At 50.0% G+C, this 69902-nt stretch overlaps 1 protein-coding gene across 1 annotated transcript; it reads left to right on the forward strand.

Moving 5' to 3' along the window:
- The first annotated feature begins 9527 nt into the window (after positions 1 to 9527).
- TMX1 (thioredoxin related transmembrane protein 1) lies at positions 9528 to 16639 on the forward strand. Its single transcript, XM_084207493.1, has 8 exons — positions 9528 to 9691; positions 9764 to 9879; positions 10878 to 10923; positions 11479 to 11607; positions 13040 to 13085; positions 13165 to 13266; positions 13527 to 13599; positions 13954 to 16639. Exons 1-8 carry the CDS (start codon positions 9531 to 9533, stop codon positions 14130 to 14132), a joined length of 852 nt encoding a protein of 283 aa, XP_084063619.1. The 5' UTR covers positions 9528 to 9530; the 3' UTR covers positions 14133 to 16639.
- Positions 16640 to 69902: the final 53263 nt, after the last annotated feature.

The raw sequence follows: 69902 nt of genomic DNA on the forward strand, positions 1-69902 counted from the left end.
ATCAAATAATCCAACAGAATCTTCCAGAAGGTCACGACCTTCCTCTCTGATACAGTGAAGTCAAGGGCCTGCTGCAGATTAAGTCATCTAAAGAATTATTTTTGGCTTCAAAAGCAGCATCATTTCCTTCCCAGCTTCCCAGAAAGATCCCTCCAGCCTCAGGGAACACACAGGTTTGATCTTTGCTGCCCCACAAGGCTGGGGCTGGCTTGCAGGTGCCTGGGGATGCTCCCACTGGCCACAATAAACAATTCCTGGTTCTTTTTCCATCTTCTCAGGCTGCTCAGGCTTCCTTTGCCACGGTGGCAGGGAAATGCAAGGTGTGCTGGCATCTCCTCTGCCTCGTGGATTTTTAAGGGTGGAAACTGGACCTGAGTGGAATGTTTTTGTGGATGCATATATAGCCTAGTTTTGGTGTTGTCTGGACGAGGCCTGTGCTTGTATGGTCCTAAATCAGCACAAAAATCAGCTCCCCTAAATCAGCACAAAAATCAGCTCCCCTAAATCAGCACAAAAATCAACTCCTCTAAATCAGCACAAAAATCAGCTCCCCTAAATCACCACAAAAATCAACTCCCCTAAATCAGCACAAAAATCAGCTCCCCTAAATCAGCACAAAAATCAGCTCCCCTAAATCAACACAAAAATCAACTCCTAAATCAGCACAAAAATCAGCTCCCCCAAATCAGCACAAAAATCAACTCCCCTATATCAGCACAAAAATCAGCTCCCCTAAATCAGCACAAAAATCAACTCCCCCAAATCAGCACAAAAATCAACTCCCTTAAATCAGCACAAAAATCAGCTCCCCTAAATCAACACAAAAATCAGCTCCCCCAAATCAGCACAAAAATCAGCTCCCCCAAATCAGCACAAAAATCAGCTCCCCTAAATTAGCACAAAAATCAGCTCCCCCAAATCAGCACAAAAATCAACTCCCCCAAACCAGCACAAAAATCAGCTCCTCTAAATCAGCACAAAAATCAGCTCCCCTAAATCAGTACAAAAATCAGCTCCCCTAAATCAGCACAAAAATCAGCTCCCCCAAATCAGCACAAAAATCAACTCCCCTAAATCAGTACAAAAATCAACTCCCCTAAATCAGCACAAAAACACCTGCCCAGACCTTGCTCCTGCAACAGGGACATTTTACAAGGAAACTGCTTTAATATCATTCCCCCCTCCATGTCTTTGGCCACCCTGAGGCAGATTCCTGTGCTGGCCTCAGGGCAACAGGTTTTTTGTCACTAAAACAGAGCAAAATGGGCTTTGATTGGTTCTGTATCCCAGAACCAAGAGCAAGGTGCAAAGGGGTGGAAAACCAGCAGGTGAGAAGGGATTGACATCTGGACAAGGAAGGATTTGGAGGGCAGGAAGGGCCATTTTGCTCTGGCTCTCCTTGGCTCATGTTCTTTGCTCTGCACTCTCTGGTTTGTTCATATTTTGCAGCAAAATCTGCAGAGGAAATGCCAACACCTCAGTTTCTGGCTGCCCAGCATCTGCTTCCAGCCTCTTCTCATCTCCCTGAGCTGAAATCTTGCCCACTGATAAATTCCAGAACAAATATTCTAGAAGGTTTCTGCCAAAATCAGTTCAGCACTTGCAGACTGAAATTGGGGAAAGGAGGAGGTTTGCCTCATGCAGTGCTAATTCTCCCTGGGGACTCTCTGAGGTTGTCTCACTCTTCCTTGATTTTTATTAGAAACTGGAAATTTGGTGATTTGGCTCTTGCCTTTTCCAAGGTGATGAACTGTGGCTGCAGGTTGGATGGGGGAAAAAGTGGGATTGAGACCCTTGATCAGAGCAGCAGCTGGAAAATGAAGAAGTTGTATGCTGAACTCAGCTTCTGCCTCTGGTGGGACACAAATGTTGTTTGTGAAGAGCTGAAACAACAAAGTGATGGATCAGCCCCTGGGAAAATGAGTAATTCCACATCCAGCACAGGGAAGGAGGTCAGCAGCACACTGGGGAGGAGGAGTTTGCTTTTTAAACACATGAATATTGAATTCCCTAGAGAGGGGAATTCCTCCTGTTCACAGGGTCAGGCAGAGGTCTGAAGGAAAATAAGAACATTCCTTTGCTAATTATTTTTAAGGTGTGATACCTTAAAAATGTGCTGTGAGAGGAGAGCCAGAGGATGGCAGGATGCTGGGAGAGGGCAGGGGGGAGAGAAGTCAGGAGATGGGATGGGGGCTGAGAGCTGGGAAAAGAGGGTTTGGAAAGAGAGCAGAGCAAGGGACAGCTGCTGGCACTGGGGCAGATCTCAGCTGCTCCTCCCTAAAGTACCAAACATGGAATTAGAAAAAAAGATGATTAGAGGAGCCCAAGGTGCTGGAAAAGAGAGCAGAGGGGCTCGTGCAGGAGGAGCAATGGGAGCTGCTCAGCTCATGGTTACAGTGACAGGACAGGAGCCTGGAGACTTCTCCCCACATTCATATCCCAATCCCAAACCAAATCCCACCTGGATGCCCCCAGCCCCAAAAGGCAAAGCAGAAGGGGAAGCTGAAGCTAGCCAGGGATGCAAGGTGGCCTTCAGGAGGACAAGGGATGAATACTCAGAGGAGCAGAACCTCTTTGACACAGCATTTGATACAGAAAAAGAGATAAAAACTATTTTGGAACAGAGCACAGAAGAGTTAAAGGTAATGAACAAGACAATATTAATTGTCTGAAGCACAATCTGCTTGACTTCTGGTTTACAAAGATCTCTCCCTGCTTCAGTTCCCATGGTAACTCCTGTGCAGAGCCACACTTTTCCTCATCATCTCCACAGAGTTTAAAGCAATTTTGTAATCCAATCAAATGGGAAGGAGAGAATTTGTTTGGGCATTGAGGAAACTGCTGCACACAGTAATGGGGAGAGGCCACACTCACAATTACAACCCCAGAGAGACACTTAATTACTGAATAATTAGCAGTTACTGGGGTTTCTTAGCTCAGAGAGGATGGTGAGAATAATTGCCAGGTCTTCCATGTGGTTTTCCAAAGTGGGAAGCAGGAAGCTGATTGTGGGAGCAAACTCTGCTCCCAAAATCCTGAACCCTTGACCACTGAGCCCTGTGAAGCTTGGCTGGGGCAGCCCAGGGGCTGTGGAGCAGGAGGAATGGCCTGCTGGATGGGAATGTGTTTTCCAGAGGGGTTTCCAAGCAGGAGGAGGGGATTCTGTTAGTCCTTCCTACATGGACAGTGGGGAATGTTCACATGCACCGAGCCCAATGTGTTGGTTTCAGTTCAGGATGAATGATTTCCTGTGAAATACAGGATTTTTCTGCAGGGAAAAAAAAAAAAAAAAAAAAAGCATTGATGTATGGATAGAGCTCCTGGAATGAAATCCTGAGCCACAGAGAAATTATTACACCTTGACCTTTATTTTTTTAATGCAGATGCCCAGAAAACTGCTCTCAGTGGGATTCTAGATGAAGGGATGAAGACAGGAAACAGTTCACTCTAGCTGGACCACTCATGGCATCCACAGACATTTGGTATTTTTGTAACCCCAACCTTGTTCAAACTGTGGTTGTGTGTTGGTGTGACTACAAAATCCCCTTTACCTTAGCAAAACCACCTAGAAAAAAATCAGCCAGGATCAGTTTTGCTTCCTGCAGCGCTACAAAATGCAGCTCCAGTCCTGGCTGGGACTTTTTGGGACAGCCTGGTTTCACCTTGGGCTTTAGGACAATGACTTCATGTCTCCTGCCTCACATGATCACACTCAGGAAAGCTCTCTGCATAATCTCTTGGCATTTCAGAAATGCAGGAGCTGTAAATGAGGTCAGGGCTCTGATGCTGTACCTGATCCAGGCACTGCAGAGCTTGGAATCATCACTTGGCCACAGCCTCTGCTCTCCTCAAGTGGTCCTGCAAAAGGTCAGCCCCAGGTGGGCTGTGCTGGGCTCCTGCAGCTCGTTCATCTGGTTCAGTGTTCACCTCAGGACATGTAGAGGTGCTTTAAAAACAGAGAAAAAAAAAAGATAAAATAAGGAAAAATAGAACTGCTTCAATTTGTGCTGATTTAAAATATGAACGAATTAACGTTCTGCAAAAAAGGAACCCAGTGAGTCAATTTGTGTGAGATTTTTAAAAGTGGTTTTGAGCACTCAGGGAATGGAGTGAGTTTGTGGAATTTGTTCATCTCTGTGGCTTTAGCTTTGGGGACAACATTGAGGCATTCAAGTGTTCAAATATTTTTATTTTTATTTTCAGCTCAAAAGAAAGCAAAGCCCAAAGGGAGCTGAGTCCTTCCATTTCCACTCCTACCTGCAGCATCTGAATTTATGAGGCACAGACATCCTCGAGAAAAGATGATTTCTTGATGACACAGGCCTCTCTTATTTCATCATCCTTCATCCTGTATCAAAACCCAACAGCTCTGTGGACAGGAGAATATATCCCAGCATGGTTTGGGTTGGAAACACCTCAAAATCCACCTTGTTCCAAGGGACACCTTCCACTAGACCAGGTTAAGATTTTCATGATTTTCTCTCTGTCAAACAATTATATCTGGGCTTGTGCTTCTTCCTGTGCATCACTAGTGCTCACTCTAAATGGACAATTATTTTCATGAAATTCAAAGACTCTTTGGTGGTGGTACTTTTGTAACCCCAACCTTGATCAATTTGTGGTTGTGTGTCGGTGGGAAGATTTAAACTGACCAGAAAATCCCCTTTACCTTTGGGAAACAACCTAAATAAAGAAAAAGCCTTGAAAGTTGTCCCCAGCAGGAAATCCAGGTAATTCCTAACCAAAAAGGATTTTCTTCCTTCACTCTTTCCCTTTAGAAGTAGCCTCAACTCTGCCTCTGTGTGGCAGCACTGAAAAAGAACATGGAAAAAAATGAAAGATGTGTTTCTTTCTTAAGGTTGCCTGGCTTTTAACTCTCTTTATCCTGCCATGAACCCTGAAAGATGAGGCAGATATTTCTCCTGTCAGCTTGGGAGGGCTCAGGGGGACAGGCTGGAGGAAGATGCCTCAAAGATAAGGTTAAGGCTTTCTTGTTCTCCAAACTTTACAAAGAAACAAGGCAATGCCAAGGTCATATTAACAACTGAGATAAAAGTAATTCAGAGCAGTCATTACACTTAAAATAATTCCTGGAACCAAGCAATTGTGAAGTCATAATTTTCAGGGTCTTTAAAGCTGTTCCCGTAGGGAGCTTGGGAGATTTCTTTGAAGAAATCTTTTTATTCACAGTGGTAAATTTATTTACACAAGGTTATATAACACATTTTTATTCACTTATTCCTCAGCATATCTCAAATTATCAGTGATAATCACAGAATCCACAGAAGTGTTTAGGTTGGAAAAGAGCTTCAGGATCATTGAGTCCAGTTGTTACCCAGAGACAGCTCTTTGCATTTCACCTGATTGTTGGGGCAGAATGGAATATTCATGGATTATCAATAACAAATTTCAAAAATTCAATTATGCCTAAAACAGCAGTCAGCAGAGTGCTGCAAGCAGTGATTTATTCCTGAGTGCTGAATCAATGAATAGCAAGTCCTTAATAATGCCTGTTCTCCTACAGACAGGAACATACACGTTGTACTATAGAAAAGTTGCTCAAATAAGATAAAATTTAAAAAAAAAATCCCAAATGCTGATTTATTCTTTTTTTTTTTTTTCTCCTGCACAACTCAATGGCTGCCAAGGCTCTGAACTGTGGGATATGAAATTATGGCAAAGGGGCAGGCAAAGAAATTATCCAGGCAGCAAAGGGAAGGAGGAGCTGGGGAAAAATTTGTGTTAGATAAAGTATGTGCATGTGGGAAAAGAGGTTCCTCCCCTGGAAAGGCCTCAGGTGGTGAGGGACAGGAGTGAGTTGATGTGGGATTTGTCTGCTTGTTAACACTGACCTTCTCCCTGACTTCTGCTTGAGAGTGAAGCACTCAGGGGTGGTCTTTGTGAGCATCCCCAGAACGAGGTGAGAAATCAGAATCTGACTCCTTGTTCTCAGAAGGCTGATTTATGATATTATACTAAAGAATGCTCTACTGAACTATGCTATAGAAAGAGAAAGGATCAGAAGGCTTAACAATAATAATTAATTAATAAAACTCATAACTCCTCAGAGCCTTGACACAGCTGGCTGTGATTGGCCATTAATAAAAAACAATTCACAGGTTTGGATAAAAAATCTCCAGACCCCATTCCAGAGCAGCAAAACAGGGAGAAGCTGGGGCTTCTCATCTTCCTAGGAGAAGAAATCCTGGCAAAGGGATTTTTCAGAAAACATCACAGGTGACACTCAGGTGCTGTTACTTTCTGCCACAAGTAAAGATCACAGAATCAGGGAATGGTTTGGGTTGGGAGGAGCCTTAAAACCCACCCAGTTCCATCCATGGCAGAGACAACTTCCACCATCCCAGGTTACTCCAAACCCCAACCTGGCCTTGGACACCTCCAGGGGTGATGGGGAAGCCACAGAGCTCTGGGGGGAAGCTGTGGCTGTTCTCTGTCCCAGACACACAGGCTGGATGGAGAAGGGACTGTGGAGAAAGACTGGGGGTGATGGTTAATGAAAAACTCAACATAAGCCAGCAGTGTGTGCTCCCAGCCCTGAATCCAATGGCCCCTAAATTTGGGAAGGACACTGAGGGGCTGGAGAGTGTCCAGGGAATGGAGCTGGGAAGGGGCTGGAGAATCCCTGAGGAGCTGGGAAGGGGCTGGAGAATCCCTGAGGAGCTGGGCAGGGGCTCAGCCTGGAGCAAAGGAGGCTCAGGGGGCCCTTGTGGCTCTGCACAGCTCCTGGCAGGAGGGGACAGCCGGGGGGTCGGGCTGTGCTCCAGGGAACAGGGACAGGAGCAGAGGGAACGGCCTCAGGCTGGGCCAGAAGGTTTAGGTTGGATATGAGGAGGAATTTCCTCACAGGAAGGGCTGTTATCAGAAGGGGCTGATCTGGGAATGGTGGAGCCCCCACCCCTGGAGGTGCCCAAGGAATTCCTGGAGGTGGCACTCAGAGCTCTGGGCTGGGTGACGAGGTGGGACCGGGCACAGCTGGCACTCAGTGACCTCGGAGGTATTTTCCAACCTTCATGTGAAAAACGCCAATCGCTTGTTTTTAAAATTTTAAAAGTTTAATAGGAATAAAGTGGTTATAAAAAGAGTAATAATTAGAGTAATAAAAATTTGGACAATTAGGATTCAGGACAATATGAGACAATAGAAACAAAGAGTTAGGGATGTCCAGGAAACTTTTCTGGGCAGCACAAGTCCAAAAAAGGCCCCACGTTAACAGAGCATTAACCCTTAAAAACAATAACCTGTTGTATATTCACACACCTCATCCATGGTGCATCAATTCCATTCACACACAGGATTCTGGCTGGGCAGAGTCAACTTCTTCCTTGTAATCCTGATGGCATCATCCTGGCCAAGCCGGGCAGGAAGAAGTTCATTTCTTCTGATAATGGAGCAATAAATTCTCTTTCTCTGAAAGGTTTAGGTGTCCTGTGGCTGCTATCTGGTGTGAGTACCTCCTTCCTTTCTTTAAAAAAATATCCCAGGTACATAGTTTCTATTTTAACTCCAAAAGTTACATTTTAACGACAAAACTACATTTACCACACTATTAAAATGTTAACACAGCACCACCAATCAATACAACATATAGTAATCAATAATACATATAGTAAATATCTGCATAGAGCCATATAATATGCACTTTCCACACTTAATGATTCTGTGATGAGGAGTAATGGGTGCAAACTGAAAGAAGGGAACTTTAGGACATATGGAAGAAATCATTCTGCCACTATAGGACATGAAATAACACGACACATACACATTGCTGTTTTCAAGGCAAAAAAAGAAAGTTTATTTTCTGACTCCAACATTTATAGATTTCTAAAAGTGACAGTGGACTGGAGGGTGAAGGTGCCACCTCTCCAATGACACTGGACAAACTAATAGTTTATCAAATTTCTCCTTTTCCATAAAGGAATGTAAAACAATAAGTTATTCACAGAAAGCGTGAGAGAAAGTTCGTTACAAAAATGTAAACATCAGAAGGATTAAAAAATCTTAAACCATCGGGGTGACATCCTTCCCTGTGGATGGACGTGGAAGCATCTGGAAGCATCTGAGGGCAGCCTGGCTCCAGGTGTGCCTGCCACAGCAAGGGGTGGGACGAGCCGGGAATTCAATCCCTCCCAATCCCCACCATTCCAGGGTTGCAATCCATACCCCACCATTCCAATCCCCACCACTCCAGGATTCCAATCCCAACCATTCCAGGGTTGGAATCCATTCCACTCCCTTCCAATCCCAACCATTCCAGGATTTCAATCCTGATTATTCCAGGATTCCAATCCCAAACATTCCAGGATTCCAATCCCTTCCAATCCCAATCCTTCCAGGATCCCAAACATTCCAGGACTGCAATCCCTTCCAATCCCAAACATTCCAGGATTCCAATCCCTTCTGATTCCAATCCCAACCATTCCAGGATTCCAATCCTGATTATTCCAGGATTCCAATCCCTTCCAATCCCAACCATTCCAGGATTCCAATCCCTTCCAATCCTGATTATTCCAGGATTCCAATCCCTTCCGATTCCAATGCCAACCATTCCAGGATACCAATCCCAACCATTCTAGGATTCCAATCCCTTCCAATCCCAGCCATTCCAGGATTCCAACCCCTCCCAATCCCTTCTGATTCCAATTCCTCCCAATCCCAACCATTCCAGGATTCCAATCCCTTCCAACCCCTCCCAATCCCCGCCATTCCAGGATTCCATCCCCTCCCAGTCCCCACCGTTCCAGGATTACCAATCCCTTCCGATTCCTGGATTCCAATCCCTTCAGATTCCAATCCCAACCATTCCAGGATTCCAACCCCTCCCAATCCCCACCATTCCAGGATTCCATTCTCTCTCAATCCCTCCCAATCGCCGCCGTTCCAGGATTCCAACCCCTCCCAATCCCCGCCGTTCCAGGATTACCAATCCCTCCCAATCCCCACCATTCCAGGATTCCATTCCCTCCCAATCCCTCCCAATCCCCGCCATTCCAGGATTCCATTCCCTCCCAATCCCTCCCAATCCCCATCATTCCAGGATTCCAGTCCCTCCCAATCCCTCCCAATCCCCGCCATTCCAGGATTCCATTCCCTCCCAATCCCTCCCAATCCCCGCCATTCCAGGATTCCAGTCCCTCCCAATCCCCGCCGTTCTAGGATTCCATTCCCTCCCAATCCCTCCCAATCCCCATCATTCCAGGATTCCAACCCCTCCCAATCCCCACCATTCCAGGATTCCATTCCCTCTCAATCCCTCCCAGTCCCCGCCGTTCCAGGGCACCCGCCGTTCCCGGTCCCCGGTTCCCGCCGTTCCCGGTTCCCGGTTCCCGGTCCCCGCCGTTCCAGGGCTCCCGCCGTTCCCGGTCCCCGCCGTTCCAGGATTACCAATCCCTCCCGGTCCCCGCCGTTCCCGGTCCCCGCCGTTCCCGGTCCCCGGTCCCTCCTCCGCGCTCCCCTCAGGGCGGGCCCGCCCCTGACGCGCCGCCGAGGCGGAAGGGGGGGGGCGGCCCAAGATGGCGGCGCCGGGCCGGGCTCGGGCCGCGCTGAGGGCTCCGCTCTGCGCCCTGCTGTGCCTGGCGCTGGCGGCCGCCGCCCGGGGCAGGCCGAGCCCCGTGAGGGTGCTGTCGGACGGGATGTGGCGGGAGCTGCTGCAGGACGAGTGGATGGTGGAGTTGTGAGTGGGGAGCCGGGGGAGCCGGGGCGGTGTGTGGGGATGCGTGGTGACAGCGCTGTGCCGCTCCCGCAGCTACGCGCCCTGGTGCCCGGCCTGCGAGAGCCTGCAGCCCGAGTGGGAGAAGTTCGCCGAGTGGGGAGAGGACCTGGGGGTGAACGTGGCCAAAGTGGATGTGACCGAGCAGCCGGGTGAGAGGGGCTGGAAAACCCCCCGGGATTTGGGGGCTGAGGGGTTTGGGGGGGCTCATCCCCGATGTGTGCTTGTGGGAGGCGGGCAGGATTAACAGCGGCAATAAAAGCGTTTTACTCATGTCCACAAAGGCGCCTTGCTGTGTGACTAAACGGCCTGGTCTTGCTTAATAGAATCCCAGAGTGTTTTGGTTGGGAGGGACCTTGAAGATCGTCCCGTTCCACCCCTTTCGGCGCCTTGCACCATCCCAGGGTGCTCCAAGCCCTGTCCAGCCTGGCCCTGGACACTTCCAGGGATCCAGGGAAAACTTCTCTGGGCTCCCTGGGCCAGGTTTCACACAGGAACCTCACAGGGAGGAGACTGTCAGATAGCAGATAAAAATAAATAGAATTGAATGAATAGAATAAATAAAAATGCATAGACTGTAATAGAGGAAAAGAATGAGAGGTTTTCTCCAGAGCATGATTTCAAGGAGATGTTTGGCCATACTTTTAAAGCAAAAAACAAGGTTTCAGCCTTGCCATTCCTGTCCCTCCTTTGGTTGGTAGAAGGGAGTGCAAACAATCTGCTCTCCCTCTCCTGAGACTCTCCTGAGACTCTCCTGTCCCTGTGGGATGTGTAAGCCTGGTCTTCCCCATGCTGATCTCTTTCTCCAGAGTTGCTTTACTTTCAAAGCTTGCCTCACTTGGGTTATTTTCCTCAGGCTTTCTGGAGGCTGCAGATCATGTGTGCAAAGGAGAGCCTCTCCCTCTGAAGAGCTACAGCCCAAACAGTCCAATGGAGCAGTTATCCCTGGATATCTCATTTTCCCCATTTACTCTTTGTCCAGGGATCATTTTTTTAGTGTGTGCTGCTTTGGCATGCACAAGGTTGTGTTGGATTGCATGGAAAGATCGATACCTAGGCCTGCTGTTGTATTTTGGGGTGTTACAGCATTCCTTGTCTCTTTTTTCCCATAAAAATACTCAAAATACTCTCAAAATAACTTTTCTTACAGGGTTAAGTGGACGATTTATCATCACAGCCCTCCCTACCATCTATCAGTAAGTGTGCAGGGCAGCAGGGGTTTTTAGGGGGGAGAGTGGGCATTTTTCCCTCTTTTTTGGGGGGGCAAATAAATGAGATTTATTATGCTCTTTAAGAACAGGAGCTGCTTTTCACTGACACGTTCACTGTCTCACCCACTGTGACCTTGTGCTGCCAGATGATTTCCTTTCCTTTCCCTTCAGGCCTTATTTATTCTGCCTTTTCTGTTTTGCAATCCTTTCTCTGTAGGTTGATCTTCAGTGCAGGTGTGTGGCAAGGGCTTTAGGAAGATCATTATCTTTCTTTTTTTTTTTTTTTATGGAATCACAGCCTAAAGCTAGCCAAGGTGTTTGTGTCAGTCAGTGTTCTGGAAATAACTTGGACTTAGTCCAGGTGTTTGGAAAATATTTTTTAGAGGCAATGTCAGCTAAAAAAAATGAACTCTAAAAAAGTGAATGTGTAAAAAATAGACAAGGTGATGGCAGGGGGATTGTTGGATGAAACAAATGCTGCACTTGGTGCTTGGATCATATCAAAAAAAGGATTTTGGTGGTGGTGGTGTTGTTTTACAGCTGCAAAGATGGAGAGTTCAGGAGATACCAGGGAGCAAGAACTAAAGCTGCCTTCATTAACTTCATCAGTGATGAGGAGTGGAAATCCATTGAACCAGTGTCCTCCTGGTTTGGGCCTTCCTCTTTCCTGTAAGTTCTGAGTTGCTTTTTGTAAGAATTTATTATCAGATGTCCTGAGGTGTGTCCTGCTCCCTGTCCCCAGCTCTGTGTGGGCAGGAGCTGTGTTAATGTGCTGGGTGGGTGGGTGTCCTAATTCTTCCTGAGCTGTGGGAGGGTTGTCACCATAGCAGAGGTGACCTGAGTACTGTCACCACAACAGAGGTGACCTGAGCACTGTCACCATAGCAGAGGTGGCCTGAACATTGTCACCACAGCAGAGGTGATCTGAGCACTGTCACCACAGCAGAGGTGACCTGAGCACTGTCACCATAGCAAAGGTGACCTGAGCACTGTCACCACAACAGAGGTGACCTGAGCACTGTCACCATAGCAGAGGTGACCTGAGCACTGTCACCACAGCAGAGGTGATCTGAGCACTGTCACCATAGCAGAGGTGACCTGAACATTGTCACCATAGCTGAGGTGACCTGAGCACTGTCACCATAGCTGAGGTGATCTGAGCACTGTCACCATAGCAGAGCTGACCTGAGCACTGTCACCACAACAGAGGTGACCTGAACATTGTCACCACAGCAGAGGTGACCTGAGCACTGTCACCATAGCAGAGGTGACCTGAGCACTGTCACCACAGCAGAGATGTCCCCAGCAAGGTTTACTTTAAGGCTTGAAGAGGTTTCTTGTTTCCTAAACTTTTATAGAGACCTTGCTGACCCATGAAGTTGTTTGGTTTCTGTGGCACTGAGATGGTTTTGCCCAGTTAAATCCTGGGAAATTTCTTCCACTGTCTGGAGGAAATCACAGAGGGATTCTCCATCAGGAACTGACAGGAAAAAGGGGAATGGGTTCAAACTTTCAAGGGAAGTTTAGGTTTGATGTATGAAAGGAATTCCTGGCTGTGAGGTTCTCTTACAAACTCTTAGCCCACACCAAGGACTGTGTGAAACTGGACATTAACTCAGCATTAACAAGTTCTCTGTTATTTTCTGTATTCAGACACCAAACTTCAGTGTCTGAGGATCTCTCAGCTCTTATAACCTGATTTTCTTTTAATAGCTAAATTTTTTGTTTTAATGAAACCTCCTGGTGCTTTTTCTTAATATCTTCACTGGAGTTCCAGCTGGCTTCTCACAGAGCATTGGTGCAGATAGAAGAGAAAAGGGAACTTGAAATTCACCTGGATTAACTTTAACTGGGATTCAGCAGATCCAAATTAAAGACATTTGGGGATTTACAGCTGTCCATGTATGAGCTGAGGTTGTTTCACACAGGTTTGAGGCTGAAATTATGGCAGAGGGGCAGGCAAAGGAATTATCAAGGCAGGAAAGTGACATCATCACAGGAGCTGGGGAAAAATTTGTGTTTTAAAGATTTAAAGTGTTCTCAGTGTTCTCTTTTTAAGATTTGAAGGTGTTCTCAGTTCCTCTTCTCTGCTTTGTTTCAGGATGAGCAGCATGTCAGCCTTGTTCAAGCTGTCCATGTGGATCAGGGTATTTGCTTACATCCCCACTTAATTTTCTCCTCAATATAAAATCCAGCTCTTCCTGAAATGATTTTCTTTTGTTCCAGCATGGCCATGGCTATTTAACAGAAAATCTTGGAATACCAGTCTGGGGCTCCTATGCTGTTTTTGGATTGGCAACTCTGTTCTTAGGAATGGTCCTGGGACTTGTAAGTGCAGTGCTTGGTTACACTCGTGCTGCCTCCACCTCAGTTTTGGGGTGGGGTTTTGGGGTACCCTGGGCTGGAACACAGGGATGGGGACAGGATGGAGCCCCCAAAACCCAAGGGGAAATGGTCACAGCAAGTGTGAGGCTGGAGGGGATCCACCTGAGGGTAAATGCTTAGACTTGATCTTGAAATTTTCCATCCTAAACGATTGCAATGTGCAGAAGGTTTGGGAGTTTCACCTTGGGTGTCTTGGGTTTCAGATGATGGTGTTCCTGGCAGACTGCATCTGTCCCTCCAAAAGGCACAGACCACCACAGCTCCAGCCTCAGCCAAGTAAGCCCACAGCAAACTTGTGATTCAGTGAAGCTGTTTGGTAAATCTCATTTATAGAAAATATTGAAGAAATCCTGGTGTCTGCAGGATGTTACACCAGGAGTGGAGTGTAGAACTTTGCACTTGGGGTTTATAGTGGGTTGGGATTTTCTGTTTAGTAAACCTGGGATATTTTTAAAACTGGTTTTAGGGACAGAAAAAATTTTGAGAGCATTTTCATACCTGCAAGACAGCAAATTCCACATGGGCAGGGAGAGAAAATTGAGTGGAGCTCTCAATGTTGCCCGTGATGTTGAAAAAGTGGATTTTACTTGGGAATGGTATTCACTTGTATGTTTTTCCTTTCTCCTTGAGGGAAACAAGGTCCAGAGTCAGCTCATCTGCTGAAAAACAGATATGAAGAGCAAGAAGCAGATGAGGGAGATATCTCAGATGATGAAACAGAGGGAAGGGAGGGGAGCAAGAAAGACTCAGCCCCGAGTGGTGTCCGGCAGCGCCCCGTGCCCAGTGCTGCTCCTCTGGAGAAATCTTAGCTGCAACTACACCAGGATTAGTGTTTGTGTCAGCCACTTAAAGGGAGATCAAATGTCAAATCCTCCAGCTTGAAGAGAAGAATGACTCCTGGCTTGGTAATGTTGCTGCATTTCATGAATTCAGAGGAAATAATAATAATAATTTTTAAAAAAAGCATCGGGTATTCCAAAGGAAAACTTGCTGTTGCAAATGGCTGGAACTTCTCCTGTCTGTGTGCAGAGAAGTGCCAAGGAGTAATTGCTGTGGCTTCTGGAATGATTTGTTCCCTAGGGATTTTTTGGAAGAGAATGTAAACCAGAGTCATTCCTGCATTAGGGAGCATTAGCAAGGAAAATGCACTCACCTGGTTGTTGCTTAAACCTCCCAAAAGGGTTCCCTGTTCTTATACTGCTTGTCAGTATAAATCTCTCTAGCTGTGCCCTGAAGAAATGCTGAGGGAAAAAAAGTTCCTTTTAGTTATGGAACTAAAATTCCTTTAGTTTAGGCTTTTTATGTGACAAAAACTGCTTTTTGCTATGACAATGAGTGCTACAAATCCCCCCAACCTTTTTCTTACAAAGAGCTAATAGAACTTAGCACAAGCACTCTGCAGTGGGCTCCTCTGGCTGTCCAGAAACCTGCTGCTGGCATCCATTTCTTCCAGAAAAAGCTGTAGAAAACTCTCTGAGCTTCTTGGCAAAGTAGTTTTTCTCTAGGAGCAAGTGACAAGCAGCACCTTGAACTCTTGTCTGTCTCTGTGACTCCACGTGGTTTACACACAGGGTTCTCTGGGCAAATCCTCTCCATTCCTCCTCCTGGATGCCAGCAGGGCTCTGCTTGTTTTTAATCCATCATTTCTTACTCAAATCTTGCTGCAAATCCATGCAGGCTGTACCTGGCCTGAAGTTGAAATAACTCCTTTCCATTTCTTTTACAGAACCTTCACAAAATCATTTTGGAACATTAAACCTGAGTTTTTTCTTTTTAAAAAAAAAAAAAAAAAGTAGTTTTACTCTTGTCTGTCTGGTGTTTGTTTTCACTCTGTATAGAAATAAAAAGAATGCACATGCCCATTGGACCAGTGTTGTAAAGAGTTTTCCATATTCTTTTGATTAAATTCCAAGGTTTTTGCAAGGGAAGGATGAGCCTAATACTGAGCACATTTAGATTTTTTTGACAAGCCTGTTTCTGATTTTTTTTTTTGTTTGCTTGTTTAGCTTTATGGGTTCTTAGCTTTTATTTGTAGTTATTTAGGTTTTTAGTGTTTAGTTTTTATTTGTAGTTATTTAGTTTTGGTTTTTTTTTAATTATTCATCTGACTTCTTCCCCTTTTTTAAAATTTTCTCTACATTGGTGCTCTGGAATGACTTGACTTCAGTGCTGTGTGTTAGAAAGATAAACTGATGTTTGAAAGGGTCTTTTTGGCTAAAATCTCTCCTTTTTTAAAGCTAAAACCTCTCCTGGTGTTGGAATGAAGACCACTGTGTGCCAGAATTGCCCCTAAGGTGTTGGTTTTGTGGAATTGCCTTAAATTCTCTAAAAGTTCCCATCTCTGAGCCTTTGTCACTCATAAATAAAGCAATAAATAAATAAATACTGAGGAGAAGTGGTGGCAGTGTCTTGGATCCGAGGTGGTTTTGCAGTTTGGGGAGGGCTTGAGGAGACAGAGACGTTGTAGCTGGTAGGAAAAAGGGTTGAATTGTTTCAAGAGCTGAACTCTGCTCACTCCACTTGGGGTAGATTTAAATGTAGCTTTTCTAAGTGCAGAGGTTTCTCATTTTTCAGTTCCAACCAAACACCCTGCTGACTTGTGGCTAACTTCTCATTTTCAAACAGCACCAACCTTTCCTTTATTGTGCTGGACTTGTGGGGCTCCTGCTTGAACAAGAATTTCCAGCATTAATTTACTTTTCTCTGCCTGCTGCTCACTTCTCCCTGCCTTAGGCACAGAACCAAATCCCAAACCTGCCTGGTGGGGGTGACTGTTCCCAGCTGTGGAACTCCTGCTTGGATTATCCATAGGCAGCCTCTGCTGATCTCTGCTAATCTCACCCTTCATATTTTGCATCATATTATGCTTTTGTCCTGGGAATATTTAAGTTCCTTGATTGTTTTTTTAAATTTTATTTTAAAAATCTCTATTCCAAAGATGTTTACTGAGGCTGAGTGGTGTAACCTGAGTGTAAGAGCCTGTCCTTTGTGTGTTTTGATGTTTCAAATATCAATTTTGTAAAAACCAGACTGCCCTTTCCATATCACCTGGACCAGGCCTGTTTCATTCCAGAAAGAATTAATGACAGTAATGTAACAATAATTTTGTTTTTCAGAGAATCTTCAAGTAAAAAATAACCACCAGCTTTGGATTCCTGTGTTTGTGTCTTTTTCTTTTTTTTTTTTTTTTTTTTTTTGGTCAGGTTTTTGCTGCTTAGTCATGAAATAGCTGCTTCCATGGATAGAAATTGTAACCCTGAAGCTAAAAAATGTTTTTTTGAAAAGTCAGGTGTGAATAATAATTCAAAGTAAAGCTTCACTGAGTGACTTTTAGTCAAGACTGGCTTGGGTACCTCATTTTAGTAGATGGTTCCAATGGTTTGGGAAGGAACTTTCACTCATGCCAGGCTTAGCCAGAAATGGTAATAAAATGTGGTTTTGTGCAGCAAAAAATGTAGGCTGGAGTTGACAAATGATGTTTAAAATTCACTTTTTGGTGGCTGATTGTGTGAAACGCTCTGAGGGGTGTGGGAGCTGCAGCAGGGCCCTCCCCTGCCCCCAAGCCCAGCAGCTGAAGGGATCAACACTGGGAATAATTTTGGAGTAGGAAGTTTAATCCCAACACTGGGAATAATCTTGGAGTAGGAAGCTTAATCCCAACTGCTGGCAGCTCTGAAGTGAAGGAGGCTCCTTTGGGAGGAGACAAAGGCAGACAAGGAATGCTCAGAGTGTTCTGAGTTAGAGCCAGCCCAGTGCCTGTTCCTGCCCTCCATCCCTGCCCTGGGGAATGGCTGCTGGGGGTCTGGCAGCTCTGGATGTGTGGAATTTTCTGGAAAAGTGCAATAATGCTCTTAGCTCCTCCCTGGAATTGAGAATTCCTCAGGCACTCAGGGGGTGCTCATGGAAACCTCCCTCCCCTCCTCTTCCACTCAGATACATCCAACAGGCAATAATAGCAGAAGGGAAAAAACCAAGAGATAAAAAACACCAAGGGAAAGCTCAAACTGAAATATTTGGGGTATTAAAATGGTTGGGAGCAGCCTGATAGGAAAGAAATGTCTGGGAATTGCTGGCAGTTGGTGTTGGCCAGGTTGCCCAAGGTTGGGTTGGACACCAGTGGTTCCAGTTGGGATCGTGATTGATGGGGAAGGAGCAATCTCAGTGTTCAGCACTGGTTTAGGAACACCAAATACAATCTGTGAGTGAAATCTGTGAGTCTCTAAAAGGTTTTTTCCTAAATTAAATGAAGACTCTATCAAGGAGTTTTAAACTACAAAATGAGACACCATCAATGCAAGGTCACTATTAAAGATAATATTTTTCTCAGCTGTGCTTTTCCTTCCAGACTCTTTGTTTTGCTGAGCCTGGACCTCAATGCCCTTTTTCTCCCCCTTTTGTGTGAGTGCTGATTCCTCAGGAAGATTCTCTCTGAATTTTCCTTTAAATTCCTTGGCACGTGGATGTTTCAAGAATCAAGGAAAAGATGTGTTCAGAGTAAAGATTTCTGGGATAAATGGTTCTCCAAGGATAAGTAGCCACTTGTCCCTCCTTTTCTCATCCCCTTGTCAAATATTTGGGAAGCATTTGAAGTGTGGTCTTATACAGATTCCTTTCCTTTCCTTCTTCCTTTCCTTTTCCTTTTTCTTTTCCTTTGTCCTTTCTTTTTTTCTTTTCCTTTCCTTTTTCCTTTCCTTTTTCTTTTCCTTTCCTTTCCCCTTTCCCCTCTGTGTGTTCCCAGGAGCAGGAATGTCACCCCATGTGCCAGTGTCCAGAATTCCCCAAGTTTTTGGGATGCTGCAGGATCTGCTGAGCGGCGCTGCCCCAACTCGAGAGCCGATCAATGAAATCCCGGCGTGAGGAGCGATAAAAGCCAAAAACCATTCCTGAGATCTCTGTTGTCCAGGGAGGACACTCTGGGTGTAATCCCGCTGGTTTTAGCTCAGTCAGCCTGGTGGGTGTGTGACAACTTGCTGAGGGAGCTGCCAGGTTGATGCATCACTTGTCAAGTGATCCATCCCTTTCCCAATCCATCTCCTTTCCTGATCCATCCCCTGCCTGATCCATCCCCTGCCTGATCCATCCCCTTTCCTGATCCATCCCTTCCTGATCCCTTTCCCAATCCATCTCCTTTCCTGATCCATCCCCTGCCCGATCCATCCCCTTCCTGATCCCCTTCCTGATCCATCCCCTTCTTGATCCATCCCTTTCCCAATCCATCCCCTTCTTGATCCATCCCTTTCCCAATCCATCTCCTTTCCCGATCCATCCCCTTCCTGATCCCCTTCCTGATCCATCCCTTTCCCAATCCATCTCCTTTCCTGATCCATCCCTTTGTGATCCCTTTCCTGATCCCCTTCCTGATCCATCCCTTTCCCGATCCATCTCCTTTCCCGATCCATCCTTTTCCCAATCCATCTCCTTTCCTGATCCATCCCCTTCCTGATCCATCCCTTCCTGATCCATCCCTTTCCCAATCCATCTCCTTTCCTGATCTATCCCTTCTTGATCCCTTTCCCGATCCATCCCCTTCCCAATCCATCCCTTTTCTCATCCATCCCCTGCCCGTCCCATCCCCTTCTTGATCCCCTTCCTGATCCATCCCTTTCCCAATCCATCTCCTTTCCTGGTCCATCCCTTCCTGATCTCCTTCCTGATCCATCTCCTTTCCTGATCCATCCCTTTCCCAATCCATCTCCTTTCCTGATCCATCCCTTCCTGACCCCTTTCCCGATCCATCCCTTTCCCGATCCCTCCCCTGCCCGATCCATCCCCGTGAGCAGCAATGCTGCAGCCAAGGCCCCTCTGCCTGCGATCTGAGCTTTCCCTGGAGTTTTCCTCCTGCTTTCTTGATCGGGAGAGGCAACACCGAACCCTGGCCCCGGGGGAAGGGTTGTTAGCTCGGATGCTCCGCTGGAATTCCGCAGCCAGGACCGAAACTCCATCCATCCATCCATCCACCATGGGGTGGTGCAGTGAGACCTCGCAGGGAAGAGAGGCGGCCAGCACAGCCCCTCGGCACAAACACGGTGAAGAAACCTCTCCAATCGGTATTTTTGCGAGATTCCCTGATTGAAATCCCTCCTGCGGCCGCTGAAAATGCCTCGTTTGTCTCCTGCACGCCCGGAAAAGGAGAAGCCGGGTGGAGCCTGGTGAAATTGGGGTGGATCTGGCTGCAGGGCAAGGTGGGGAATGTGCAGGTGGGGCTCCCTCCTCCTGCCTCGGGAGCAGCTCCGGGACATCACTCTCTGCTTTTGTTTAGGATAATTAGGAGTTTAGGATAATTAGGACTAATAGTTAATGCTCCTCACGCTATTAATGCTGCAGCCTGGGTGTGCTTAAATAGATTTTTATTTTTTAAAGGTATTTTTAAAAGAGTTTTGGGGCACATTTCCTAAAGGGCTGCTCCAACTTGACTCCAGAGTTGTGGAAGAGGCGAGGCCAGAAGAGGAAGGGAAAGGAACCATCCCACCACGTGGTGGCAACGTGGAGATGCTACAGAAGGATTGCTTGGATTGCTGAGCTTCCCTAAAGGAATTTTCACTTCCACAGAGACACCTGAAGTTAATTCATGGCTCAAAAGCGGGTGGTAAAAGCAGGAAATGTAAATATTTTCAGCTGTGTCACCTCACCCTGTGGATGCCCACAGTGGCGTGGACCAAACAAATGGAAAAAGCAGTTTTTATGGAGAAACCTTTCTTTTTTATGGAGAGAGAGTTTTGGTGAGATCTTTCTGAATAAAAGGATGTCAGGAAATGAATAATTAAGGCTGAGCCAGAGGAAGTGCAGAGGGAAGGCACCTGGCAGCAGGATGGGGTTTGGCTGAGGTTGCAACAGCACAAATCTCCAACTCCTGCACTGGGCTTTCCACAGAAGGATTTATTTTGTGGAGATTGAGATCATCACTTGGATTTCCAGGCCTGGCAGCAAACAATGAGACACTGGGAAGCTGAGGAGAGATTTTATGGCTCTCCACAATGCCCTGACAGGAGGGGGCAGCCAGGTGGGATTCAGGGAACAGGGACAGGATGAGAGGAAACGGCCTCACGTCGTGCCAGGGGAGGTCCAGGTCGGGCATGAGGAAGAATTTCTTCATGGAAAGGATGGTGAAGCATTGGAACTGCCCAAGGCAGTGGTGAAGTCCCCATCCCTGGAGGAATGTAAAAGCACTTGGATGTGGCACTTGGGGACATGGGACAGTGGTGGCCTTGGCGGTGCTGGGGGAACAGTTGGACTTGATGGTTGTAGAGGGCTTTTCCAACCTCAACAATTCCATGATTCCATGGAAGCTGCCCAGAGCATGCTGTCTTCTCTGGCAGGTCATCCACAGGTGCATCCTCAGAACCTGCTGGCATTTCCAGCTCTGTCCTGCTCCCCCTGACTTCCCCCACTGAGCACCCTGCTGGAGCAGGGAGAGGGAGCCTGGCAAGGCAGCAGGCTGCTGCTGCTGGCTCTGTGGGGCAGGAGATGGAGAATTCCAGGGCAGGAGCAGCAATTTGGCTGCTCCAGGGAGGGCTGGGCCGCTCTGTGTGCGCTCCTCGCTGGAATTCTGTGCAGTGCTCAGAGGGGAAGAAAGGCTCTGGAACGGGCAGGTGGTGAGCAGAGCCCAGCGCTGCCCTGGGGCTCTGCCTGTGCTGCAGCTGCAGCAACCTGGATTTTCTGCCCTGTGAATGAACATAAAAAACCAGTTTTCTCTTCAGGGCAGCATGTCAGGGATTTTTCCTCTCCGCTTGCTGCGGCGCCCGCAGCCAAATCCGCGGGGTGCCCACGCCTGGCGTGCGTGTCCCGGCGGGATCCTGGAGCTGCCAGCCAGGCTGGGCCCTGCTGCTGCCTGTCCTGGGGGGCCACAGCCACCTGGTGCCACCTGGCCCGTGCCATGTGACAGGTGTGACCCGTGGGGATGTGCCCAGCGTGGACCTGGGACTGCTGGAAAGGCTGCGTGGGTCGGGTGGAATGAAGGGAATGTGGGAGCGAATAATCCTGCCCTGGTGCTTCAGTTTGGTGTTCAGAAGAACAGCAAGAGAACACCTGGAGAAGGGAAGGATCCAGGGAGGCTTTAAAACCCTCTCAGTGCCTGAAGGGGCCCCAAGAGAGCTGGAGAGGGACTTGGGACAAGGCACGGAGGGACAGGACAAGGGAGAATGACTTTAAGCTGGAAAAGGGTGGATGTGGAATATTGGGAAGAATTCCTGGCTGGGAGGGTGGGCAGGCCATGGCACAGGGTGCCCAGAGCAGCTGTGGCTGCCCCTGGATCCCTGGAAGTGTCCATGGCCAGGCTGGATGGGCTTGGAACAGCCTGGGACAGTGGAAGGTGTCCCTGCCATGGGAAAGGATACCACACTGGGTATTCTTTAAGTCCCCTCCAATCCCAAAAGTTTTGTGGCTCTGTGAAATCCCTCACTGCTGAGTTTTGAGATAAGGCTTTCTCCACAGTGTCTTTGGCATGAATGACCTGTACTGGTTATCTGCTGGCTCCAGTAACTGGGAACAGGCAGAACAAAGCCACAAACCAGTTCAGTGCTGCTTCCCACCCCAAACAGGAGCACGTGGAGTTGGGCTTGGTGATCCCTGTGTGTCCCTTCCAACCCAGGGCACTCTGTGCTTCCCTTCTGTGATTCTGTGACATTTTTAGGAGATCTTTCAGGCCCCCCTGAGCTGCAGGAGGAGCAGCTGAGGCAGAGATGCAGGATCCTCTCTTAGAGATTTCCCATTTCTGGCATCATTAACCCTCCACTGGCCTCTGGGTCATTTTCCCAGCTGGGCTGATTCATCATTCCCTGTCCCTTTAGTCTCTTGGCCATCTCAATCCCTTCAATCCCAACATGTATTTCTATTTATCAGGCCTTTCCACTGGATGTTTTTTTTTGCCTGGCTGGCTTTGCAGAAGTGGTTTATTTACAAATCTGCCCAGAATTGGCTCCAAGTGATGCGGGTGTTGGTTGAAGGAAAGCTGATTTTTGACGAAGTCAGCACGAGAACGGGAACAGATGGGGACGTTGATGAATTTGATTTTGCTAAATGTTGTCCTCCTGCAAATCAGCTTGCTTTTCCCTATTAGCATAAGAAGCAGCAAAAAAAGGATTTAATTTCTCTAAACATTTCCCCTTAATGATCTACCTCTCCAGCTCAGAGATGTATGTGGCTGCTTATCAGCAGAGCAGCTGAATTCCTTCCACTGAGAATTGACTGCAATTTCGAGGTGATTTCTGGCACTTCTTCCTCCCTGGGGTGGGAGCTGTGCTTAGGAGAGGTGGTTGCTGTTTTGAAGTGGTATCAGTTCAGGGATTTATATGTGTTTAGCTGATTGAACTGAGTGATTTTAATTCTTTTTTTTAAATTTCATTTTGATTTTTGAAGGCACGTTTTGGAGGTGCTGCCATCCATCCAAGTGTCCCTGGTGAGCTCTGTACCTGTGCCAAGCATCCACAGAGCTGCATCCCTGTGGCCCTGGGATGCAGAAGGAGGTGGGAGAAGCCCAGAGGCAAATAATTCCCAAAGCTTTGGGCTGGAGTCAGCCCCAGCAGCGCTGGGCACCGAGTGCTGCAGCGCTCACGAGGTGCAGGCTCCATCCTCTGCCAGGAGCCACAGGAAAACCTGGCACCATCCCACACAGGGAGCAGCCCTGGCACAGCCCCAGGGGCTGCCCCTGCTCTGTCTTTCCCTCACTCCCTGTCCCCAGAGCAGATAAATCCCAGAGGATCTTCCTGCAGCCTTCCTCCATCCTGGAGCGTGCCAGAGCTGCTGTCCCCCCTCACACCCCCAGTGTGACCATCCAGGAGAGCTCAACTACCCCAAAATGCTGAAAGCACCGTGAGCTTGGTGCCCTCCCCACCCTCCCAGCCAGGAATTCCCAATCTCCCACCCATCCCTGCCCTCTGGCACTGGGAGCCATTCCCTGGCTCCTGTCCCTCTGTCCTTGTCCCCAGTCCCTCTCCAGCTCTCCTGGAGCCCCTCCAGGCCCTGCCAGGGGCTCTGAGCTCTGCCTGGAGCCTTCTCCTCTCCAGGTGAGCACCCCCAGCTCTCCCAGCCTGCCTCCAGAGGGGCTCCAGCCCTTGGAGCATCTCCATGGCCTCTCCTGGACTCATTTTTATGTTGGGACACCCAAATCTTCCTTTCCTCTCAGCTCAGGAGCTAAAAGCCTTAAGCCTTGATTTTTATTTTCCTTTTCTCTCATCTGCTGAAGCTGCACAGCTCTGATTGATTCATCCCATTGGTCACAGTGTCTTTAGCCTGATCCATTAGCTCGGAGCCCCTGTCATCTCCTGGCTGCTGCAGCATCTCCTGCTGGATCTGCCTGTCCGAGCCCAGCCACAAACTGAGGCTCAGGAAAAGCTGCCAGAGCCAACTCCCTGCTGGGCACTTGGATTTCTTATTAATTTCTTCCCAACATCCAGTTAAATCCATCTTCCTCTGGCTTAAGGACATTCCCCCTTGTCCTGTCACTCCTGCCCAAAGTTCCTCTCAAGGTCTCTGGTAGCCCCTCTAGGAGAGATGAAATCCAAATTTTGGGGTTTGTTTCTTCAGCTTTACCCCTTGTGCTGGTGGCACTGGCCTTCTCCAGAGTTCTGTATTCCTGCCATTTGTCCTCTGCCTTGCTCAAACCATCCTGCTGTCCCACAGGGAATGACTTCCCACAGCCAGAGGGCAGGGATGGATGGGAGATTGGGAAATGGGAATTCCTGGCTGGGAGGGTGGGCAGGCCCTGGATCCCTGGCAGTGTCCCAGGCCAGGTTGGATGGGACTGAAACACCCTGGGACAGTGGGAAGTGTCCCTGCCATGGCAGGGGTGGGAATGGGGTGGGATTTAAGGTCCCTCCCATCCCAAGCCACTCTGTGCTCCTGCGATTTGCGCTGCAATCCATGGAAACGTGCAGGTAAAGAGAGCATGGGAGGCATTTCCTCCATGTGCCAATAAATCCCTGGGAGACAGATCCACCTGGCTGGATCAAAGAGCACTCAAGTGCTGCTTGGCTTGGCTCCCTGACAGGATGCTCCAGAGCAGAGCCAGCCTGGAAGATGAAAGGTTCAGTTAATGACTGCACAGATGTCTCGGACATCCGAGCCGTGGAACTTCCCAGCGCCAACTGCAAAGGGGGAGATCATCTTTCCTCTCCCAGCCCGTGCCTGATTTAGTCACAGATGACACTTGTGCATCCTCAGGGCTGTAAATCTCCCTGATGGTGGAGGCTGGATGGCCATGGAAGGGTGGAGGTGCTGAGGTTGTACCCTGGTGATCCCCGCGCTCATCTCTCCAGTGGGAAGTGAGGCATGTGTGCTGTGCATGGAGTGGGAGGGATGGACCCAATGCAGTGATGCTGTTCTGACCCTGAGCTCTGTGCTCACTGCTGTTATCCAGTGGGAGATAAATGGGAATGGCAACCAGCTTGTCCTTCTAAGGGGGAGTCTTGATCGAGGCTCCAGCGTGTGCTCTGTATTCACAGACAGCTCTGTGCCTGCTTTTCTCCTTTAATCACCTCATTGTATTGGATTTGCCAGATGAAGAGTCCCTTTTTATGAGCTCCTCCTCCAAGACTGAAATATAGAGTTTAATTATCTCCCCTTTATTTATTTATTTCAACTCCACGGGCTCGCAGCCCTTCCGTGGAGCTGCTCTGTCACAGTCACATTTTCTGGAAAAATCCCTTCACCCAGGATTTTTCTCCTGGGAAGCTGAGAAGCCTCAGAGAAAAGGGAAACAAATTATTATCTCATCTGCTTCTCCTGTGTTGTGCTCATGTGGAATGAGTTTGGAGATTGTTCACCCACAGGTGATTGTTCCATTGCATTCTGCTGGGAGTTGTTTTCATTCTTTGGGCAATCAGGGCCAGGCTGTGTCAGGGCTCTGGAGAGAGTCAGGAGTTTTCATTATTATCTTTTTAGCCTTCTGTCTGTATCCTTTCTGTATTCTTTAGTATAGTATAGTTTAGTATTCTTTAATATAATATAGTATCATAAAAAATGATCCTTCTGAGAACATGGAGTCAGATTCATCATTCCTTCCTGCAAGTACAGTACTGCTCCCCTCCACGGGAGGCTGGAAAGAGAAGATTCCAGAGGATGTGACTCATTTGTGGTGCTGTGCTTTGCTGAGAGCATCAGCAATATCCGAGGAGCTGGGATTGCTCCTGGCTGCTGGTGCAGTCGGGAATGAGCCGGAGTGTGGCTGCACGGTGAATTATTGATAAGGGAATAACAGCAGCTGGAGATAATCTCTCCCACGGAATATAGGGAATAAATCTTCTCTGCTGTGCAGGGAGTTAAGTCTTTCAGGGAGAAGAATGGGAATAATGGTGGCAGGAGGTTTTCCTTGAGGGAAGAGCGTGGAAGGAGCCCCTGGGATCGGCGTGCAGCACTGCAGGGAAGGGATTTGGCTCTGAGAGAGGGGGGGTTTCACCCACAGACCTCACTCTTGATTTGGGAACTTCTACTTAGCTGAGAGCTGTGGGTCTTCCAGGAGAAACAGGTAAGGGAAACTGGGAATCAATCAGGCATCCCAGTACCTGCCAGGGCAAGGGGAGAGGAGTGGATCACATCAACTGCAGAGGATCAATTTGATGGGTCTTGGTTTGAACAGCCAGGTGTCTGCTCAGGAAGGCAGGAGCCTCCCCTGGAATGGAAAATGTAAAGCCCCTCCCTCCCAATTATTGTAATTTTGAAATTAAGGGGCTCTCAGGCAAAGATATGGGAATAGGAATAACAGTTCTTCACTAGGAAAATTAAAAATACAAATGCAATAGTACAAAAAAGAAAACAAATCAATGCCAGAGTCAGAGCATGCCCTGGCCCCCTGTGTGTCAGGGTGCTGGCACAGTCCCATCCCAGGGTGGTGGCACAGTCCCATCCCAGGGGGTGGCACAGTCCCATCCCAGGGGTGGCACAGTCCCATCCCAGGGTGCTGGCACAGCCCCATCCCATCCCAGGGGGTGGCACAGTCCCATCCCAGGGGGTGGCACAGTCCCATCCCAAAGTAGAATGCAATGTGGAGATTGTTTATCCAAAGTGAGGATGTTTTACTTCCTTGGCCTGTCAGGGCCAGGTGTGTGTGTGTGTGTGTGAGGACTGAGAGTGACAGCCACGAGATTCTGTGCTGGGCAGATTCTGTTCAGATGCAATGTACACAGTATAGTATAATAAAGTAATTAATTAGCCTTGTGATGTCCATGGAGCCCTCCTCATCATTCTCTCTCCCCATGGTGGGAGTCACCTTTGGTTTTCAGCGAGGGAGGATGGGTGCACTGGGGCGTGGATGGGGAGAGGCACAGCAGGGTCAATACCTGCTCCAGTGAGGCTGTTTCCCGTTTTTCCCTGCCAGAAAGTTTTATCCTGACAGCAGCTCTTGGTTAGGAGTGTTGGGGAAGATGAAACAGGAAAGCTTTATAAATATGATGGCTTGGAAAAATATTTTGAGGATATAGAAACTGTAAGTGAGATGGAAATGAAAGCAAGCTCTGAGATACCTCAGTTACTGAATGACTGGAAAACAATGGTGTGGCTAGCTGAAGGCAATTTCTTTTTGATCAAACAACACTTTTTGCTTGCAGACAGGTCCAAGGGGCAGAGCAGACCCTACTTGGCAGAAGGGGCCCAAAGGGGAGTTTTTAGGGTTTAAAATGTAACACAGTATGGCAATGTAATGATTCTCATAGGCTGTGTGTAAATGCTGTAGGATTTGTATATTGTACTGGATTGGTTAGTGAGAATTAGAATATTCAACACAGAAGAAGATTTATTGTATTGTAATGGGAAATTTGCTCTCTTACCTTCTTACCCTTTTACTCTCTTATCCTCTCACCTTCTCTCTCTCTCGTCTTCTCTACCCCTCTCTCCTCTCGGGCGTGCTCCAAGCTGCAGCTGGCAGCTCCAAGCAGGGCCTTTGCACTCACACTTTCTGCAATAAACCCCAAGTTCTACGACTCAGAGATCTCTCATCTCAGTCCATCCCAGCCATCCTCCCCCTGTGATGTTCCCACAAGGAGCTCCTGGGGAAGATTCTCCTTTCCCACCAGGCTCCCGTCCATCGCCCGTGCCGAGGGTGGGACACCCGGACAGCGTTGGGTCATTCACAGTCAAACACCCCAAATTAAATCTTCAGGGGCACCCAGAGTGCCTGACCCCCTTCAGGAGGGCTGCAGGGCCGTGGAGGGGCTGCAGTGATGCCCCGGGGCTGAGCCCCCAGCAGCCAGGCTGTGCTCTGCCCTGGGCTCCGTGCGCGGCTGGGACAGGGGTGCAGCCTGCTCAGATCACAGCTCTGTTCTCCTCTCTGGTGTTGAACATGCAGAACATGACCCTGGGGTTAAGGGGGATAAATTCCCCTTGCTGCAGAGCAGATGGCCCAGCAGTGCAGCTGGGCTGGCGCTGCCAGCACCATCAGGTTGGTACAAATCACAGTTTGGGGACAGATGGTCCTTTCAGCAACTACTGCATTTGCAGGGAAGTGCCTGACGAAGGCAGGGATGATGAATCTGACCCCATGTTCTCAGAAGGCTCATTTATTACTTTATAATAATATATTGTATTAAAGAATATTATATTAATGAATACAGAAAATATTCAATGCTAAAAAGATAATAAAAAAAGATAAAAGATGAAAGATAATAATGAAAACTCCTGACTAATAATAATAATAAAAAGATAAAAGATAATAATGAAAACTCCTGACTCTTTACAGAGGCCTGACACAGCTTGGCCCTGATTGGGCAATGAGTGAAAACAACTCCCAGCAGAATGCAATGGAACAATCACCTGTGGGTGAACAATCTCCAAACACATTCCACATGAGCACAACACAGGAGAAGCAAATGAGAGAAGAATTGTTTTCCTTTTCTCTGAGGCCTCTCAGCTTCCCAGAAGAAGAATCCTGGGTAAAGGGATTATTTCAGAGAGTGTGAATGGCACAACCAGCAGGGTCTGCCCAGCCTTGCCAGGCCTGTGTGTTTTCTGCAAACAGCTCCCTCTGCCCATCCCTGATCCCCATGGTGGATCTGGAGCACCCCAGCTCCGGGGATGGAGGCTCGAGGCGTTTCTCCCATCCTTTGTGGGGTGTAGTGGGATTTTCCCTTCTCCTTGCCATGCTCAGTGAACCATTTTGGGAGAGAAAAACTTCTCAAAACCAGTGGATGCTCTTCCATTATTAAGTTTGGAATGTCCCCAGGGATGTCCCCAGCAGCACAGCTCTGCTCTGGCTGGCCCCACAACACACTCCTGTGTTTCTAGCAGCTAAAAAAGCCACTCCAATGGGTCAGTGCACACCTCTCCATCCTCCTGGGGAGAGCAGAGTTCCCGTTTCAGGTGAATCCTGCTGAGATGAGCCCCAGCAGCAGCACAGGGCTGTGATGTCCCATGGGAGGGTGCAGAGGGCAGGGGACAGTTCCCCTCTCCCCATTTTTTGTGGGGCTGGGAGGCAAAGCACCCATGCTGGGACACCAAATATATCCCTCTGCCATGAATTCTGCAAGGAATTCTGCCCTGGCAGGGTGGGCAGGCCCTGGCACAGCTGTGGCTGCCCCTGGATCCCTGGCAGTGCCCAAGGCCAGGCTGGACAGGGCTTGGATCAACCTGGGACAGTGGAAGGTGTCCCTGCCATGGCAGGGGTGGGATGAGATGATTTTTAAGATCCCTTTCAACCCAAACCATTCCATGATTCCTGCTGCAGACCCTCAGCACTGGGGACTGACAGGGCCCCTCCAGGCTCTGCTGCCAGCTCTGTGTTTTCCCAAATCTCTGGCTGGGTGTGTTTTGGGCACCAGTGGAAGGGGCACTGAGGAAGTTTCCCAGTCCCAGGGATGTCATTTCAGGGGTTGTGGTTTGGCTGAGCCACTGTGGAGAGCCACATCTGGACTGTATTTCTGGGAATCTGTAGAGCTGAGCTCTGTGTTCTCACTCAATTACAGTGAGACACTTGTCAGCAATTTCTTGTTTTTATTTCCTGCGACTTTCCAAACTTGGTTGTTTAAAAAAAAAAAAGGGAGGAGGAAAAAAAAAAACCCCAAAACCAACAAAAACCCCAAAGCACATGACATGAGTTGGAAGTGCACCAGGAATGGATTTTTTCTGGGCAGGAATGACTCCACTTCTGCTGGAGCTGTGTGTGCAGGGAGAAGGAGCTGCCCAGAGAGCTCCTTAATGAGCCTGTCAGTATTCCATGGAATCACAGAGTGGTTTGCATTGGGAGAGACCTCAAAAACCACCCCATTCCACCTTCCACGGGACCAGGTGTCTCCAAGCTCCATCTAATGTGGCCTGGAAGATTTCCAGGGATGTTTAAGAGGCACAAATTCCCTCAATAATTAACTTTTGGTCAGCCCTGAGGTGATCAAGCTGTTGGACTTGATAACTGTGACAGGTCCCTTCCAACTGAAACATTCCAGTCTGTTCCTGCTGTGGATGAGAGATGCTCAGATCCCTGTTTTGGGCAGAGTCCAGGAGCACCTTCAGACCCTCCAGAGCTAAAATCACCCCAAAGTGATGCCAAATCCACCCCCAATACCCTGGTCCCCACATCCCCCTCCTGCTCTGGGCCCTGGAGATGGAACAATCCCAAAATGAAGGACTTCTTCCAGTAATTGCTGCCTGGAAACACATAATTAATTCTGATAGATTGAGATGGGAGCTTTAAATTGATTTAATGGCAGGTGGAGAAGAAGAATGCCCAAGGGTTGCCAATTTCTGCAGTTTCACTTCCCTGATATATGTAGGAGCTTTGGAATAATCACATTTGTCATTAGCACTGTCAGTGCTAATACATTAAACCAGACTAGTGCTGAATTGCTTTATTTTAAAATTTATTTATTTTATTCATTGGACCAAAGCGATCACGCTTGGAAATTTCCTCATTTTTGAAAGAAAGTGGAGAATCATGGAATCATTAAGGCTGGGAAAGACCTTTAAGACCATTGAGTCCATGATGAACCAGCAGAAATTGTCACCCTCTCTCATCAGCACCTTTTCCCACAGGGGTCCTGCTCGTAGGTGTGGTACTAAGTGACCTTGTGGGTATCAGAGCAGGGATTGTCCCTGCTGGGCCTTGATTCCCCCCAAACCCCACAGCTGCCATTGCATTCCCACTGGAAAGGGACTTGTTCTGTTGGAACAAGCACTGTGGAGCCACAGAGCCTGGCTTCTGACAGCTCATTTTCTTTGTCTCTTGGATCCAGCCCCGTTTGTCAATGGGAGATCAGGATCACTTGGCTCCAGCAGGGAGGAAATCCCTCCTGGCCCGGAATCCTTGGCAGCAGCTTGGCAGAGCGGGCAGCTCCCAGCCTCCCTCCCATGGCTCGGCTTCACTGCACTCCCTCCTTCCCTGGGAAGCTCTTGTCCAGATGGTGCTGGAGCCAAAACATCCCTGTTCCCTGATGTCTGGGTTTGGAAAGCCAGGTGTCTGCTAAGGAAGGCAGGAGCCTCCCCTGAAATGGAGAATGCAAACCCTCCCCACCCCTCCCAATTGTTATAAATTTGAAATTAAGGGGTTCTCAGGCAAAAAATATGGGAGCAGGAAATCACAGTTCTTTAATAGGGAAGAAAATAAAAGGATAAAATAAACAATGCAGTGAACCAAACCAACCCTGCCAGAGCCAGAGCACAGCCTGACACCCTGTGGGTCAGGGTGCTGCAGCAGGGCCATTGGAATTGTGGCTCAGCCCTCCTGCAGGGCCAGGGGTGGTTCTGCTGGAGCAGGGATCCTGGAGAAGGGGGCAGAATCCTCTGGAGATCCAGGGGCAGAGGCAGCTGCTGCTCCTCTGGGAATGCAGTGGAGAAGCCGTGCTGGTGTTCCAGAATCTCCAGATTCTATCCAGGCAGGAATGCTTGGCTCCTCCCTCTGGGCTCACATCTCCCATGGGATGCTGTAGCTCTTATCAGCCCTGCAGGGACATTCAATCCCTGTTATCAGCAGGGGTCTGCCCAAGGGAGGAGTGGGTGTGATCACTCAGGAAGAGAGAGAAGGAGAATTGCCCTCTTGACACAAGACAGCTGCCATACAGATGGCAGTAGAACACTCTTGCCCTGCAATCTGGAACACCTGATTCCCAGGGCTTTTCCCAGGCGTTGGCACAAATGTTCCTCCTGCTGAAACCTCTCGGGTGCCTCCTCTGTGTTTGTTCTGGGATGAGTGTCCCAGTGCAGACCTGGAGCTGTGATCCTGCTCCTCAGGAAAACCCTCAGGAGAACCCAAAATGATTTCCAGCCCCTCTGAGCAGGTGCTGGGAGCATTTGGGAAGGCAGATGAGAGCAGACTTTGCTGCTGGAACAACATCCATGAATTCTCCTCCAGGTGATGCTACTCAGGGTCCCCTTGGGCTGCTCAAAGCCCTTGGAGCTGTTTAGTCTGGAGAAAAGGAGGCTCAGAGGGGACCTTTTCCTTCCCCACAGCTCTTCAACAGGAGGGAGGAGCAAGGTCAGGCTCTGCTCACAGGGAACAGGGACAGGACAAGAGGAAAACGTCTTAAACTGCATCAGGGAAGGATGAGATTGGATATTGGGAAAAATTTCTTCATGGAAAATGTTTGTTCAGCCCAGGCTCAGCTGGAGGGCAGTGCTGGAGTCCCCATCCTGGAGGGATTTAAATGCCATGAGGATGTGGCACTTGGGGACATGGGGCAGTGGTGGCCTTGGCAGTGCTGGGGGATGATTGGACTCAACAATCTCCAGGTGCTTTCCCAACCTCAACAATTCCATGATTCCATAAGAGTCTGTGTCCTGCCAGCTGCTGGAACCAGTGGCTGCAGCTCTCCCTTTCCCCTTGGGACAGCTTCAGACCAGCACATCCCAACCTCATTCCCAAATTTTTTGGTGTTCCTTGGAGCGCCATCACCAGCAGAACCAGCTGTCCTAGGCTGGGCTCTGCCAGGAGCTCCTCCTGGTGTCCCAGCATCCCCACTTCTGTGCCATGGCCATTCCCAACCTCAGCCTCCCTCATCCCTGCTCCCAGCCTGTGGGGAGACATCTGCACAGGCAGACCCTGCTCTGCTGCAATATTTATCACTCAGCAAGGTTCACCATCTGGTGCCTCCTCTGGTGCTCCCCAGGACCAGCTCCCAGCTGCTTTTCCAGGTTTTCCTGCGGAACTCCAGCCTGGGGCTGTGCAGAGCCTGGTGGTGCCCACCTGGAGGGTGACACCAGCACCTCCCAGAGCTGCTCTGCACCCCAGGGCTCTCCCCTGCACATGTGAGGCTGCAGCAGTGCAAAATAAAATGTGTTCAGAGGGGTAGATATTTCTCCTGTGATTTGTTCTTTTTTCCTACATCTGCCTTACAAACACCCCCACCCAAACTCACGAGAAATTCTGAGTTTCTCCCATTTTGTTTCTCCTTTCCTCTTTGTGACCAGCTTGTCAGTGCTCCTTTCTGGATGAAACCCCACCTCAGCTCCCTCAGTTTGTCACATCCCTCACCCTTGGGGGAGCCAAAACTTTCACCCTCCTCCCCTCACTACAGCTCACCCCTTGTGCTTTATCTCCCACATTAATTTGTTCTGTGTCAGCTGCTCACTCCTTCTTGCAATTATTTTCTTCAAGGCTGAGGGAGCAGCACCTGATGGGGATCTTTTCCCACTGGACACCTGCAGACCTTCAGCAGCAAATCCAAAAAGTGCTGCCAGGTGGAGCTCCTGGAGCTTGGCTTCATCCAGGTTTTCCTGCAATTCCTGCTGACTCTGACCACCCACCCAAATGCTCCAGCATCCCATGGGATTCTCAGTGGGGTTGGAGGTTGGTCTAAGGAAAGGTTTCCCACACTAGCACATCCTCTCCAGCTCAGCAGCATCCCATGGGCACCTGGATCCCCCATGGAGGGGAATTCCTGGTGGGAATGGTGGGGGCTGAAGCTCTGAAGGTGTCACTGCTTTGAATCCAGCTCAAAGTTGTGTCTGTCCCTGTCACTGATGCCATGTCTCACGTTTTGCTCTCTCCCACTTCCCAACTGAGACTCTCAGAGTCTTGGAGCTGCTGTGAATTGCAGATTTCCCTCTGAGTCCTGATCCTGGGATCTGAGTCACTGCAAAATCCACGGCCCCAGGGCTGAGGGGTTCAGATGCAGCCCAGGAGAGGAGTCAGGGAGTCATGGAATGGGGAGAGGAAACCACGTCTGGGAATGCAACATCCTGCTTGGAGCTGGCAGAGCAGGGCCATGAGCTGTGGGTGATGCATCACAGGCTCCCCGCTCTGCTGCAGAGGGAATTATTGGGATGAGTCCAGGAAGGGCCATGGAGCTGCTCCAAGGGCTGGAGCCAGGCTGGGAGAGCTGGGGGTGCTCACCTGGAGAGGAGAAGGCTCCAGGCAGAGCTCAGAGCCCCTGGCAGGGCCTGAAGGGGCTCCAGGAGAGCTGGAGAGGGACTGGGGACAAGGGATGGAGGGACAGGAGCCAGGGAATGGCTCCCAGTGCCAGAGGGCAGGGATGGATTGGAGATTGGGAATTCCTGGCTGGGAGGGTGGGGAGGGCACCAAGCTCACGGTGCTTTCAGCATTTTGGGGTAGTTGAGCTCTCCTGGATGGTCACACTGGGGGTGTGAGGGGGGACAGCAGCTCTGGCACGCTCCAGGATGGAGGAAGGCTGCAGGAAGATTCTCTGGGATTTATCTGCTCTGGGGACAGGGAGTGAGGGAAGGACAGAGCAGGGGCAGCCCCTGGGGCTGTGCCAGGGCTGCTCCCTGTGTGGAATGGTGCCAGGTTTTCCTGTGGCTCCTGGCAGAGGATGGAGCCTGCACCTCGTGAGGGCTGCAGCACTCGGTGCCCAGCGCTGCTGGGGCTGACTCCAGCCCAAAGCTTTGGGAATTATTTGCCTCTGGGCTTCTCCCAGCTCCTCCTGCCCCTCCTGCATCCAAGGGCCACAGGGATGCAGCTCTGTGGGTGCTGGGCACAGGTACAGAGCTCACCAGGGACACTTGGATGGGATATTGGGAATTGGGAATTTCTCCCTGTGAGGGTGCTGAGACCCTGGCACAGGGTGCCCAGAGCAGCTGTGGCTGCCCCTGGATCCCTGGCAGTGCCCAAGGCCAGGCTGGATGGGTTTGGAGCACCCTGGGATAATGGAAGGTGTCCCTGCCATGGCAGGGGTGGGACTGGGTGTCCTTTAAGGTCCCTTCCAGCCCTGTCCTTCCCAGGAACACAGCTCTGTGTCACCCCCAGGACAGCTCAGGAGAGCTCTGGCCCTGTAAATGCCCTCCCTGCACAGACAGAGTCACCTTGGAGCTGCAGGGAGCAGCAGCCCTGCTGTAAATCACTGCTCATGGTGCCTCTGGGCTCTTCCCATATTTTGGGTCTGTCCATGGTGAGTCAGAGCAGCCCCAGGTGGCCCCATCCCAGCTGCTCCCTGGGTGCATTCCCAGGATTTACAAGGGCAGGGATCAGAGGCTGTGTAAGGAGTCACCAGCTAACTGGGGTGCTGCAGACTGGGGGGGTCTGGGGTGTCCTGGGGTGCTTCCACATGGAAACCAGGCTTGGCTTTGCTGGAAGAGCTCTGCTCCCAAAGAACTAAGTGAGATGGAGCTGTGACTTTGAAAAAAATAGGGGGAGAAAAAGACAATCCAGGCACTGAAGAGATGATGAAAATGATGGACATTGATTGCTTTGCCTCCTTGTTCTCCCAGGTGTGAGGATGGGGAGGTCCCATGGGCCTGGACAGAGCTTGCCTGGGGAATGAGGAGCTGATGGTGAGGGCAGGAGCACAAAGAGGGGAGATCCTACTCCAGGTTCCTGAGGGATTCCTGCAGCTGCTCCCTCTCTGCCCCTAAAATGAGCAGGTGAAGATGATTTGGGCTTGTGCTGCAGTTTTCAGTGATTTCAATGTTTGTCAGTGCCCAGGAGTTGTGGGACTGGCAAGGCTCCCCCCTAAACCCTTCTTTATCTGCAGGAAGGGCTGGGGGTCACTTTAAACCCTTGCTGATGCCCATCTGGCTTTTCTGTGAAGCCCAGCCAGGGCAGCAGACACAAGCCAGCCTGCAAACAAGACACAGCAAGTCTCACAGCAGAGTCCTGAAAATCCTCTGATCTGTATCAGGAGAGGAATTCTGGAGGAGAGCAGAGCAGAGCTGCACTGGGTCAGGGCCATGGAATTGGGGAATTATGGAATCTAGGATATCCTCACCTGCAAGGAACCCACAGGGATCATCCAGGGCAGCTCCTGGCCCTGCCCAGACCCCCAGCAATCCCACCCTGGGCATCCCTGGCAGCTCCTGGAGCTCTGGCAGCCTCGGGGCTGTGCCCATTCCCTGGGGAGCCTGGGCAGTGCCAGCACCCTCTGGGGGAAGAGCCTTTTCCATTGGAGTGGTGAGAGCCTCTCCTGGAGCAAAGGTTGTCCTGGCTTTAGGAGGAGGAGAGACATGAAGATGGGAATGTGGGGGATTTCCATGAGAAAACCCAGAGGAGGCAGAGCTGGAAGCTCATTTGAGGCTTTGCTTTTTTTCCCCCTCTGATTTTAGTTGGTGTTTATCTGCAGCATCAAATTCTGCCCTTATCTCTTGTTTGCTGCTCTGTCTCCAAGGCTCTGAGAGCAGCAGAGGAGGCAGAACCAGCCTGGGGTCAGATCAGGGGCCCTTTGGCTCACCCTGGGATGGGGAGCCCTCAGAGCCCAGCGAGGGGGATGTGTTTGTGTGCTGGGTGCCCTCTCTGAAGTTCCTAATAAAATTCACAAACCCATCAAGATCAGCCCCGGTGCCAGCTTGGCTCATCAATACTTCAGTGCTCGTCTCCTCCAGTCTCTTTGAAGGGATTATTTAAATATGCACCAGCTCCTCAGGCATGGATAATGAGGGGTCAGGAGGATGCTTTTGTGTGCTCAGAATGTGGCTGCAGCTGGGCTGCTCCCTCACTCCCTCCTGCTGGGGCTGCCAGAAGATTCCTCTGGAGCTTCCCAGCTCCTGGATTCCTGGGGTGCATCCCGGCCTTGTGCTGTGCCCGCTGCTGGGGACTGGGGAAAGCCAAGCCCTGAGGACAACAGATCTGTGCCATGGCTGTGGGGACAGGGGAGACCCCAGACTGCCTCTCCCTAGAGCAGAATCCCATTGTTCAGTGGATGAACTTTCCCATTTTATCCCAAATTTCTGCCCGTGGGATGTTGTTTTGGCTGTGCCGGACGGCAGTGGGTATTTGTTTGTGTTGATGTGTTTGGAAACCTCCTCTTTGAGGAGCTCCCTCATCCTTCCCCCACTTCCATGGAGGATTTTTCCTGTCCCTGCTGAACTGGAGCTCACCCCGTGCCAGCCCTGCAGGACAGCAGGTACAGAGCAAGCAGAGCCCTGCTCCCAGATTTTGGGATGGGGTCACAGCAGCGAGGGCTCTGGGAGAGCTGGAGTGGCTGGAATGCTGGCTGTGGCTCCAGGGGGCTGGGATGGAGCCACAGCCCACAGGGAGTTGCTGTTTTCCCTCTTTCCATGACAAGAGGGAGGGCTGGAGCTTGGGTTTGTTTGCTTTTCTCATCCTTGTTTGCAAACTCATTCACTGTAATAACAGCCCTGCTCTTACAGGACAGGTTTCCACTGCTTGGAAAAGGAGATTCAGTGGGTCAGGAAGAGGAGGGAGCCCTCTGGTATTTTAAATATTTTTCTTTCACAGACATCCTCTCTTCAGCCTTACCTGCTCACCACAGAGGGGCTGGGGCAGCCTGGATGTAGGAGATCTCCAAGGAGATGTTCCAAGGGCTGGGGAACCATTCCCAGTGGGAGAGGAGAGGAGAGGGAGAGGGAGAGGGAGAGGGAGAGGGAGAGGGAGAGGGAGAGGGAGAGGGAGAGGGAGAGGGAGAGGGAGAGGGAGAGGGAGAGGGAGAGGGAGAGGGAGAGGGAGAGGGAGAGGGAGAGGAGAGGAGAGGAGAGGAGAGGAGAGGAGAGGAGAGGAGAGGAGAGGAGAGGAGAGGAGAGGAGAGGAGAGGAGAGGAGAGGAGAGGAGAGGAGAGGAGAGGAGAGGAGAGGAGAGGAGAGGAGAGGGAGAGGAGAGGAAAGGAAAGGAGAGGAGAAGGAGAAGGAGAGGAGAAGGAGAAGGAGAGGAGAAGGAGGAGAGGGAAAGGGACAGGGAGAAGGAGAAGGAGAGGGAAAGGGACAGGGAAAGGCACAGGGCTCCAGGGAGGTCTTGGAGCCCCTTCCAGGGCTAAAGGGGCTCCAGGAGAGCTGGAGAGAGACTCTTCATCAGGAACTGTCATGATAAGACAAGTGGGAATGGGTTCAAGCTGAAAGACAGGAAATTTAGCTGGGATATATGGAAGGAATTCCTGGCTGGGAGGGTGGGCAGGCCCTGGCACAGGGTGCCCAGATTTGCTGTGGCTGCCCCTGGATCCCTGGAGGTGCCCAAGGTGAGGCTGGATGGGCTTGGAGCAGCCTGGGACAGTAGAAGGTGTCCCTGCCACGGCAGGGGTGGAACTGGATGAACTTTAAGATCCCTTCCCACCCAAACCATTCCACGACTCTGGGATTTTGTGGTGGTGTCACTGCCATGCTGTGATTTGGGAGAAGCTGACTGGGAGCTGCTCCATGGTTCCGTGGCACAGCAGGGAAGGTGACCCAGTGTGGGGTGTGGCAGTCCCAGGGAGCTGGGATCAAAGCCAGGGCCGTGCCAAGCTCTCCTGAGCAGATGTGGGGGTTGATAAAGGAGCTGGGTGGTTACTGCTCCACCTCCACGGCGTGTGTGCAAATCATTAAGTGGTTATTAATTCCTCATTAAACGCCAGGCCTGAGAAAGTGTGAGGAAGAATTCACCCCACGTGGCTCAGCCCCACCTCGGTGTGCAAGAGGGTTTGGGTGGCTCTGCCCACCCAGCAGGGATGGTCCTGCTCCAGGGCATCCATCACTTCTTGGCAAGGCTGTCCTTGAGGAGATTCCTGCCCTTTCACTGTGCCAAACAGGATGTGATGAACCCCAGAAGATTATCCCCACATCCTCAGCCACTGTCCCATTATCCCCAGCTGGCTCTGGAAGCTGTGAGAAGGCACAGTGACAGTGGGGACAGCTGGAGGGTGACACCAAACCATGGCCACCACAGCCTCAGCAAAGCACAAACCCCATGGTGCCAGTGGTAAGCTGTTTGGGCTTTTTGTTTTCCCCTCCAAAAAGGGCTTGACTATAGTAAATAGTATAGTAAATAGTATAGTAAATAGTATAGTAAATAGTATAGTAAATAATAATAATAATAATAATAATAATAATAATAATAATAATAATAATAATAATAATAATAATAATAATAATAATAATAATAATAATAATAATTATTATTATTATTATTATTATTATTATTATTATTATTATTATTATTATTATATATCTATAGATATATATCTCTATATATAGATAGATATATAATATTATATATTATATATCTATATAATATATAATATTATTATATTATATTATATTATATATATAATATATAATATAATATAATATAATATAATATAATATAATATAATATAATATAATATAATATAATATAATATAATATAATATAATATAATATAATATAATATAATATAATATAATATAATATAATATAATATTTATTATTATATATAATATATTATTATATTATATATAATGATATATTGTTATTTACAAAATAACAATAAGTTACAATATGATAATAAATTATAATATATAAATATATAAATTATATAAGTGTAACATAATAATTATAAATAATAATTATTATTAATAATTAATTAATAGTAATACTATAGTATAGTAAATAGTAAATAGGAAAGTCAAGAAATAGTAGTCAATAAATAATATCCCCAAGGAATCTTGGGCAGACACATGCTCCAGTTTTTCTCTCCAGCTGCAGCTCTCCTTGAGCAGGTGAAGAGTCCACGAGCCCCCAGCAGAGAATTAATTGCACAAATCACAAAACATTTTGGTTCCTCGAGCAAATCAGGGCTCAGCAAGGAAAACTTGCCAGAGATTCCTTTCCTAGAACACTTCTGGGAAAATGAAGTTCCAGGGCTGGAACTGTGAGATGAGCACTGGGGTATCTAAATCATATTTTGGGGGATTCCCTCATGAAGGATTGCTTTGAGGTCACACCTCTTGGAGGGTTTATTCCAGCATGGACAGGGGGTCTGGTGGCCCTTTGGTGAGCCCCTGGGGAGGTGTTTTCCAAGGGCTCATGGTGAGCAAATCGGGGTTCAGCAAGGAAAACTTGCCAGAGATTCCTTTCCTAGAACACTTCTGAAAAACTGAAGTCCCAGGGCTGGAACTGGGCTGCGAGGTGACTACTGGGGTATCTAAATCACATTTTGGGGGATTCCCTTATGAAGGATTGCTTTGGGGTCACACCTCTTGGAGGGTTTATTCCCTCATTAGGGATTGCTTTGGGGTCACACCTCTTGGAGGGTTTATTCCAGCATGAAGGATTTCTTTGGGGTCACACCTCTTGGAGGGTTTATTCCCTTACGAAGGATTTCTTTGGGGTCACACCTCTTGGAGGGTCTATTCCAGCATGAAGGATTGCTTTGGGGTGACACCTCTTGGAGGGTCTATTCCCTTATGAAGGATTGTTTTGGGGTCACACCTCTTGGAGGGTTTATTCCCTCATTAGGGATTTCTTTGGGGTCACACCTCTTGGAGGGTTTATTCCCTCATTAGGGATTTCTTTGGGGTCACACCTCTTGGAGGGTTTATTCCCTCATTAGGGATTGCTTTGGGGTCACACCTCTCGGAGGGTTTATTCCGGCACGGACAGGGGGTCTGGGTGAGCCCCTGGGGAGGTGTTTAGCCCGGTTGGCTCTGCGGGAGCAGCGCCGGCTGCGGGAGCGGCGCTCGGGGCGGAGCGGCCCCGGGACAGGCAGAGCCGGCGGAGCCGCTTCCCACGCCCGGCCCCGAGGTTCCCCCGCTCAGGGGCCGCCCTGGCTCCTCTCTGCTGTGGGTTTGGGGTGCACCCGGGCCGGGATGAGCTCTGTGTGCCCCGTTCCGCACCGGAGTCCCGACAAGCCGCTCCTGCCCCGTGCCAGCGCTGGGATCATTGGGATCATTCCCTGCTCCCCTCCAGCTCTTGTGCCGCCCCTCTCTCCTTCCCTCTCCTTCCCCCTCGCTCTCCTGCCCAATTTAAAGACAAAAGAGGATCCGTGAGCAGCCCAGTCCCTCCTTCCCAAACGCTCAGAGTCCTCCCTTCTTTGGCAGCGCCTGGTGCGTGGTGCCTGCTCCAAAGGAGGAGAAGGGACAGAGAGGTGGCACTGCCACACCAGGTGACATTTGCCAGCAGGACGCTGGTGGCAGTATCATCACAGCCCTGGGACTGACCCAGAGGCAATGGATGGTGTCTCTCCAGCTCTGGCTGCTGTCAGGGAATCGTGGCTAACACGGCTCTCCCCAGTGTCCCAGCCTCTCTCCCTCCACGTGGACAAAATCAGTTCGTTTTCTTCCAAAAAGAAGAAAAAAAGAAAAAGGCAAAGCAAACACCTCAGCCTTTGTTCAGGGAGACAAGGGCTGCAGCCTGCTCAGATGGAATTTATTTTGTGCTCAGTAATTCAATCCATTCGGGCTCAGGATGTGGCCAGGAGAGTTGAGCCAAAAAATGCAAGTTTAAAGCAACTAAATTTTATGCTGTGTATACAGCGAGGTTTGGGGTTGGCTGAGAGAAGCAGTTTCCAGGGGGGTTTTTGCAATTCCTGTTGTAGCAACGAGCTCCTTGTGCAATGGGAGGGCTGGGGGCTGTGGCTGCCGAGGGGCAGGAGGGGAACTGGGATGGCTGGGATGGGGGACAGGGTTTATCACAGGATGATTGATACTGGCCCAGCTGAGTGACCCTCACTGGGGACAGCGTGCTTGGCATGGCTGAGAACATCCCTGTGGCTGGATGCTTTCCTCCAAGTCCATTCCCTCAGCCTCCAAATGCCTCCAGTGCCATGCAAAGCTTCTCCCAGTGCTGGAATGCAGCTGCTGAGCTGTGCTTTCCCTCCCTGAGGTGTCCCTCTCCCTGCTATTAACATTTTTCAGCTGGAAAAGCTGTGCAATGCTGAGCTGTGGCCCAACAGCTGGGCTGCAGATGTGGGGAAAGCCAGCCTGCAGCATCTGTGTGTGTGTGTGTCCCTGTCCCCTCCAGCCCTGTCTGCCCTCAGTGCACATCCCTGAGCACCTCCCTGAAGCTGCACTCTGCCATTGAAAATCCTGAAATCGAATCCACACAACACCCCAAGGCTCTCAGGAATAACTCTTTGTTTCCCCCTTGACCATGGGATTATTATTTCAGCTGGCCAGCTCGCTCAGACCAGCCCTGCTCATCCCTCAGCCACGATTTTGGCAGGAAAAATTTGGTGGGGCAGCTCAGCACTCCAAGCCTGGAAGAGCATCAGGACTTGGGCTAAAGTCTCAGGCTGCACCATGGGAAATACAGGTTGGATATCAGGAAAAGTTTTTCACAGAAAGGGTGATAAAGTTCTGGAATGTTCTGCCCAGGGAGGTGGTGGAGTCCCCATCCCTGGGTGTGTTTAACAAAGCCTGGATGTGGCTCTGGGTGCCAGGAGTGAGTTGAGCTGTTGGGGCTGGGTTGGACCCCATGACCTTGAAGGACTCTTCCAATCTGGTCATTCTGTGAATTCTCTGCAGGGAGGTTTTCCTGTTAGATGGCATCAAGTGACACTTTTTTGCTCGGGGATCATTCCCACAAAAGTGCTGTTCTTCCAGGAAGCTCATCCCAGTGGCCCAGTGGAGCCCAAGGAAGTGCTGGGATTTATTCCCAATCCAGTGGTGGGCTGGGGGGGATTCTTCTCCAGATTTCCTTGTTGCTGCAATCAGGGCCAGTTTATAAAATATTATCAGTTTATCAGGCTACTCCTGAAATGTGCCCACAGGCACCCACAGGGCTGGGAGCTGCTCTCCAAGTCCTTCCTTCTTTCTCTCAGGCTTTGCACTTCTGCCTGCAGACCATGCACTGCCCTGCTGAAGTTGACTATAGATTAAATTAATCCTGGAATTGTTTAGGTTGGAAAAGACCTTTAATTCTCCCAGCCTACCCTGTCCCATGAGAGTCACTCAGAGATGGATATTTCATTTCACTTGTCCAGCCCAGAGGCTTCCTGATGGGGCTTTTGAGAGTTTAGGAACCTGGTGGATTTTTATCCCATGAACTTCCCCAGTACCCTCACAAACCATTGGCATTCCTGGTGTTCTGTGAGCTGAGCAAGTTAAAAAGAAGCAATTTGGGGATTCCTCTTCTTGTGGGTGCTCTCACCTGCATCATTTGATGCCTGTTTGATTCTGCATCATCTCTAACTGGAGACAGCTCCTAATTCCCAAGTCCACCAAGATTCCACAGCCTCCTGCTGCCTTACCCTGCAGTTCCAAGTCACCTTGGGCAAACAGAGGGCTCCTTCCCTGGCAGGGTGGGCAGCTGTGGCTGCCCCTGGATCCCTGGCAGTGTCCCAGGCCAGGCTGGACGGGGCTTGGAGCAGCCTGGGATAGTGGAAGGTGTCCCTGCCATGGCAGGGGAAGGAATGGGATGAACTTTAGAGTCCCTTCCAACTCAAAGTGTTCTGTGATTCCATGATTCCATCCTGCCCCATCCCTTCCCTGGTCTCCCACCACTGCTGGGCCCCACAGCTTGTCCCCAAAAACTCTTTGCATCCCCACAGGTTGAATTTGGAGTGGATTTTGTCCTGGAATTCACATCTCCATGCCTGCCTCTTGCTCTTCCTTTTCCTCCACTGTCTCTTCCAGCAGAGACTTGAGACGTTCTCTTGAGGAGCTTGGAATATCCTGGAGCTGCAGGAGATCTGTGCATTCCTGGAAGACTTTCATCCATCCAGCACCACCTCGAGGGTGGACACCACGGAGGTGACACATGAGGTGTGTGGGGACCTTCTGGTGACAACCACCACCGCTTTTGGGACAGCACCTCCACGCCCATGACAAGGCTGCACATCCCAGGGGGACTTGTGGACCCCCAGAGCTGCTGAGGAGCAAATCTCCACAGGCTGGCCCATAAACTGTTAACACATTAATTAAAAGAAGAAAAAGGAGTTGGTCCCATTAAGCTCCCCATCTGTTTTAATTATCCACTGGAGCTCACAGAAAGTTTTGTACACACTGTAATTGCATAATTAAAACGAACTGTTGGGAGATAGATGGCACTGAGATGACTGGGGAGAGAAAAGCAGCCCTTGCTCCTGCTCTGCTGTCGCTGAAGAGCATGGCAATTAGAAAGAAACATTTTTAAAAACCCCTTTTTGGGCTGAGCTTAGCATTGCACAGCCCCAGCTGACTTTTGAGAGCTTCCCAGGGGTGTTTGTGTCATCTCCACCTCGAGCAGAAGCAGCAGCAGCATCAAACCCCACTTTGCTGATAGCTGGGATGAAAATTTGCGCTGCTCCCCAAATTCCAAATTTCCAGCTCAATTCAGCACCTGGATGCAGACACAACCCAACCTCTCCTGCCTCGTGTCCATGGGTGAGGAACTCAGCAGAGTTTGTTTGGCAGCTCCCAAATCCAGGCTCATCCAAAGGGATCCCACCCAAAACCCAGCTGGTTGTTCTCGGCCATGGAGCAGGTGGCCTTGTGCTCATGACAGAAGTTTTAAAAATCAAAATATTAGTGTTCAGAAGGGAAAACAACCAGCGTAACAAACTTCCTGTGAAGCAGTGGGAATTCTTCACATTTTTTTGAGGGGGAGGTTGTCCGTGGGTTGGGTTTTTTTTTTCATTCTTGTGGAATTGAACTGATACTCTCAAATATTCTGGCTTGTTTATCCCAGCTTGCTGCTTTTCCACGTTCCCTGCAATCCTAATCTTTGGATTAATACTTTTATTTTTCTTGACATTCAACTTCTGATCCGCGCCGAGAAAACACGATGAGGTCACTGCGAGTCCTGAAAACTGGAAAAAGTCCTTCTGGTTCAAAGCCCTCCTGGGACAAGCCCCTGACAAGGAGGAGATCCAAAACACAACTGTTCCCGGAGAAAATATGACTCTGGATCAGGCCAGGAACGAGCTCATGACAAGGAAAACACTGGAATGGAATTAGATCAGAGCTCTGTAGCCAGCCAGAACCTCCCAACTTTAAATGTCAGCTCAGAGACACAGGGATAACTTGCAAGGGTCTTCTGGAGCCAAGGTAAACTTGGGATAATCTCCAGGCACGCCCTTGGAGCAGCCCTGGTACCACCTCCTCCTTGGCATGGTCCTGATGGATGGGATCTGTCCCATCCTATCTCCCAGGGGCTGGGATTTTGTTACAAAGGGATTTTTTCTGGCAGAGAAGGATGATTCCATCAAAACCGAGGTGTTCTGTGGGAATATGCTGACCCTCCCCACCAGGGCATGTTTTGATTTTTCCTTTAGGGAGAAACTTCCCATGACAAGACAGGTTATCTTTTTTTAAATCAGAGCTGGAATAAAAGGCCAGGATTCATCCCAGTTTCTCCTTGGAGTTTTGTTTCCTGCCAGATTCCAAGGTGTTTTTGACATGAGTTTGCAAACATGGAGCCTGCTCCCAGCTATCCTGGCAGTGTGCAGCTCCAAACATCCAACAGCAATCCAAGGCATGGAGAAAAAACCCTCCACCTGCAACAGTTCATTTCTGGGCTCCTCATAGAGATGGACCCAAGAAAAACCTCTATTTGCAAGTGATGCTTTTCCCTGTTTTTTCCTCTCCCAGATTTTTTTTCCCTGGGACAAAAGCTGGTTGCTCAGATCTGAAAAAAAAAAAAAAAAAAGTGGAGAAGGGAATGGTTACAGATCCCTGTGGATGTGGCAGTTGGGGTGGGTTTGGCAGTGCTGGTTTAAAGGCTGGGTCTGATGACCTTAGAGAGCTTTTCCAACCTTAACTCCTTCAAGTTCCATCATGGAACCCTAGAAGGAGATGCCAGGATTTCTATCCATACAAAAATGTGGAAAACATCACAAATTAAAGCAATGAAATGGGGTCATGGCAGCAAGGGGGGAATTGGAGCAACACACTCCAGGATGGGGTCCTGAAGCACTCAGAGGATGGAAAAGCACTTGGTTGGCATTTTCTTGGGAAAGCACTTCTGAATCCCAGCAGTATTCCCAGGCTGGGATTCCTTGCCCATGTGTCCTCTGGAAAACTCCCTGGCCTGGGATTGGGAAGCAAATCTCATGGATGGCTTAGCTGAGATGTGTTTTGCCACAGGCCTAATGCTCTGGAAAATTAGAGTGCAGGTTTCATCTTCTCCCCTTTCTTCTCTCAAGTGTACTCTGGAATTAATTGAGCTCAGTGTTGGAGTGGAATAATTGCAGAACATGCAGAAAAAGGGCTTTTTAGTCCAAAGCTCTTTTTGAGGCATTTTGAGTGCACAATTTGCCAAACCATGGCTCGGTTGTGTTGGCTGTTGTAATGGGAAATCTGTCTTGGGTGTCTCCTAGCACAGATGTGATCCATGGTGGCTTTCTCTGGAGAGTGAAATTTACCCCCAATCAACTGCTCAGGGGTCAAAATAGTGAAGCATCTTTTGGGAAATCTCTTCCATCTGGAGAAGGTGTTATTGGGAAGGACCATCAGTAGTCACCAAAATGGCTCCCCTGAATACATGAATAGATGAATATATGAATATAAATTGCCCCAATTCCCACTGAAGTAAAGGAGTCAATAATGCAGAAAGAGGAATAAAATCAGACTAATGAGGGTGGATCAACATCAGAGAATCCCAGCATGGTTTGAATTGGAAGGGACCTTAAATCCCATCCTGTTCCACTCCCTGCCATGGGCAGGACACCTTCCACCATCCCAGAGTGCTCCTAATCCCATCCAACCTGGCCTTGGACACTGCCAAGGATCCAGGGGCAGCCACAGCTTCTCTGGGCACCCTGTGCCAGGGCCTGCCCAACCTCCCAGGGAAGGATTTTAATGAGGCCCTCAGGATTCTTGCAGGGTTTATTAATTGGGGTGTTGTTTTTTCAATGAACATGAGGGAGCAAAAGGAGCCTGGAGAGATGAAGAAATGGGAAAGATCTGGATACTTTTTCTGTCGTGGCCAAGCCAGGAAGCTGAGAAGGTTCTGGTGTAGGGGGTCCAAACTCACTGTGCTCTAGAGTTCCCCAAAAAAAAAAAAAAAAAAGAAAAGAAAAGAGAAAAATAAACAAACAAAAAAAAGAGCCAGATTTTGGAAGGATTTTTTATTCCACTACTTTTACAAAATCTCTGAAAAATGCTTTGTCTGGACCCACCCAGAGCTGCATGTGGGACCAGCGCTGAGGTTTTGCTCCTGGCGTCAGCTCCCCGTCCCTTTTGTGCAGCAATTTTTCTTCCCACTGAGGTCACTGCTGAACAGAAAGCCCTGGTTGTTTGGAAGCAGAAAGTTTCCTGTAGAAAAACATCCAAATGAAACATTTCAGCGCTGGGAAACCTTCCCTCCCACCCGCTCTGGCTTTGCTTGGTTCTCCCCATGGAAAATCCCTCGTGTTGCAAAGCCAGGGCTCATCCCTGTCCCCCTGCTCTGTCTGGGGTGCACAGAGCACAAAGGCACTTCCCACTGCTTGTCCCTCCTGCCAAGCACGGATACAGAGTGTGTTCCCTCACTGGTCAGCTTCCTGGGAAGCCCAGGGAGGTGGTTTTTGCTGGAAGTGGAGGTGACACCTTGATTTTCCTTGCCAGGCTGAAAGCAGGTGCCTGCCACGCTCAGCAGGTGTTGCAGAGGGAGTCAGAGACATCAGGCTGGAACTAGCTCAGGTAGCACTGCACTGAAATTGCCCATCCTCATGGAATTTTGCAGGGGAGGCCATTCCCAGCCCATCTGTTTGCTGGGTGATGAGGAGCACAGACAGTGATGTCAGTGACACGGCTCTACTCGGGCTCCAGAGGTGCTGGGGACATTCCAACATGAAATTCCTGCAAGACACGCAGAGCTGTGTGCTCCTCACCCTCAGGACACTTTTTCCTGAGCCCCTCTCTGGACACCTCCTCACTCTGGAGCCCGTTGCAGGTGCATGAGGAGCTGATTTCCCACCTCCATGGGGCCATTCTCCTTGGCCTGCACTCCCAAGTCACTGCCCAGTCTGGTGCAACCCTGAACTGGTCTGGCTCCTTTCCCTGCTGGGACAGTCCCAGTTGGTGGCAGAATTTCTCCTGGGTGTAGGTGTTAGGTTGCCATCAAGGTCCTCCTGGTTTCCCTCTCTCCAAATGCCTGAGCTGCGGGCAGGACAAACCTCCAGTGCTCCAGATCAATCCCTGGTGTTCCCAAACCTGAGGAGGCTTTCCTGCCCCACACTTGGGCACTGCTGCTCCACGCCTCATCCTCCTGCCTTGCCTCCTTCTCCTTTTCCACATCATCCACAAAAAAGCAAAGGGAGAGACACAGTCACAAAATCATGGAATGGTTTGGGTTGGAAGGGACCTTAAATCCCATCTCATCCCACCCCTGCCATGAGCCTGGACACTTTCCACCATCCCAGGCTGCTCCAAGCCCCATCCAACCTGGCCTTGGACACTTCCAGGGATCCAGGGGCAGCCACAGCTTCTCTGGGGGCCCTGTGCCAGGGCCTCACCAATGTCTCCTAGATATTTTTCATCCAGGATGATCAGTGCACATGTGGGATCCCACCTGGGCAATCCCAAGCAGTGCAGATTGTTCCTGGGGAGCTCCTGGCAGCGTCAGGGCTCTCAGGCTTGGAAGCAGCTCTAGGACAGCAAGGAAAAACACAGCACTGATGATGCTTTCCATGAAAATGGCAGCTTCAATCCCAAAGGGCAGCTGCAGCCCCCAGTGTGGCCCTGCCCAGCCATGGGATGGATTCTAGTGGGGGATTTAGTTCGAGGTTAACATTAGACTCAATGATCTTAATGATTCCATGATTCTATGAAACAAAACTGGGGATCTCATCCCTCCAGAAAATGCTCATCTGCATCCCCTGGCATGTGTCACTTCTGTGAAATACATGCCAGGATGTCACAGGGAAACCTTGAAATCAGACAGAAAATGTAGGGAAAAACTCCCTTGGAATGAGTTCCTTGATTGCATTTCCATCAGCCTCCCATACCAGCTGCAACACAAAGGACAGGAAAAGTAATAAACTGTTTAAAAAGTCATATTTCAAGTTAACTACCCTTTTCTGATGCTCCAGAACAGCCTGTGCTGGGCTGAGCCAGAATCTTGGAAGAAAAATGAAGGGTTGTTCTTGCTTGGTCTGAACTGGTTCGTTGAGTCATGCTCTTAGTTAATCCCTGGCATCGGCACAGCACAAAATCCTGCTGGAGGGGAAAAACTCACTCAGGGAAAGTTCAGGCCGTTCGCGCTGCTCCGAGCGGGGCGAGCAGACAAAGCCCTCTTGTTCCACAGGCGGGGGAGAGGAGAGAGGAAGAGGGAGGCGAGGAAGGGCGAGGGGTGGTGGGATGGAGCTGGAGAAGAGGCGGATTTGGGATGCCTGCCCACGGCGCGCTGCTCGCCCAGCCCCAGCCAGCCGGGACGCATTTTTCCAATGCTTGAGCTGTGTCAAGAAGAGGCATTCCCTGTGCCAGAGGGGTGCGTGCCTCGGAGGGGCAGGACAAGGCAAAGCACAGGCTCAGTGGAGTGGGAAGAGCAGGATTTGGGGAGGAATTTGGGGAGGAATGTCAGGTCACTGGAGAAGAGCTGGCTGAGGGTGCTGGGGAAAGGTGGGATGGGAAGAGCAGGGTTTGGAAAGGAATATCAAGTCCTTGGAGAAGATACCATTGGTGGTGCAGGGAAGGGGTGGGATGGGAAGAGCAGGGTTTGGAAAGGAACATTTTGGCCCTGGATAAGATATCATTGGTGGCATGGGGAGAAGGTGGCATGGGAAGAGCAGGGTTTGGAAAGGAACATTTTGGCCCTGGATAAGATATCATTGGTGGCATGGGGAGAAGGTGGCATGGGAAGAGCAGGGTTTGGGGAGAATGTCAGGTCCTTGGAGTAGATACTGTTGTGGCATGGGGAGAAGGTGGGATTGGAAGAGCAGGATTTGGAGAGGAATTTGGGGAGATCACTGGAGAAGAGCCTGCTGGTGGTGCTGGGAAAAGGTGGGATGGGAAGAGCAGGGTTTGGAGAGGAACATTTTGGCCCCGGAGAAGATACCATTGGTGGCATGGGGAGAATGTGGGATGGGAAGAGCAGGATTTGGGAAAGAATATCAAGTCCTTGGAGAAGAGCCCACTGATGGCATGTGGAGAAGGTGGGATGGGAAGAGCAGGATTTGGGGAGGAATTTGGGGAGGAATGTCAGGTCACTGGAGAAGAGCTGGCTGATGGTGCTGGGAAAAGGTGGGATGGGAAGAGCAGGGTTTGGAAAGGAACATTTTGGCCCTGGAGAAGATATCGTTGGTGGCATGGGGAGAAAGTGGGATGGGAAGAGGTGCCTGATGCACCAGAGTGGTGGGCAAGCTTTTCCAGGCAGGGAAAACTTTCACAAGCAGGTTGATGGATGCTCCATTTGTACAGCAGCTCTGATGCAGGCAGAGTTTGGAATGCCCCTCCAGAACAGACACAAAGCAATCCCCTTGGCAAACGCTGTGGTGACACTTTGTGCAAAGCTCTGCTCACCTTGAGACCCCTTCCACCCCACCCCATGCCAGGAGAGGCAGTGGGACAGGAATGAAGGACCTTTTTCCACCACACACCTCCAGGCTGAGCCAAGCTCTGGCCCCACAGGAGGTCTCAGCAGGTTGGGGCTGTGACAGGACACACGGCAGAGCTTCAGGCACGCCACCACCTCCACCTCACCTCCACTGCTGTCATCAAAGGGTGGCAGCCAGGTGAACGCCTCTTGCTCTTGCTGGCTGACTTCCAGGGCTCAATTAGAAATGCAAAACTGGTTAATTAGGGAAGCCTCAGAGCTGGCCACCGAGCCAGACGCTGGTGGGTCTCCAGGGAAGGTCTCTGAGCTCATGCTCTGGAGGATCACCGCAGCCACCAGCCAAATGCGATCTAATAAGCAAATAAATAATCTGCAAATCAACTGCAGCTCTGACAAGTTCCTGCATTTGCAGTGCCCTGGAACTGCTCAGGGCAGTCAGGCTGGGTAATTCCTCCTGCCTCAAAGTCAAGCTGGTGTTTTGCTCCTCTATGAGGAGCAGACCTGCAAAAGCTGTGGGAGGAAGGGCAATGGCTCTGGGGGCACAGCATTGGGCCAGAGGTTATCCTGCTCACCCCATGGACTGAAATAATTGAATAATGAGTGAATAATTGCTGCCCCTCGTGCTCCTGAATAAGGGATGTCAATGCCCAGCTCTCGTTTTCTGTCCAGCATCCCAGGGGATGAACACATGGGTGAACTCTTGCCTGGGCAGGGGATATATTAATATTCCATGTATTATTATATTCTGTAGAACATTATCTAGCCCATAAAATCATGTCACTGCATCTTTTATTCTCTTTGCATCTGTGTTGTCCCTCTCATCTCAACGTCACCCAACATCTACATCTGCAGCCACTTCCAGATCAGGCTGGAGACAGAATGAATCATAAAAGACACTTTGCATTGGCTCACTCCTAGAATATTCCTAACCTTAAATCCTTATCCAGCTTAAAGCAAGGTTTCCACGTTTCAAAGGGGTGTTCTTTTTTAATCCCACCACGCTTCCCAGGTAAGCCTTCCCTGGTTGCCTCTGTTGGAAAATGAGGCTGTCGTGCAGCTGCAGGAGCCCAAATTTTGTTCACACTTGAGTTTGGATTAAACAGAGGATAGAGAAAGGAAAACATAGAGGGTAGCTCTTCTCTTGGAAAATGGGAAATCACTTCCAAGATGAGAGAAGATGACCATAAGTCCATCAGGGCTGCACAAGGACAGCTTTGATTCTTTCCTGTGAGGAGGTGAGGCCCTGGCACAGGGTGTCCAGAGCAGCTGTGGCTGTCCCTGGATCCCTGGAAGTGTCCAAGGCCAGGCTGGATGGGGCTTGGAGCACCCTGGGATAGTGGAAGATGTCTCTGCCCATGGAAAGGGGGTGGGATGAGATGATTTTTAAGGTCTCTTCCAACTCAAATCATTCTGGGATTCTGTGACATGTCACTTAAGGCTCAGATGGTTGAAGTCCTGTATGGGGGAGAACATCACCCTACCAAATAATTCCCTTTTGGGGGGTAATCCATCTGCAGAGCCAGCTGGAAGGCTTTTTTAAAAATTCACCTTTTAATAAATTATTTTCTTTAAGTTTGTAATTTAGACAACAGCAGCAATGCTCTGCTTCATGGAGTGGGTTTGTTTTTTGTTTTTTGGAGGACAGCTGCCCCGTGGGATCTTCCTGCCAGTCTTTAATCCTTTAATGTGAGCTTTATGGATATTCTATGGAGCTTAGGTTTTAACAGCAAGTTGAGTAGCCCCTCCCTGCCTTTATTAAGGCAACATTACACCTGGCCCTGCTGGTGCTGCAGGTGGAATCCATGGTGGGATCCTTTCTCCCTGCCCACCAGAGCTTAAATTCTCATTTGTGCCAATTTTCTCTTTTTTTTCATCAGTTGCTGACTCTGTTCAACAGTCCAGCTGCACAAATCCACACTAAAGGGGGGGAAACACCGTCCAGCATCTCCCACCTGCAAGGCATTGGGTTTCTTGGGGCTTTTTGCACAGGTAAAAATGAGATTCTGATGTTCTTTGCAGCAAGGAGTGACACAGAGCTGGTTCCTCTGGTTATGTGTCTGCTTTCTTGGGCTTTCCCTGAACTGAAAATTCCATCCTGCTGCATTTCAATGCTCACCTATGGAGTGAGTCGCTGGCAGGCTGTGGTGGTGTTTGCAAGGATTTCCAGGCTTCAGCTTCCTCCTGCTCTTCCCAGAGTCTGCCCAGGCTGTTCCTTGGCTTTTGGGACTATTTGTCAGGAAAAAGGGTTTAAGGAGCTCCTGACACCTCTGTCCTTCCACAGAGCTCCTCTCCTTGCCAAGGAGCTGGAGCAGAGTAAGGTTGGCTTGGAAAATATTTTGGGTTCTGACCTTTAGAGCAGGGTCAGCATGAAACAGCTACAATTCCCACAAAATGTGGGACAGGACACCCTGCTACGGCCACCAAATCCCCCTGGGAGGGTGACAGAGGCCACCACCCCGACCAACAGAGCTGTGCAGGGAGATCAGCCGGCCCTGGGAGAAACTCTTGCCGTGGGGTGGCTTAATTACATCCTCAGTGGAGCAGCTCAGGGCCCTTTGATGTGGGGACGTGGCGCAGGTATCTCGAGAGGAGATGTCTCCACATCAGCCGCCGTCTAGACTCCTGTGCACAGCTGGGAGGGGGTGACTCAGCCCATCTGCATCCCCCCTTCCCAGGTGACTCCGAGTGACAATGGAATGGCAGCCCTGGATGGAGGCCACCACGCTCCCAGGAACCTGTCAGTGCCCCGGGCACGGTGTGAGCTGCTCCACACAGGCAGGGCTGGCAGGTTGCTCTGCCTCCTATGGCTGCTCCATGAATGCTTCCACAGACTCCCAAATCCACCGCATGGCATGTGTTCCCTATTTTTCAAGTTATCTGTTTGCATCATAAGAGTTCAAGGCCATGTTAAGCGTTCCAGACCATGTTGGAAAGGGCTTGGAGCAGCCTGGGGTAGTGGAAGGTGTCCCTGCCCTTGGCAGGAGGAAGAAAAGGATGGTTTTGAGGTCCCTTCCAACTCAAACCATCCTGAGATTCCATGATCTTATGCAATGACCAGCAATACCACCCCAATACTGGGCATTTGCTCCCCGGTTCCCCAGGCTGGACATGGTCCCACCAACCAGGGACAAGTCATGTCCAAGTCCTGCACAATTTGGGATGAAACCATGACTTAACTGGAGCATGTGTGTCACCAAAATAGCTCCTAGCAGGGAGTTGAGCTAATTAAAGTCCATTTAGGGGAAGGAGCTGCCTTTCCTGTGGCAGGAGACAGCAGCTTCATGGGCTCTAATAAAGTCAGGGAGGAAAGCAGGGATGTGGTCATGGATACGGGGACGCTGCTCATTGAGAACCTTCAGAGAAGGAACCACTTTGTCCAATTACCTGGAAATGTAGGAACATTCCCAGGCTCACAGCAGGGAGGTGTGAGCTGATGGCACCTCTGCACCATCAGCTGAAGGGTCAGCACAGCTCCTCCAGATGTGAGCAGGGATGAATCCCAGCAGCACTGGCGAGTTCCAACACAGGGACATGAACAAAAATACAAAATAAATTCGTATGTTTTGTTCTTTATTCTCCCTGTTAGGCCTTAAAGGGTTTTGTGTTTTCCATGACCTGGGAGAGTGGTCCTGCATCCTGGGGCACCTCTGTTTTGGCCTTTCCAGCTCCCTAAACCACCCTCACAGAGAAGAATTTCTTCCCAGTATCCAATCTGTTAGTGGGAAGGGCTTCCCCCTTATTGTGTCCCTCCATCCCTCGTCCCCAGTCCCTCTCCAGCTCTCCTGGAGCCCTTTAGGCCCTGGAAGGGGCTCTCTGGAGCCTTCTCCTCTCCATGTGAACACCTCCTGGTCTCTCAGCCTTTCCTTTTAGAGACAGAACACGCTTCCCAAATCCAGAAGAGAGGCAGACTGGAGTCCCTCTAAGGCCAGCTCCTGTGCCAGCAGCACCTTTCCTACTCGGTGTTTTTCCCACTTTTGATCTCAAGAGACGAATGGAAACATCTGACAAGCAAATGACACCGTTCCCTCCCAGCCCTACCCCACCATGGAACCGCTCCCTTCCAGGTCCTGCACCCGTGACCTTTGGGACAGTGCCATGTCCAGGCGCTGAGCAGAGATTTCATCCCCCACTCTTGGTGGGTTACAAGTCTGGTGTCCCTCAGCCACGTCTCTTCTGCAATGCAACCTTGCAGAAATTCTGGCTTTCCATGATGGGGAAAGGGTTGCCCGTTCCCCCATCCTGCCCTTGGAAGGTTGGCTTAACCCAGCTCTGGATTTGTGTCTCCCACCACTCGCCGCTCCCCCGATAAAGATCCATGTGAAATTTATCTTGCCATCTTTCATTAAAATAAACCAATTAAGCAACACTGAGGAGCCTCTGATCCAGGCCAGCTCGGTCAGTTGGTGAATCCCTGTTTCCAAAGCATCTTTCCTCTCTGCTTACCCTCACATCAAAGCAAGCCAGGGACCAGCCCCGTCCTTGGAGCAAAGCCTGTCAAGAGATTGGGGAAACAGCTGATTTAATGCCAAGGAAATTAGTAACCAAATCAGTTCTTAGCCAAACGGCTCCTCTTCTTGATCTTGGGAAAAGTGGTGTTTAAATTCTCGATCTCATGGTTTTAGACTCAGGAAATGTGATTACACATCTGTCATTATTTTACTCTTCTGTGTTGATGGCTCATATTAAACAAACCACATTCCTGCATCGCTTAGTAATCTCTGCTGTTCCCTCTCCTTGCCGAGGAGACAAGTCCCAGCTTGACATCCCCATCCCTGTTGATCACAGCTCTGCTGTGAACCAACCGGCAGAGCCGTCCTGGCTCCAGCCGCAGGAGCATTCGCACCTCCGACCTCTTTTCTCCAAATTCCCACAACTTCCCAGCTCCCTTTTCTCCTAAACAACATCTGGGTGAGGAGCAGGACATCCACACCCTGCTGAGATCCATGTGTTTCTCAGAAAGGTGGTCCAGCCTTCCCCTGTCTTCCACCGAGCAGGTAAGAACATGCGCTTTGGGCTTGGACACCAGTCAAAAAGGGTTGGTCCTTCCAAGCAGAGCACAATTCCCAGGGATCCCGGCGCCTCACCAGCCCAGGAGGACGTGGAGAGCCCCACGGCTCCCGCGGGATGGGCTCCCAGCGGCCTCGCAGGAGGAACCTGCCCTGAGAAACGCCACCTCTGCGGGGACACTGAGCTTTTCTCTTGGTGGCTTTATCTTCCAGCTGTGCTGAGACAACACCGAGCTCGCCATGGAGCTGCTGGAGGAACCTGACTCGTAGATGTTCCCAGCACCAGGTAGGAAAACGAGGGCCTGTTTCAGTGGTGTTGGGGATGGAAGGGAGTGGTGGGGCAGGCGGTGACCTGGTACCGGTGGGGCGCTGGAGATGTGGGGCTGTGGTGTTGACTGAGAGGTGCCTATCCAGGTGTTTCCCATGGCTTGTGAAATTCTTCCCCACTGAGGATCTCAGTGCCAGAAAGTTTTGCCTTCTCCTGCTGAGGACACTGTTGGCCAAGCATTGGCAGCCATGCTCCTTGTGGCCGTGTTTTGCCTTTATCATGGCATTTTTGGCACAAGAGCTGTGCCAGGAATGGTGAAAATGCCTGAGAATTCTTGTGGAGGATGGTATGGTCTCGGGAAAACCCCGAGCTCCCGGTGCAATGCTGTTTGCTTGGATCTTGGATTTTCCCTTGGTTTTGTTGGTGTGATTTCCAACTTTTTCCTGCACCAAGCCCCAGATTTGTCCCATCCTGGGAGCTGCCAGAGGTGGAAGGGTTGGAGTGGATGGAATGTGCTCCTTGTCAGCAAACCCACCGTGTTTGTGCCTGACTGATTCCTGCGGGACAAGCGAGGCCGGTGTGGCATCGCCCTGTTCCTGTCACAGACAAATCCATTGGGTTAAAAACAGCTCCTTTTGTTCTCTGCCATGTGACACGGGGAGTTTTCCTCCACCAACCCCTACAGGACGAGAGGGGAAGGTCCCGGTGAAGTGGAATTGAAGCGAAATGGTGGTGGGAGTGGGAGGGCAAGGCTGGGCGTGGGCAGGGCACCACTCCTTGCTGTGGGAGGCTGGGTGAGGTCCTGGGGGCACCTCTGCTCCCACCCTGCACCCAGCAGCTGGGAGGGATCCTGTTCCCTTGGCACAGGGCACCCAGAGCTCCATCTTCCACAGCCACCCACCCGAGGGTGCTTTGGGCTGTGGGTGCAGCGCTCTGCCTTAGGGTCCTGGTGCCTGTTGCTTCCAAGCTTCCATAACCTGAGGAATGAGCTGGGATTGCTGAATTCCAAGCTGCCTGTGGCCTGTGGGGTTTTATATGTGTGTATGGCAGGTGTTCCTTGGATGTTTTTGTCAGGGATCCTCTCTGGATTGCGTTGGGTCACACACTCTGGGGACAAGGGCTCAGGAGCACTTTGTGCTTTGTGGCTGATCTTTCCTTATTTGAAATCATCCGCAACGTTGATGCTGGCACAGATACTGTCAAACTCCTGGAGTGAGTCCAGAGGAGGCCATGAAGGTGCTCCAAGGCTCTGAAGCCAGGCTGGGACAGCTGGGGGTGCTCACCTGGAGAGGAGAAGGCTCCAGGGAGAGTCAGAGCCCCTTGCAGAGCCTAAAGATGCTCCAGGAGAGCTGGAGAGGGACTGGGGACAAGGGATGGAGGGACAGGACCCAGGGAATGACTTCCACTGCCAGAGGGCAGGGATGGATGGGATATTGGAAAGGAATTCCTGGCTGGGAGGGTGGTGAGGCCCTGGCACAGGGTACCCAGAGCAGCTGTGGCTGCCCCTGGATCCCTGGCAGTGCCCAAGGCCAGGCTGGACAGGGCTTGGAGCAGCCTGGGATAGTGGAAGGTGTCCCTGCCATGGCAGGGGGTGGAACAAGGTGGTCTTTAATGCCTCTTCCAACCCACACCATTCCATGACTCCATGAAACTCCTCTGGGCCCAGTGGAACACGGGACCAGGCTCTCTTGGCAAGCAGAGCAGCCTGGGAGGAGTGTTTGTAGGATTGCTCTTTTTAAACAATTAAGAGCTTCTCCAGCTCATTTCCTTCAATGCCCTCACAGAGCAAATCAGCTTAATTAGCAGTCTAAGAGAATAATTAATTTTCTCACAGGTTTTTTTGATAGCTTCTTTAGAGCAAGAGGATTCGAGCAGCTCCTGGCACGACCATGGCTCAGTCCTTTAGCTGGTGCCTGCAGACCCCAAGGCCCATTTGTTCCCTTATGGACAATGGAAATGGCCAAAAAATGGCACAAGAAGGGACCAGTGGCATGGAGAAGTTTTCCACATAGTTTTCCACCCCCAGCATCCCATGAAGATGGATGCAGCTTATCCATGTCCTAGCAAAGCACTGAGGTGTGACCCTAAAACCTACTGCCCAGCCAGCTGATAGAGAGAGGTTTGAGGCTCCAAAGCCATAAAAATCACATTTATTTTCAGCTTTGCCTCTTCTTTTAATGACAGGAGGGTCTGCTGTTGTTTAGACCTGAGTGGAGAGACTTTAATTACTACTTTGGTGCCAAGGATGTAAATACGGACTCGGGGAAGCAGCGAGGGTTATTAAAAAGAAAAGACTGTAATTGCTGGGCCCCTCCCTCTCCATCAGATTTTCCTCTCGCTCCGGTTTGGAGAGGACCGGCTGATCCAGTCGGGCTGTCTCTGGCCAGGGGTTGCAGGCTCTCCCTGAGGAAGGGGAACATCCAGCAGCACCCACCCAAGTCAGGATGGAATCACCTTTAAGCAGGCAGAAAAACTTCGTAGAATCCCTGGGTTTTAGCAGGGCCACGCAGAGATGTTTGCAGTGTGAGGAGCAGGGCAGGCGTTTCGGGTTGGTTTTCCCTGGGGAGATCCTTTTGCCATGGAAGAAACTCCCAGCCCAGCTGTAAACAGCCTCTCTCTCTCTTAGATGCAAGCACTCCCATGGCTTTTTTTTTTTTTTTTAAACTCCTATCTTTGATTTCATTTAATAATGGATGAATTATCAGAAATATGTGCTGGCAGGCAGCCCGGATTTTGTCAGGAGGCAAACGACTTCAGTAACGCGTCGGTTGAAAATATTTTGAAAAAGAAAAAAGGGAGTGAGAACAAATAAAATAAAATAAAAAAAAAGAAAGTCAGTCTATGCAAAAGCCTCTGGGGGTGGGAAAAAACCTAAGCTGACTGCAGAATTTTTTTCTCTCCCTTTTCCTTCATGCCTGTGCTGAGGGTAGGATTGTCTCACCGAACTCATCTCTCCGAGAGCACGCTGTCACGTCTGCGGGGTGGAGGGGGAATATCAGGGCTCTGATGGAGGAGCCTCATCTCCTCCGAAAATTTTGGCAGCCTCTTGGCAGTGGGGATGCAGAGAGGCGATGTCCTTGCCCGCATCTCGGGCCACGCACCCGCATCCCCCGCGCCTCGCCGGGTCCGCGGCCGTGCCCGTCCCCGGGGCGGCTCCGCGGGGAGCGGGGAGCGGGTGCCAAGGGGAACTTTTGCCGCAGGGCTGGAGCGTGTGGGGTGAAGCAATCGCAGGCAGTCATCGGGCAGGAACGGGGCGAAGGCAGGGCGAGCAGGAGCCGGGGGAAGGCAGCACCTCCCCGGCGGCCTGCTCCGACACGCCGGGCCCGCACGGCCTCCCCGCGGGGCCCGGCTCCTTCCGTCCCGTCAGAGCCGTGTCTGCACGGGCCGGGCAGAGAACGGAGGGGGGAACGCTGAGGAGAAGGATTTGGGGTGCTGGTGGGTGAGGAGCTCGGTGTGAGGCGCCCATGGGGGTGCTGGGCTGAGCCCACAGCGGGGGCGGCGGGGAAAGGGGGATTCTCCTGCTCTGCCCCCCGCTGCAGAGCTGCCTCTGGTGCCCCCAGCCCCAGAAGGATGTGGGACTGCTGGGACAAACCCAGGGAAAGTCATGGGGTTGTTCCAAGGGTTGGAGCCCCTCTGCTCTGGGAATGTTCCCCTGGAGAGGAGAAGGCTCCAGGGAGAGCTCAGAGCCCCTGGCAGGGCCTGAAGGGGCTCCAGGAGAGCTGGAGAGGGACTGGGGACAAGGACGGAGGGACAGGAGCCAGGGAATGGCTTCATTGAGATCAGGGTCAGATGGGATATTGGAAAAGAATTCTTCCCTGTGATGGTGGGGATGTCCTGGCACAGAGCAGCTGTGGCTGCCCCTGGATCCCTGGAAGTGTCCGAGGCCAGGCTGGACAGGACTTGGAGCAGCCTGGGATAGTGGAAGGTGTCCCTGCCCATGGCAGGAGGTGGAATGAGAAGATCTTTCTCATCTTGGAAGGTGCCTTCCAAGCCAAACCATCCTGGGATTCTATGACTCCATGATCCCTTTGGTCATCCTGCTGGCTCTGGGCATTTTTGATGGCTTTGGGATACATGTTTGGGATCCCAACTCTGGTGACACCATCACCTCCTCCCACAGCCACAGTTGCTTTGGCTGTGCGGAGGGGGAATTTCCCACCTGTCCTGATTTTAAGGTGGAAATGGAGAGACAGGGAATTGCATCCTAAAGCCTGACTCCATTTCAGCTGCCTGCTCCAGCTGGTGAATTTAGCTTTGTTTCCCTCTAGAGAGTGATTTCTCCAAAGAAAGCAAAGCCCACATCAAGAAGGTCCCCACAGGATGCTCAGCCCTGGCAGGTTTGGGATCAGTCCCTGTGTCTGGCAGCGTGGCTGAGGCAGGAGATGCTCCTGAGCCAGATTCCATCCCACTCCTCTGCCTGAGTCAGAGTGAGTCAGCCCTCTGGATTGCTCTCCTGCTGCCCCGAGCCAACCCAGCATATTTATTAGTTAATTAGTTTGCATTTCCTCCTCCTCTCTTCCCTTCCCTTCACAGCAAGCCCTCTCCCCCATCTTTCCTGCAAAGCAAAAACTTTGGGGACCTCCATCCCATAAATATCCCCAAAAACATCACTCTTTCTGCAGAGAGGCCCAGCTCTTGGTCCCCTGTTGGATTAAGCTCTTTTCTGACCCAGAGATGGGACAACTGAGAGGCATTTTATAAACTTTATTTTTCGTTTCATGTGAAGGGTGAGACAATACAGATTATATATATATATATATATATATATATATATATATATATATATATATAATATTGCAATCAGAAGCCATTTATTTCTTAATTACAATGCATTATAAACATTTCTTGAGCTACCAGCTTATTTCCCACAGTCCCCTGTCCATGCAGTGGGTGGCAGGAGGGACCCAAGCTGCTCCCAGCAGAAGATCCAGGTCTATCCCAGCCTTTTCCCTACCAAGACCCAATTTTAGCCCTAAAATGTAAGGATTGAAGTTATTTTTCCAGCCATTGTCCCTGGCAGAGGAGCTGCACCCACAGGAAGGGTGCAGGCTGTTATTGTGACATCCCAGTGAGTTATTAGCAGAGGGGGAAGTGTGCTGAGGATTGCAGGGAACAGGAGGAATTCTTGCTGGTTTGCAAACTGTCCCAGGGCTGGTTTGGCTCCATATCCATGCTCTTCACAGACTCCTGGAATCCCAGGGTGGTCTGGGTGGGAAGGGATCCCATGGGCAGGGATGTCACCCACCAGGATCATCCATCTCTGCTTCCCAGAGTTTTATCCCTTAGGGAAGTGCCTGAGCTGGGTCCCACAGCCTGGCTGAGCCCTGCACAGCTTTGTCCTCACCAAGAAAAGCTGGAATTTAGCTGGAAAGCTGGGATTTAACTGAAATCCTGATAAAAACCCAGGCTGGCTAAAAAACCTACAACCACTCCAGCTGCTGGAGGAGAGGGTCTGTCCCCCACTGGGTAAGGGATGGGAATGGATACAGGAATGAAGGTGGACATGGAGATGGAAAAAGGAATAGGGATGGAAATGGGAATGAGGCTAGGGATGGGAATAGGGACAGAAACAAACATAAGGATGGGGCTGAGCACGGAGAAGGGATGGGAATGGTGACAGAAATGCAGAAATGGGGATGAAAAGGGTGACAGGAATGGTGATGGGAACAAGGATAAGGATGGGGATGGAATGGGGGCAGGAACAAGCATAGAAACAGGTGTAGGGATCAGGACAGAGATGGGAAAAGGACTAGGGATGGAAATGGAAACAAGGATAGGAATGGGAATAGGGACAGAGACAAACGTAAGGATGGGGCTGAGCACAGAGAAGGGATGGGAATGGTGACAGAAATGGAGATGGGAACAAGGATAAGGATGGGAACAAGGATAAAGAATGAGCATAGGGATGGGAACAAGGATAAAGATGGGGATAGGAATGGGGACAGGAACAAGCGTAGGGATGGGAACAGAAATGGGGACAGGAACAGGTGCAGGATTGGGAGTCTGATGGGAATGGGGACAAGGGTGAGGATGGAGAGAGGGAAGGGACAGAAAGGGAAAGGGAGCAGCCTCATTCCCACCAGTTCAGCCAGCCCAGATAATGAGCAGCTCCCCTGCCCTCGGCTGCCCTGCCTGGGTGGGGAGGGTTTTTCCAGCACTGAGGGTTTGCAGGTGAGGCACCAGAAAGCAGACAGGGAGGAGCAGGGAATTTTTATCCCCATGAACTCAGCGCTGCCATTTCACTTGGAAAACCCATGGATTATGCTGCTGTTTCCTTGCACCCTTTGTTCTTCCTCACCCTGTTTCCCACAAGAGATGAAGAGACCTGGAGGAGCTGGGCAGTGTTGGGTTTGATAGGAATCAGGTCCAGCTCTATCTCATCTCTGCTGGAAAAAAACCCCTCTCATTTTCTTTGCCTTTGCTGATTAAAGTTTAATTACCTTGAATGCAAATGATTCATCAAAGGAACACAGATTATTTTTTGTGAGAAGTTCATGTGTAGCCTGACAAGGAAAGTGTTTATTGAGGTGTTCTCTGAGTAGGGTCTGCTCAGTGTCAGGAAAAGCTTTTGGGCAGAAACAGGGAAAAAATTACTTTTGCTCTGTTCCCAACTCGCTTTCCCTTCCTTGAAAGATCTCCCTGAGCACTTGACAGCATCACACAGCCCATTGCACAAGTGACTTATATTTTCCTGCTCTCCAGCTCTGCAAACTTATCTCTGGGAATTGCCCAGATGGGGGAAAAATGGGGCCTTTGCTGGTTTTCATGTGTGAGTTCATTCTCTGGGAGATCTGATTGCAAAACCAGTCCTGGAGTCAGGGAGACAGAATTCCAGGCAGGTGTTCCCACTGCACTTGGGGAGCCTCTTCTTTTCTTTTGGGGTGTGTAGTTCCTTTATCTTGCTTATCTTTCCTAGAGATGCCTCTGTAAGCCCAGAGCAAGACTTGCTGGGCAGCCAGCAGAGTTAGCAGGGCTGGCAGGAGCTATCTGATCCCCCAAAATTAAAGGGAATGACAGTGTGGGAACACAGCTTGGAGTGTAAGTACTTGTGCTATGAAAAATCACCTCAGCTTTGTATCCTGATGGATTTAAAGCAGGTAAATGACTCAGGAGGGGTTGCCACCACCATGGCCTTTATTTACAATCCCAAGGGAGCTGATCCTGCTGGGATGGGGCTGTGGAGGGGAAAGAAACTCCCTGCACAATTCCCCCCCATGAAAACCCCTGGAAATAGAAAAAAAAATGATGCTGTGTTTCTTGCCCTTCCCCAAAATAACCCAAATCCTCTGGAACGCCGTGGGTGGAGCCTGTGCTGCTTATCCATCTTCTCCGCAGTCTCCTGCAGATGTTTGCAGGAATTAGGTGCTCAGGGGCAGCCAAATTCCCCCAAAAACCCCAACCTGGGGAATGGGGCCCATGGATGCTGCAAATCAAGGATGCTGGAGAGCCTCGGGGTGAGGGGCAGCCATCCCCCCAGGAATCAGACATTCCCGAGAGCAGATGAAAGGGATTGGGGCTGGCTGCCTGCCCATGGAAAATCCCAGCCCAATCTTCTCACCTGGAGCTGTTTGCAGACTCTTCTCCCCCATTAGCATAAGCAAAGCTGCCTCCGTGCGATGCTGCCTTCGATCCCGCTCAGCCGCTGCTCCTGTTGGGATTTGAGGCTGTTTTTAATGTCATTCCCTCCTCCCCTGTGGCACCTGGAGCAGGGCCAGCCTGGCATGTCCCGTCCATGGGCAGACAGACACGTCCCAGCGGCCTTTCATCAGCTGGGCAGCAGCAGCCCCAGCCCTGCCCCGCAGCCCTCGCACCCATCCCGTGGGTCAGCCAGGGAAATTCCCCAGCCAGCCATTCCCTGGGCTGCCCACTCCTGCCCGGGCCTTCTTGGAACCCTGGGAATTGCTGAGAATTTCAGACTTTCTGTGCTGACAGGCTCTGACCCCCCAGAGAACACTGCACTGACCTGAGGCCCTGGAGAAGCTTCCAGAATGGAATGACAGAACTGGGATTGTGGGTGTGGAGTTTGAGTAGAAGTGTGTGATATCACAGGGTGGGAAACTCAGAGTTTGGGGTTTTAGAATATAGAAATAGATATAAAGCAAGATGGAGGTTTCAGGGTGGAGGCTGCTCCTTCTTCTTCACCTCCTTCTCCATGGGTTTGGGTGGTTTTGTATAATTGGATAAAAACGTCCCCATTGTGGGCATGGGTGGTTGGTTATTGGGTTAAAAGTGAAAATAATTGAGGTGTCGTTTCTTAATTGGACAGTTTATCCTTAAAAGGCCTTGTCGAGAGAGAGATGGGGCTTCATTTTTAGTTTGTCAGAGTGGAGTGCTGCAGAACTCAGGGTTTGTGAGATTGTAACAGAGATAGGAACCAATAAACATCTGAGTCCCAACCAGAAATTCCATCTCACCATTTAATCCCATCTCTAGCAAAAAAGAAGCAAAGAATCCACAGGTGCTGTGGGAACGATCCTTTTGCACCCCTAAACACCCACTTTTCCAGCTCAGAAAAAAAAAAACAAAAAACATCATCCAAGCCCCCAAACACTACTGCTCTTTGCAAACCTGAAGGCGTCAAAATAATCGATCTGCAGGGTTTAGAACCCATTTGCATCGTGCAAAGATATTATTAATTGCCAATTAGTAGTCAAACAGCACTAATGGCACCTGGCACAGGGAGGGAATAATCAGCTGGGCTTCTGCAACTGGAAAAACACCCAGCCCTGTGTAATTAAATGTCTTCTCCAGGCTCACCCCACCTGGCTGGCCTGGGCACTTGTGTGGGAGCTTCCCACACCACTGGGATGGGGCAGCTCTGGGATGGGGCAGCTCCAGGATGGGATCCTGCTGGTCCCACAGGAAAGATCTCTCCATGGGGTGTGGAAGGAGCAGCACAATTCCAGGAGCTGATTGGAGCAACCCCTGCACGGGGTAGTTGGGGTGTCTGAGGGATGAGATGTGGATTAGGCTTAGGTTTAGGCTGGGTGTTAAGCCTAGCTCAAGGGAGGGCAAGGTCTGGTGTTCTTCATGTAACAGTTTGAGATCCAGCCCTGTCATAAACACAGCCATGGGAATGTGATAAATCCAAGCTGGCTCTGCAGGTAGGGCTGTTTGCTGAGCTTGGAGAGGGAGGAATGGAAAAGGCTTTTTGTGCCTTGGAACCTGTCCTGATTATACCTTAAAACAGGGATTTATATTTGGAAAAAGAAACTGGGAGGGTTATTTCTCTACTTTGTTCAGCTGGTCACCTCCTAGGAGCGCTGGCTGGGAAGATCCATGTGTGCAGCAGCATTCCATGGTCCTGAGAAACTGGGGAAAGCCTCAGGCACTGGGAATATTGCTGGAAAGAGGGGAAAATCCCCACTGTGGATGAGGAGGGTGAGGAGGTGACACCAGCCTTCACCCAGGGGCAATTTCCCTGGCAGAGCTCAGGTGTCCTGGCTGCTCCAGGGAGGGATGCTCCAGCTCTTTCCTCACATACAGAGCACAAAATTGGAGATTTTTGTTTTGTTTGGGGGTGATAAGCCAAGCAGTTGGTGCTGGGGTAAGCCCTGGGGAGCTCCAGACTCTCCAGAACACCACGGGGCTGGAGAGAGCCCTGAATTCCTGCTCTGACAGCCCAAACCCTTCTTTTCTTCAAGACAGCATCTTTCTAATCACTGGTGCCATAAAACATGTTGCTCCAAGTGTGTGCTGAGGGTTTGTGGAAGTCAGGGGTGTGGGATGTGCTGCCACATCCAATGGGAGGATTTGGGATGTAAATGGGAGGATTTTGGGGTGTAAATAGACTCAAACTGCCAGAGACCGGGGTTAGATGTGATATTGGGAAGGAATTCCTGGCTGGGAGGGTGGGCAGGCCCTGGCACAGGGTGCCCAGAGCAGCTGTGGCTGCCCCTGGATCCCTGGAAGTGTCCAAGGCCAGGCTGGATGGGGTTTGGAGCAGCCTGGGATGGTGGGAGCTGTCCCTGACATGGCAGGGAATGGAACTGGATGAGCTTTAAGGTCCCTTCCAACCCAAACCATTCTGGGATTCCATAAATCAGGGGAGCTGGCTGGGGGTGTTTCATTAGCTGGGATGGCTGAGTCTGGAGTCTCCTCTCTGCCAAGCACCAAAATTAGGGAATCCCTTCAGAAGAAGGGGTGCAAGGGCTGAGTTTTCACCAGGAAAGGTGCAAAGGGGGAGCCCTGCAATGCAGAAAATCATGGGTGGAGATGGAGGAATCTGTCCCTGGGCTTTGGAGCAGGATGGGATCTGGGCTGAGCCAGGACTGGGTTTATTGGATGGGATAACACAGCAGGACCCTGATTCTTCTGCAGAAAATGCATTAATTTTAAATACAGCAAGTGCTGCTGGAGCAGCTGGGGGTGGTGCCACAAGCAGGGTGGCAGAGGGGTGACAGTGAGGTGACAGTTTCCCAGGGTTTTCCTGGGATGCCCACAGCATCCTTCACCTTTTTCCTTCCTTCAGGGAAGGCCTTGGACAAAGAAATGTTGGCACAGGGCAGAATTGTGCAAACAGGAGGTGGGCAAGGCTGAAAAAGGAACACCTGGGATTTCTCCCTCACTGCCCATCACTGGCTTCCAGGAGCTTTACTTTTAGTGTTTTCTTTAAAAATAAACAAACAAAAAAAATCCCATTGGATTTGGATGGAAATCAATTTGGATTGGATTGAAATAATCTCCTGGGATGGATGAGAGTCAGGGCTCTGCATTTCATGCCCCTGCAGTAATGGGTGTCAGGGTTCTCCTTTAAACCTCTCTTTCCCAGGGCTTTATATCTGGATCATAAAAATTCAGAGGAAGGAAAAAAGGAATCACATAAAAGGAGGTCGTAGCCACAGCTGCTTTTGGTTTATTGTGCTCACAGAGCTCATAAACAGCTTGGTTTGGAAGGGGAGAGGGCCAGGTCCAGCTGCTGGGGGATGTTTGGGGTAGGAACTTTGAGGGTGCCATGCAAATGTGAGCTCGTGGGGGAATGGATTGAGGGTTTGGTGATGGGGCTTGCCCTGATAATCCCAGACACGGGTCCTGTCCTGGAGGGGAGGGCTGCTGTACCTGCTGCTGGGGTGGGACCCCAAAAGGGGCTAGAACCCTAAAATCTCAGAATTATTTGGGTTGGAAGGGACCTACAAGACCATCCAGCTCCAGCCCACCTGACAGGGGCAGGGACTCATTCCACTATCCCAGGTTTCTCCAAGCCCCTCCAGCCTGGCCTTGGTCACTTCCAGGGATAGGGCAGATATTTGGGAACTTCCAGGGCAGGAAGGGACATTTTTGGGGTGCCCCAGATCCATCCCCAAAGCTGTGATTCCTCCCTCCTGCCTTGCCCCAGCTCCCAGACACAGCCCTGGGGAAGGGTGAGCCAGCTCTTCCCCTCCCAGTCTGCTCTAATGAAACCTGGGCTCCTGGGACAATCCCAGAGCCTGGGATGGCAGGGAGGGGTCTAAACGTGGAGCAAATTCCCTCCTGGAAGTGCAGGATCCCCGGACAGCGCTTCCCCCACCCACAGGGGGCCACACCACCCATGGTGGGTTCACCCAGGAGCTGCCATCCCCCAGGGTGGAAATCACCTGGGCTGGGGCACATCCCTGAGCCTCACCTGGCCTCGTGTCAGCTGTCCTGCACATCCCAGGGAATGATGGCACTTCAGGGCCACCTTTTCCAGAAATTCAGTTTGGTGATGATACAGGAGACAATGTTCTTCTAGGAGGGCTTTGCTGAATTCCTGAGGGATGGATCCTTTTGGAGCAGGATAACCCTGCTGGGTGAGAGCTGGGGATGGCAGTGTCACCGTTCAGACACCTCCTTTCCTCTGTGGGGCTGGCAGGGGGAACCCCCAGAGATCCACAGCTGCTGCTTCCCAGGGAAAGGGTGTCTGGGAAAGGTCCCACTGAAAGCTGCCCTTCAAACCAAAGCAAACCAAAATTATGCCTTTTCCTGCTGCAGAGAAGGGAGGGAGGGCAGCAGGAATCATGGAATTCCAGAATGGTTTGGATTGGAAGGGACATTAAAAACCATCTCGTTCCAAACCCCTGCCATGGGCAGAGAAACTTTCCACTAGCCCAGGTTGCTCAGGTTTTATATATAAATGACCAAATGATATATAAAAATAATATATATTATATAGATAAATATAAATAACTATTATATATATAATTACAAATTTTTCTATTGTATAGAAATATATTTTTCTATATATTTTATATAATATATAAATAATTCTGTTTGATATATTTTTATATATAGATATATTTTATCTATTATATTAATTATATTATATTATATTATATTATATTATATTATATTATATTATATTATATTATATTATATTATATTATATTATATTATATTATATTATATTATTTCTATATAAAATATCATATATATTTATATTTTATATGTGTATATATATAAATTTTAAAAATAATAAAAAAATATATATATACACATCTCCACAGGCTTTCCCTGCCAAAGGAGCACCCCAAAATCCCATCTGGAAAAATACACTGCAGTAATGCACCATGATTTTTCAAGCCCTCAAATGTATTTACTCACTTACAGGTTTACAAGCATGTTCCTGAACTCTGATATTAATTTACAGCTAAATAAGCAAATAAACACACAAATGAACTGTTTGCTGCCACAGCAGGGAGATATTCCCAATCCATGACTAAATCTGGGGGGTTTCAAGGCTTTTTGGGACATGGTGCCAGCTCCAGGCTGTCCCATGGGTGCCAGGGCACTCAGTGACACTTTTCCAGTGAGATTCCCCAGGGAACCAGACTGGGATAAAGCCTGTGGTGGTTTCAGAGCTGGTGTCCAGTGCTGGTTCCCTGTGCAGCCCCAGAAATGGGGTTTTTAGACCTGGAGAGGTGGGATGAAATGAGAGAGGGTGAAAGAGAGGCTCAGAGAAAAGTGGGGAGAAAAAAGGAGGTGACCAAAGTGAAGGGCTGCAGGGATATGGGACCACAGCAACGTGCCCGGGGACCCAGGGAGCTTGGAAACCCCAAAATCTGGGATCTCTGGGAGCTCAGGGACCTGGGGAGCTTGGAAACCCCAAAATCTGGGATCTCTGGGAGCTCAGGGACCTGGGGAGCTTGGAAACCCCAAAATCTGGGATCTCTGGGAGCTCAGGGACACAGATGCAGCTGTCTGGCTCCTGTGTGCCATTAATAAACACAAAGGATTAATGAGCTATTTGTGGGAGCCCATTAGGCAAATATTAGCCCAGCTATGGATCCTCCTGGAGGCTGCCTCAGTCCATTTCATGAAAATCAATTCTCTCCTGGGCAGGCGTGGGGGAGGGCACAGCGGTGGCTTCAAAAAGCAGAGGAATTGCACAAATCCTGCCTGGCACCTTTGGAACCCTTCGTGTCAGCTGCCTGGTTTGATCCAGCCCCAGCATCCTGGTCTTGGTGCTCCCAGGACTGGTTTTAGGCCATGTTGGTGCTCCCAGGACTGGTTTTAGGCCATGTTGGTGCTCCCAGGACTGGTTTTAGGCTGGTATTGGTGATCCCAGTACTGGTTTTAGGCCATGTTGGTGCTCCCAGTACTGGTTTCAGGCTGGTGTTGGTGCTCCCAGGACTGGTTTCAGGCTGGTGTTGGTGCTCCCAGGACTGGTTTCAGGCTGGTGTTGGTGGTCCCAGGACTGGTTTCAGGCTGGTGTTGGTGCTCCCAGTTCTGCTTTTAGGCCGTGTCGGTGACCCCGGTGGGAAGTGATTCCCGCTGTCTCCAAAGGGGATTTCCAGCCCTGCTGTGAGTCAAACCCCAGGCAGGGGCTGTTGGCAGCAGCCTCTGGGGTTCCAGAGGGGGTGAGGTGGGTGTGGAAGTGGTGAAAGGAATGAGATGGGCTTTCAGATCCAGCCCAAATCCTGGCAATGTGGGATGATTTGTCCCCGGCTGCCGCGGGCTCCTCCGGTGGGAGCAGCGATGCTCAGGACGAGCCCCTGGAGCTGCTGGGGTCCATGGGGCTCTGGGGTCAGGTGAGGCTGGGTCCAAGGGGCTCTGGGCTCCAAGGGGGCTCTGCTTCTCCCTGCCTTGGATTCCCATCCCCTCTCCCCTTTGGCATCCGTCCCTTCCCTGCCAAAGGGAGCGCTGACCTTGGCCGGGGCCGCCCGGAGCACAAACAGCTCTTCAGAGCAGCAGTAAATCATTGATGGGTGCCTGATGGACACATGGGGCCACGGCCAAGCTGCCTGGGCTCCCTGGGCATGGAGGGGGGGACTGGGCTGGCTTTTCCCTGCTGCAATATCCTGTTTGCACAGCACCAGGCTGGTGTCCTGTTTCCATGGGCAAAAGGTGCCTGCCTGCTTTTCCCTGGGGATGGAAACGGCACCAGCAGAGCAGCTGGGTTAGGGTTTGTCAAAGAGCACCCCAGAAAGTTGTGCTAGCACTAGGGGTGTCACAAACCATGCCAAGGAAAGCACATCCCAGCAGGGCAGTGCCAGCCCAGGGCACGGTGGTGTGGGTGAAGGGAATAGGGTGGGATGGGAGCCTTTGTGTCCTTCTGTGATTTAGATTAAATTATGGGGAATTATTAAATTTGTTTAATTAATTATTTTTTCAAATTATTTTAATGAATTAAATTATTAAATCATGGGGAAATCCTAATTTAACTGTCGCTATAGGACATGAAATAACATGACACATGCACACTACTTTTCTCAAGGTGGAAAAAGGAAGTTTAATTTCTTACTCTAACATTTATAGATTTTCAAAAGTGGATTGGAGGGTGAAGGTGCCACCTCTCCAATGACACTGGACAGCCCATCAAATTTCTCTTCCTCTATAAAAGAATGCAAAACAATAAGTTATTTACAGAAAGTGTGTAAGAAAGTTCATTACAAGAGTGTAAACATCA

The sequence above is a fragment of the Fringilla coelebs genome (assembly GCF_963513975.1).
Source record: "Fringilla coelebs genome assembly, chromosome: 6".
Lineage (NCBI taxonomy): Eukaryota > Metazoa > Chordata > Aves > Passeriformes > Fringillidae > Fringilla > Fringilla coelebs.

Excerpts from the sequence above, each read along its gene's own strand:
- TMX1 (XM_084207493.1), top strand. The coding sequence starts at position 9,531 with ATGGCGGCGCCGGGCCGGGCTCGGGCCGCGCTGAGGGCTCCGCTCTGC. Across the intron at positions 10,924-11,478 it reads GCCCTCCCTACCATCTATCA|CTGCAAAGATGGAGAGTTCA; the intron begins GTAAGTGTGCAG and ends GTTGTTTTACAG. Across the intron at positions 13,086-13,164 it reads AGCTGTCCATGTGGATCAGG|CATGGCCATGGCTATTTAAC; the intron begins GTATTTGCTTAC and ends CTTTTGTTCCAG.